The sequence below is a fragment of the Gavia stellata genome, chromosome 11 (genome assembly GCF_030936135.1).
Source record: "Gavia stellata isolate bGavSte3 chromosome 11, bGavSte3.hap2, whole genome shotgun sequence".
Lineage (NCBI taxonomy): Eukaryota > Metazoa > Chordata > Aves > Gaviiformes > Gaviidae > Gavia > Gavia stellata.
The window spans coordinates 11,594,670-11,663,289 of NC_082604.1; the positions used below are offsets into that span (position 1 = coordinate 11,594,670).

At 37.3% G+C, this 68,620-nt stretch overlaps 1 protein-coding gene across 1 annotated transcript; it reads left to right on the plus strand.

Annotated features, from left to right (window-relative positions):
- Positions 1–11,695: 11,695 nt before the first annotated feature.
- On the plus strand, positions 11,696–58,600 carry RHBDD1 (rhomboid domain containing 1). Its single transcript, XM_059822653.1, has 7 exons — positions 11,696–11,721; positions 19,923–20,441; positions 23,744–23,876; positions 33,684–33,772; positions 35,437–35,487; positions 40,247–40,366; positions 56,400–58,600. Exons 2-7 carry the CDS (start codon positions 20,009–20,011, stop codon positions 56,516–56,518), a joined length of 945 nt encoding a protein of 314 aa, XP_059678636.1. The 5' UTR covers positions 11,696–11,721; positions 19,923–20,008; the 3' UTR covers positions 56,519–58,600.
- Positions 58,601–68,620: the final 10,020 nt, after the last annotated feature.

The window sequence follows — 68,620 nt, forward strand, 5'->3', positions numbered from 1 at the left end:
AATTCCTTCCTATAGAATAGTGATTAATAATCTCAGCTTCCGTTGTTCAAAACAGATGTTTCTGGCCACACAATGACAAAGATCAACTTAAATACACGAATAGAGTATAAATAACGTCTTCCTGAGTCTGCAGAACAACCTGAAAAAAGTTAATGGAGAGGTCTGCTTCCCCCTAATCGCCTGAAAGGGTTGTCAAGTCTGGAACTGAAAGATAAGTTAAAATGTTGCCCTCAGTAATTATTTCTACATGGAGAATTTCATCAGAAGCATCCAGCTTTTGTTCTTAACCTATGCCTTTGCTGGGACTACTGTCTCTAAGAATGTTTTCTCTGCAAAGCCAAAGATTTTGCACCAGTACATGAGCAGACGACTTTCATCATAGTAGTGCCGAGCTCTAAGTAATCTTGCAAGAAAAAAAGAAAAACATGTCTGCATATTACTATTCCCAGGTTTAATTTGTATATGCAAAACTAATGATCCAACATGATCTAAATGGGGAGTGCCACTTTCTGTTCATTGAAAATGCAAATAGTTAAGGACCTTGAAAACTAGCGCTTGCAGAGGTCACCTCACTGATCTGTTATCATAGCTTGCATAATTAACTGGATGACACAGCCATTAACTTGGATATGGGTTTATACATGTCAAAGCAGACCAGCTTAATCGAAAGGTGAATTCAATAATGTTACACCGAATTGCAGTCCAAAAAAAGCCTGCAAAAGCCTATGATTAAGGGTCAGCACACCTGGCTTCTGATTTGATGTCAGCTGCTAACCTTTCTTTGCCCTTACCCCCTACAGACTTTCTGACTATTACTAAGGATATTTTACAACGTCATCTTGCTGACTCTCACTGTGCAGTGAGAAATACCATGTAGCTTCACCTTTGCTAAGTTAATTTCAAAACCTCTTCAGTGCACCTGGAAAACGAACATTTTACTTTAATTTCCTAAACCTGCAGTAAATTGTCATCTCACATTGGGAGGACACGAATGGAAATTATAGGAAAGCTTATTTTTCCTTTCGAAATAACCATTCCATCCATTAGCCAGTGTGATCTCTGGAATTTGCATGCTTTTCATAACAGCATTGGTGACAGCAATTTATTCATCCTTAGTGTAGCTGCGTGAAACAAAGAGGAGAAAATTTTGTTTATGCTATATGAGAAATCACTCACACTGCATGGGATTTCCTACTTTACTGACTTCTATTGCTCTTCCGTTTATTCATCTCCCTGTATTTGGCAGGCTGGTGTCCCATTTCCGCTGTTGATAGGCTGAGGCTTGTTTATGCATTCCAAATCTGCCTAAAAATAAGGACAAAGTCTGTTGAGAGGCTGTCTCCTTCTGCATAAAAAAGAACAATCTCTCTCAACTTGGCTTTCCATTTGCATCAGAAAACAAGCTGATCATTAGAAACAGTTCGTAATCTTAAATGGTTCTCTAAGCTCCATACCAACTAATTCTTGTAACAAAACAAAAATGACAATTTACAAAAGTTAAAGGTAGATAATTACACTAGTACACCAAGTTATTATATCATTTCCAAGTATACAAAAGGAAGGAAATTAATGGTTTGTGAACACCCATATGCAATAGCACACTTAGTGAGAATAAACGAACAAGTTTTTCAGCACAATGAGTGCCCCAAGGTACCACAAGGATTTACTTCATAGTAGAAAAAGATACATGGAGAATTTGATACCTAAATATTTTAGGAACACTGATCAGTTAGAAGACACCTTGGAATTGCTTGCAAAATACTCTATTGGGTTTTTTTTTTTTTGAGAATGATGTGCTATAGGCTGATGTACAGGAAAAAAAGAATCACACTATTTCCAATAATATGCTAGCATTCATACATTTTTTTAGCTATTTAGATTTGTAAAAGCCTCAAAAAAGTAGCTATCCAATACTTGATTTATTATATGCATTAAGATACAAAACATAAAAGATATTTTAAATTTTACCAATTATCAGCAATTCCCACTTATTTCACCTTTCCTGCCACATTTAGGGAAAATGGGGCTTAATTATGGAAGCTAGCAGCTGTTGTAGCTCCATAATACATATGAATAATACACCAAAAGACTGTGGGGCCTTTTGGGGTTACTATTTTAATGAAGCAGTATCACAGTTCTAGCTTGTTCCACCATTTCCACTGTATGTACCAGCAGTAAATCTAACTAACTACATGCTGCATCACTGAATAACAGACAGAACCTACTGGGATGTAGCTGAAACCAATGTGAATCTAGAGTTATACCATCCGTAGCAGGGGCTGCAAGTCCTGAGCAGGGACTGGGCTTGTAATCTGCATCATGGCCATTTCAAAGTATCCAGTAAATAAGTATCAAACAAATAATAAACATAAAAATGAAGTTCAGTAACTTAGTTATCAATATGACTAAACACAGCTTTCATAAATAATATCGGGTCTATGCCTGCAAAGCCTGATAGTCACTTTTCTCTTTATTACTCTCAGCCAAAAAACAAACCTTCATTATCCCTTAAAGTCCACCTGGTTCTCAAAATAGGGCTTACAACACCTGTGCTGCCATTCCACAATAGAGCAAATTTAGTCCCACTTCATAGTCATTTCTACTAAATTGTAACTGCCTCCCAGTCTATCTGCCTCTCATTAGCAAAGCCTACCCTGTTAATAAGCAAAAGGACTTTTCATACATGGCAGAGAGAAGGTGAAGACATTTGCTGGATGTCACACTGTCACTGACTCCTATGTCCGTCTCAGTAATGCAAGCCTTCTATAAGCATCAGTAACTGTGTATGCACAAAATACACGTTTTATTTGCTTCCTGTGCAGGCTCTGGTTGGCACATACAACAGTCTCATTCTGTTTGTGTGAAAGTTTCATATTTTTCCCGATTATGAGTCCCCACAGCCCAGATTGATAGTAGACCCAGCTGTCCTTTATAATTACATTTTAATGACTTAGGATGGTTGTTTGCATTTTGGCAACTTGTTTAATAGTGATGACATTTAAATTGTCACAACTAGGCTTCAAAGTTATCAATTTATTAGATGATCAGGAAACTTCACACCTATGGTGGTGCAGTTTTTTGGCTGCAAACTCAGTAATCCGTCAGCACACTGATTTATGTAATGAAGGTTATTTCATAGGGATATGCTTTAGTTAATTCAGCCCTGAAAGGGATTAACTTGTACGAATTAAAAAGGTTCTGTTTACTTATTTATTATTACTTTAGATTGACAGATACTCTAAAAACACACAGATTGTGTTTTGTCTTCTGTTGCTTTCTTCATTTCAGTATATTGACTTTTTTGTGCACACATCCATTTATTCTCTTTCTGCAAATGAACCTGGGATTTGCAGAATCACATATGATTCCTTCAGAGAAACATTTTTCTCTGATACAGCAACAAAAGTACTCAAATACCGCATAGATTATATACTTGGTCGATTTTTTTTTTTGCTAAGTATTGCAGCACCATGCCACCCCACCCCTCACACTGCTGCATGGGAACAGGCATTCAACTTCTTATATAAATGTAGAAGTCATGAATAGCAGAAAAAACAACCCTGATTTCCTGTTCTGAATATCAGGTTCAATCATAATACTGTCACAGCTCCCTCACACGTTCCCTACACACTGCCCGTTTACCCCTCTCCCTCCCTGCTTCCCGTTTCCAACCCAATGGTTTCAAGTCCTTCTAAAGTCTCCTACCCACCTCTGTTTGACCTGCTGTCTGGAAAAGAAACACCACATGGTACAGGCAGGTAAAGCTGTGTGAGCTTACTCACAAATCCAGCACAATGCCCAATGCACAGCCCCCCCAGCCGCCGAAAGGGCACAGCTAAAAATCGATCGGCGCTGGACAGCCCTGTTAGACAACCTTGGTATCTTTTGCCATGTCTCCAGTACGTGAGTTCAGCTCTGCGATTTGCATGCACACCCTTGGCCATTCCCCTCACATGGCACAGAGCGGCTCCCCGCACCAAAAAGACTGACCATAAGTGGCAGCTGCAGGAGGTGGTGGACCCGCACCCGTGAGCAACCCACACTTCTGGCAGATGAGACTGAAACTGGTCAATTGATTCGTAAGTTGCTGGGGGAGGCCGGCATGTTGGTAAATCTGCCACACATTCATTTTTTGAGGAAATCCACTAAAAACATGCTCATATATGTGGTTGGTGATCAATATCAACATGGACACCCAGTCATCACTGAGGATAGCAGCTCTGGCAGGGGCAGGAGGGGGACCAGTGCTCGCTGCCAAGTCCCCGATGTCACAAACGCCACTGCTGAAAGGCACCATGCACACACAAGCTAACATCTTGTGAGCTCCCACCTACCTCAGGGACTTGGCCTAGTATAGGGTCTGCCATATAATCTTCCCTCTGAGAGAAAACTGGCTTTAATACACAAACAGAAGAAAAAAATAATCTAATGAATGTACTTCTCTTTACATTTTTGACTGGCTTTTCTTCCTTATCAGCGCTATTACTTTCAAGCAAGCAATCATTAAATAAACAGATCTCAAAGAAAAGTCATTTCAAGTACAGATTTCTTCCACTAAATTCCCTGGAGTGCCTACTCTGTAGCCCTTGGGCAAAATCCAGCATGAATTTATCTCGAGAATAGGCCAATGCTCATTAATCAAGCGAAGCCCTGGCTGAAATCTTCACAAGCGGCTGCGCAGAACGCTGAGTCACCTTGTTGTAACTGATCTAGGTACTCTGCGACGCCAAAAGCCAAAAAGCTGCCAGAGACCATTATTCTACAGATGGAAAGTCAGTAAGGAGAACAAGGAAAGTAATTAAAAAATATATTTCTCAAGCTCATTGGACATAGATCAAGATTAAAACACAGAATGAATCATTGAAATAAATGTGACAGGTAGCAGAAATATATATTATTCAGCTGCTGAAAGAAAAAGCTGCAAATGGACTCTCACAAGTTTTTAGGAAGGGAGGAAGAGGTCCCCAGGGCAATCCCCATGGGAATTCTTTGACTCTGGGAAGTGGGAGGGTTCATCTCACTAATGGCTGAAAAACTTGCCCTTCTACCTAGAAAGCTGGAAGATCCCCAGAAACCTGAACAAGTCCTAGAAAGTTTACATAAACACCCATGCACATGGCCAAGCGCTATCTTCATGCCCTCATCAGTGCTCATTCCATGCCAATCGCAAGTCCTCTGCCCTGACCTCTGCTTTGTTCCAGAGGTGGCCTTTGAAGTGTGAGACTCCTGCTATGGAGATGGCGTGTGGGACAGGACAGCCCAGGGCTGTAGTACTTGTTCTAGCGGGGAGCTGTACTGCCTCCCCTGAGCACATGTAGAGGATGATGTGAATCTTGCCTGCTCCAGCCCCACCCAGCCCCTGGAGACAGCCCCAATCGGATCCCAAGCCCCTAGCCTTATGATTTTGTTTAAAGGAGAGTAGAAAGCTCTATCAGCTAGAGGACTGACAGGCAACCACCTTCAGCAGAGTGGAAAATAAACTAGAGCTGTAGGATAGCAGCCTGTGGCACAGTGACTGCACTATGGCAGACCATTTCTCAGCCTCAGCTGCATGTCATGAGAGACAGTCACAGAAGTACGACATAGAGGCATCTCCCACTGCTTTCCCAGGTCTGAAGGAGGGCTTCGATCTGTATTTGTTGATGCCACCAACAAAAGGTACTACATCTGTTTACATACTCCTGTCTTTGTCCTAAGGAGACCATTATGGCTACAGCAGCACTGCCACAAAAACAGGGGTGAAGCTTGCTCTTTGAAACCAAGCTAAAGGCTGACGATTATTTCCTGTACATACACAAGAAAAAGCATCATCCCCAGCAGACTCACCAGTTACTTCCCCTGAGCTGTTACATGCAACTTCCAGTATGCTCTTAAGTTAATAAAAAAAATGGCCCTCAATTTTTGCTTAACTTTGAAATCCACTGCTTCTATTTCAGATCTGAATAAAGCCTCGTGCACCTGAAAGCTTACGCACATTTCCCATCTATACTAGCTGATCAAATAGAAAATTCTGATTTGCTAGGTTAGGGTGAAGTTTCTCCTGAGCTGAACCTGAGTAACACCCAGCTACAAAATACAAGCTCCCAGGTTTAGCGATACTCAGTAGTTTTACTTAGTTTGATCATAATTCATAGATTATTTTCTATACTAAAAATGCTTAAATGCTTTATAAAGCCAGTTTGATCTTCATTTAATTTACTTTTCTCCTTTCTAAAGCAGCTTTGTAATTTCTACTGAATGTTTTATAAACAGAACCAATAATGAAGAAAGTTAAAATAATGCTTTGATAGAGCTTACCAATTTTGAATTGCCACTTTCAGATTTACTGCCTTGAATATCATATTTGCCCCTTTCATACTCTGGAATAACCTATGTGAAGGGGTCTCACCTCCAAGGTACCTGAGCAACAGGCAGGGAAGGTCCAGGGGTGGCAGCTGGGTTCAACCGAGAGCCCAGATCACAGGGCAGCCCACAGCGAAGAGGCAAGTCAGAGGAAAGCTGGGAAGTCGGGATCAGATGCAGTGCCATGGTGGCCAGACTGCGCCATCAGCCCGCAGGCCAGGCCCAGCTCAGCAGGGCGCGCAGGCAGGGCAAGGCTGTAGTAGAGCTGGAGACCAACCCTACTACAGCCCCGCTCAGGAAGGGACTATGGGCCTGGGGCTGACCTTAAATGGGGCTCTGGGGCCCCCAGGCAGGGGGTGTGCGTAGGGGGACCCAGGTGAGGCTGGTCAGGGCAATTAAGGCCTATCAGTGCACTCCGGACCATGACAAATGCCTTTGTTAGGCTTAGTTTTGTTATATAAAACTTACCATGTTAAAGACAGCTTTAGAAAATCCATTAAGTTAAAACCAACAAAACCCAAAACCAAATAATCAACTCCTGTTTCAATATTATGAATATTATGACATATTATGCCTCCTCAGTACTTCTGGGATTCAAACTTCCAAGGGACATACACTTTTTTCATTGTACGAAAACAGAAATAAAAAGACTGAATCGTGAAGTAAAATTTTAGGACCAGTCTTTCAGTGGTATCAGCCCCTCTTCCAAATGCTTGCCCCCCTTGTCTCTGCCTCTCAACCTCTCTGCAGGGGACATGAGTCGGGTTGGTGAGCAAATACGCTGTAGTACCAAGGTTAGCAGAAAAAGACAAAACCCCGACTTCTACTCATATATCCATGAGAAAATACAGAGCAAGAAAAGACTTCCAAAAAGTGGCTTGATGTAATTTCTGGAGAAATTCCTTTACTATCTTTGACAAAGTCTTCTTTACAAGGAGTGCCAGATAAAGCCCTCCAGTATTGCCGCTGGATTAGCCCAACTTTGAGAGCTGGGAACCTGGGAGTACTACAAATGGATGTTTCTTCTCCCTGGGGAAGCACATTGCTTCCATTGCCCTGGCATCCTGCAGGCCAATGGAGCACACAAAGATGTCATTAGATTACTGATGCACCCTTGCTATAAAGCAGTTAAAATTTATTAAAAATTTGGATCAACCCCCATGTTTCCATAAAGGAAAACATATGAATGCTTTATAGAAATGGGAAATAATCACAAAATTTTCACTGCTACAGTATTAACAAAAATTCCCTGCCAGCCGCAGAATATACTTTAACGTCATGATTTGTATAAACTGTGAATGATGATATGTAAATTATGTTGCCACTGAAAAAATAACTGTATTCAACAGAATATTTTCTGCCTTTAGTAGTATTATGGTTAACAACTTTCAGACTGTTTTAGTAATGATTATTTAACATTCCTGTGGTCAAGCAAAATGAAGATAAATGTTTGCGTATATGTATTTTAAAATCAATTTTAGATGACAGGAGGTTACTGTCTTGTTATTCCATAACCAATAACTTTTTGCATTACAGTTTGTTTTCACCAGTGATCTCAAATTACATTCTCTTTGATTTTGATCTCTTTTTTAGAAAGCCCTTTAGTTGCATAGAGAGATTGCCTGGTACCATCTTCTCTGCATGTTTCACACATTCATTTCCTTAACATCACCTTTTGGTCTACTCTGTTCTCTTCCGGTCACATATAACGGCTTAGTCTTTTGAGGAGAAAAATGCTTTTGTTTAACTGAAGCCTCTCAACACAATATGGAAGTATCTGGATAAGCAGGAGGTGACTAGATGATCAAAGGCCCCTTTGCCTGTACGCGTTAAGAAACCTTTTTGATGCTAGTCCATTTCTTCCGGCCCATGTTCAGACCAATACACTCTCTTATTTTCCACCAGATGTTTCTTCTATTCCTTCCAGCGGACAACATGAACAGATCAAGAACCTCCAGGATATATTCCTTTTCATCTCTATAAGCTGGAGAGAAAGCATCTACATTTTTCATTTAATTTGTTCATACTGTATTATATAGTGTTGGTGATGACGGCAGCTGAACTGGAGAAAGTACGCCACCAGCTAGGGAAAAGTTAGTACGGGTGGGCTACATAGCGAAGACAAAGTTCAGATCAACGACTCTGAAAGAATAACCCCTTAATTCATACAAAACATTTGTTATCCAATTATATTTCCATATGTATCTCTCAGAAGGGCTTGCCTCCACAGTTTCCAAAGCATTATGTTGTTTTCAGAACCAGAATGGTAGCAGTGGTACAATAGCTGTATATAAATTAATAACATGTTTAAACTGATCCTTTAATCATCTGTATTTTGTTAGTTTTCTGACAGACTCATAATATTCCATGTATCAAATTCTGGGTTACTGCATCTCTCTTCTTCTACTATTTGTAAACACTGTCACGTACTGACAGTCTAGGAAAGTCACAGTTCCTTTAGTATAACTATGCTTTGACATTCTTCTTACATTTGTAGGCTAGTCCTAACTAGTTCCTTCAAGATTAACATAAACAGTGTTTCAAATATGCTGCTATCAGATTCCCAGCATTAATTAAAAAAATATCCTTCAGATATGGATTTAATTTGCATCTATGCATTCCATAGCAGGCTGTTCCTTCCCAATTATTTCATGTTGAAAAGCCTCAGTATAAATCTCAGAAAAATGAGTATTCTGAGACCTGCTCTACTGCTCCTAAAACCTATTTAAACCTTGTGCTATTAAGCAAAGGAAAGATCTCAATGTCACTTTTTCATTATGGATCAACATATGACTAAGCTGGATGTTTACACTGATAATAGCTGTATTATAAATATTTACATGGATTATATAGTTAGCAGTAAGGCGCAAGCAGTGCTAACCGTTATGCGTCACTCCTGTGCTAAGTGTACATGGGTTATGAAAATGATGTTTTTGTTTATTTCTTCCTTGTTTTCTTTCCTAGTATTGAATTCTCATTCTAATCAGGTCAGCCATAACTAGGAAACAGAACATACACTGTTAATAGTCGCTTAAATGGAAAGGGATATTGTCTTACATGAACTCAACTAACCTTCTATGTGCCAGCCCTTCAGCAGAACTGAATTGCTATTCTTACTCAAGAACACCTTTCATGTTGAGGAAAACTGGGTAATCGCACATATGGGACATGTATGAGCAAGGCTAAAGAAATAAATTTTATCAAGTTTTGAATTTTTCCATAAAAAAGTTGTAGTTTGTGAACAGTATTTCTCATTTTACTCAATTTTATTGATAAGAAAAATGAACATTCAGACAAAAAGGTAAAAGGAATCCATGAGGTAAATGGTGGCATGAGATTAAACAAAAAGAGCAACAGGTGGGTTTTTTCCCCTAACCAGCTATTTATGCAAGTATAAAACAATCCAGAAGATCTGGGGGGTTTTAGCAAAATTTGTGTAGAACAAGAAAAAAACAAATTTTAAGAACTTAATGGGTATCAAATCCCACACTTGGGTAAGAAGTACAAGAACAGTGGTTTTTTTTTAAAATGTATCTACATATGTGGCCCATTAATTATAGCATCTGAACACATCTTTCATTTACTTAGCCTCCCATTGTTCCTGTGATTTCGGTTATCCCTGCCATATCAATAAGGGCCTGAAAGGAAGTAATAGTAATAAATGATTGCTCAGGTTGACCCAGGAAGTGAACTAGGAATGAAATCCAGATCTTCTAGGTCCCAGAAGAGAACCATTTGTACACTTGTACAACAGGACTTGTACATCCAGTAATAAGATCTGGACCTGTACTCCGGCAATAAATACTGCATCATTAAGAATTATGGACTGGAATTATGATTGTATGAAAATGGAGTATGCTATTACAGAAAATGGTGCCAATTATAGAAAACCTGGTGTATGTTAGAAAATCTATCAGTCTAGGCATTTGTAACTCCCACATCCTGTGATTTCTATGAGTTATTATGATTAGCATTAATTGAGGTAACAGATCTAAATGTGCCAAAACTAAGGAGCTTAAGATAACGTGTCTAAATGGTGGCACACACTGAATCTGCCCTCCTCTTTTGGCTTTTGTTCATTCTTGGAAGAGAAGACTATGCTGAAGATGCTTGTTTTGGCAAAGTCTGCTCCTTTAACTCGATCTCCACCCTATTTCTAGGAATTCAGCCCCTTTCAGGCTTGCCAGTCTGCTGAGCTGTGTGCTGTTTTTGGAAGGGCAGAATACAATTTTCTTATAAATTCTATGACATACTTGTATGAATTGCCAAAATGTTCTATGAAACCTAAGTGCCACATAAATGATGGCAAAATAGGGCCATTTACATGTAGCTTTGGCAAAGGATTTTGTATGATTCATTTCTAGTCACATATTTGCACCATCAGCTTGTCAACATTTCTGTAATAACCTATTATTTTAGGCATTTATAATTTGCTCAATCTATTCTCTACTGAGTAATAAGAACAAAGCTCCCAGTCTAGATGTCAGTATCAAATTCAGCAAATACTACTTAACATCAGTGACTAGTACTCTACACAAGCGAAACTAATGTGTTCATCTAATTGCCTTTAATGCTGGAAAAAAAATAAAGGCAGTCCAACTATTAAACTTACAGAACTAGTTACTGTTTTGCATGTGCAGTAAGACATTTTCAAAGGGAACCTAATTATGCACTTTAATGGTAAGTAGTACCCGTAACCGACGTTTTCACTGACATTATGAGAATAAACTCAATTCAAAGCCTTCCAAGTGGGAAGTCAGGCACCTTTTATCACCCGGACCATTTCACCAGAACGTCCTCACTGAGGGGTTTTGTTTAGGATCCGGTGTGCTCCTCCCCTGCTCTTAAACACCCCCTTATCTTCGCTGATTGGTATTCGCCTCAACACCCTTCCACTGCCTGCAGTTCGGATAAAGCTAACAGGAGGCATTCGCCCACTCCTCAGCAATTGCCGCAGCTCCTAGGTGGAGCCCTCCTGACCGACGCGAGAGCCAGGGTGGACCATGGCGCTGCACGACGGGTAACGGGCCGTGTGTGTGTGTGTGTGTCTGTCTGTCGGCCGGCCAGCCTGCCACCCCGGGGCCGCGCTACTCCCCAGGCCCCGATACTCCGTCGATTTTAAGGCCCACGCTAGCGCCCCCGCACCACCCTCACCCCGCCGCCGAGGACCCAGCCCGCCGCCTCACACAGCCCACCTTCCCGCCCCCGCCTCCCCGACAGACTGCCCGTGGCGGGCCAGCCGTCCCCCGGCGCATGCGCGGCCCAGGAGAGCGCCGAGGGCGGGTTTGGAAACCGCCTCCCTCGCCGCTGAGTGGCGGCTGCGTCACGCGGTGCAGCGGGAGGGCCGGGGCTGCTGCTGTGGCGCGCGCGTCGGAGAACGTGAGTGCTGGGGAGGGGAGGGGGCGCGCGCTGCGCGCCGCTGCCGGAGAGCTTGGTGCCCTCGCCCGCCGCCGCGCGGGGACGGGGTCAGCCAGCTCCGCGGCGCCCTGCCGCCTCCTCCCGGCGGGCGTGGCCCCCCGCTCCCTTAGCCCGCCCCGGTTGGGCCCGCTGCGGGGCCGGCAGGGCTCGGGCTGGCAGCGGCGGCTGCGGGGCGGTGTGAAGGCCCCGGCGCGCGGCGGCCGCTCCTCCCCGGCGTAGGGCGGGAGTCGGCCGTGAGGCGAGGCGGGCGCGAGGGGCGCAGCCCGGGCTGGGTGTCGTGTCCGGCGAGCCGCCGCCCTCCTGTGCCGGCGGCTGGCCGCTGCACCGCGGCAGAAGCGCTTCAGAGGCGTCTGCGCTGGGGGAGGCTTCCCCTGAAGCCCTTAGCTCTCCGGAGCGGGCTTCTCGTAAGTTGCCCTCCGCCGAGCTTAGCTCGTCGCCCGCCGCTGGAAGCAGTGGCGGAGCGAAGTTTATGGAAATGAAGTGGGTTTCGGAATTCGCAAAAATACCGACTATTTCACACTTCAACCGCTCTTAGAATTCCTCCCTCCCCTCCCGCCGTTTCTTTAGGACTTGGCTCTTGCAAATGCTTTTGAGACGGTAGGAGGAAGCCTGGAAGAGTAGAGAGCGTCCCGTGGAAAGCGGTGGGGATGTGACCGTGCTCGGCTCCCACGGGCCGAACCCCAGAAACGCCTGTCTCATCAGTACACCTCAGCAAACTCATGGGAAATGCAGTGACGCCTTAGTATGCGTTGCATAGTAATTCCATTAATATTTATTTTACTTATTTACTCTGTTGCCCTTTAGCAGTATTTTTTACAGATTATGTAAATAATCAACTGCTAAAATCTGACCAGAACTTATATCCCTTTCTTTCCTTGATAAAATGGTAAAAAAAAAATAATCCCAAAACCAGCAAATAACTTGCACCTGTGTCAAAGGAGAAGCAGTGACAAATGTACCTCAAGTATATTTGGTAAACTTTCATATATTTGTATAAATACCAAGTTTAAGTAATTCAGGTGTTTATAAAATGTATTTAATAATACCTGAGTTGGTTTAATGTCCTGAGATGGCGCAGTGATGTTCTTGGAGCTGTATTTTCTTAATTCAAAGAGTTGTGAGGTCTTGACAAGAGTTAACATAACACTAATACTAGAAAGTGTGTATTTCTGAATTGTTTGTATATTTAACCAGTATTACTTAAAATGGGTTTCATTAGAAAGTAAGCTTCCTGTCCTTCCTGTCTCCTACAAACTGCAGACAAATTTTCCCTCAAAGCAACCCAAACTAAGGAATGCTAAACTTGTAACAGCCCTTGTGCTTCACACTTCTGCAGTGGAGCCAGGGAAGCATTGGTTATTTCATTTTAATTATATTACAAAATTCTTGAAATAAATAAGGGAGGACACTCTTCTGGTACCATTACCCAGTTTTAGGATTGTACGAGTGTAAGTATAGTGATCAAGTAAAAAAAACAAACAAAAACAACACTAAAACCCCTAACCCTAATTAAAGTAGTTAAACATCTGAAGCTACAACTCTTAACTGTGGTCTAATCTGAAGTCCACTGTTGTTCTGATGTATTTTTATTTTTTTAAACTGACATCCTCTCACCTTCACCAGTACAGTGATATAGCTATAAATACTTACGATTATTTTACTTCTCTAACTTGAATTATGTGTAGATGCATCCTAGCATTTTGAGAGGTAGTTATTAATTACCATCTATTATGAGATGCGGAGAGTAAGAATATTTATCAAAGCTTTCTATGTCCCTTTCCTTCCACAAAACTGGGAAGGGGCTGAATATGTCTATTACCTCCCCTCATAATATTTTGATAAAGTAATTCTGACTAACCAACCACAGAGGTTCATCAAGAGCTGATGCTTCAAAGAAAGAAGTTATCTATTGATGTAGTCCTTTTTCTTTCTAGCTAGGTCAAAAATGCTTTATCTGTTTGATTATACGTGGCATATAAATTTAGAGGTAGAGAAAACTATCTCTGTGTTGCTTCTAGGTTTTCTAAGCAAAAAAAGCAGTGGTAACACATTGCTGTTGTGGCTCCTGTATAGATCCTGAACAGATTTTTTTTTTTTTTTTAATGAAGGAAAACTTAGTAATTTCTAAGGAGAGTTGCTAAAATGTAGACTTTTGTAAGTGTAAATTATAAAAATCTGTAAAGGTTCCTGCTTTTTCTGTCTGTTCTACACTAAAATGACTTAGTGATTGGCAATCACAGCAGAATTTCTATTATATAAAACTTACATAGGCAAAACCTGCTCCTTTTGACAGTGTATTTATAATCAGCTTCTTGACTAGAGTAAGCTATAACCATGAAAAGGTTCGTTCTTAGGTTGTTCCATTTCAGGAGCTGATTTATACTGCACTATGAAAAGACTGGTGTGATCTTTGTCTCCAGAAGAGGAAGTAGGGAGTATCACTAGTATATTTGTTACAAGTAAATCTTTTTCACTATAGATGAGGCCTCGGTTTTGAGACACATGAACAAACCACTTCCACAGTGGTTGCCTGCCAAAGGTAATGGAGAAACTGAAAGATCAGGAAGGAGTTAGTTTAGTGGTAGATTAGTCACATAATGAATATATTTTCAATAATTTCCTGGATCACAATGTAAGGAAGTTTTCAGTAATTGTTGTTCTGATTTTTCACAAACTGAAGAGGTTTTGAAGACACTGTTACATCAAATAATGTTTCTCATATTGCTACTACAGGAATTTTTTTTGGCCTTTTTAAACTTCTGCCATTTATTTTTCTTCTTGTAACTTGGGATCACTGGTTTTGTTTAGATTCTGGCTGCTTACATCACTGCTGTATAATGCCCAATGTGTAAATTGCCTGCAATGCTTTGTATCAGCTTAAGGGTCAAGCTGGCATCTGAAATGCATAATGTAATTTCCAGAATAAGTCTTCCAGTCCATGCTTAGTCAACTTTGTGGGTGCTGAGGGATGTTCTGACAGAACAAATGTACAGCTGATTCTAGCTGTACATGGTGGTGGAGTAGCTCCTTAGAACTGAGGGACTGTTTGGACAATCAGACTGACCTCTGCTAGAGTTAAAACTTTCAAGTTTACATGTCCCTGAGAGTGGCCTAAGGAAGCTTGTTGGTTCTATGTGCTGTGTCCTTGCATGACATAAGGAAGTGTTGCTTGCTATGACTTCAGAGTCATTGTAGCCAACTGAGTAATTTGAAGACTTGGAATTAGAAGTGGATGCCATGTAGGAAATGAAGGTGGACAGATAAAATATAGTTATCTTAAGCACATTTTAGAGGTAATGTTAGTAGTCTCAGATGATGACAAAGATTATAACTGGTCTTTACAATGATAAGCCTTAAAGAAAAGTCCAGTGGATGCTTGTTCTGATGTTTAGATTTGTATATTGATTCTAATTAAATATATGATAAATATATAAAGTAAACTGATTTCTCTTTTGTGAATGAAAACACAAGTCCAAAATTGGCAGGGCTTCCAGTGATATTGCAAGTTAATAATTGTAATGAAACAGTTTGAATAACTCTATTTTAATTGAAGGATGGACAGGTTGCAGCCTTTAAGTATTTTTCTTTTTAGACTAAATAGCAGTAGTCAAACTAATGAGGCAATTAAAAGCCTAAATGCTTCGTGTCTCAGATGTTCATATTTAAGATGTGAGGCAGAGTATGAGATTTGACCTATCCCTTCTGTTCTTTCCTCTGAAAGCTGTCTTGTTTATTTTGGGATAAGGTGTCCAAAAGTAGTATTGGCATGTGTTGTTTAACATGTATACGTTTTATTGTGAATAGTAATTGTCACACCCTTCAGAACACAATTTTTAGTTTTAAGTTGAAGTTATTAGTTAAAAGCTTATTTTCATTTTAGTAGTACTTAAGAGGATTAAAGAACTATAAAACATTTTCAGTTTTCATACTGAAGCAGACATAAGAGGCAGAGGAACTTCCTTATTCTCACAGAAAACTTTTAAGAACATTTAAAATGTGGTATATAAAAAAAAAAAACCACAACTTTGTGACATGGCCTTTTATGCAGTCATTTTATGTTGCTACTTAACTTTGCATTGTTTCCTTTCAGCAAGGTAGTTACTGACTTAAATAATTTTAAAACATTTGTATTACACATGTGACTTCTCATACCAAATTCTGAAATGTTGTGTGTCTTCAGTTTAAAGTTCAGTATTCCTTTGTGACTGAAAGCACGTTATGCCCTTTAAAGGCACATTTGATTAATCCAGAAGTCATTCTTTATAAAGTAATTACTGTTATAATTATGTCAGAACCTTGTCTTTTATTATGAACTATGTAATTGGCTGTACGTTTCAAAGCTTATTGTAACTGACAGCTTGTAGTTGACCTCCTTGCATGCATATTAGATATAAACAGGTTGATTCATTACATTTCAAATTTTTGAGGTTTTTTCTTGCATTGTTGGTTTTTTTTCCGTTATGCCTTCCACACCCCCCTGGCCACAGTTTGAGGGCAATAGTAAAAGGGTTTACAGTTTGCTTGTGCTTCCTTTATAGGACTCTTCTTTTGCCTTAAAAACACTGTTTCTGTTTCAGTCTTTACTTGGATAAGTACCCTGAGGTGGGCCTCTTGAGGCTTCTCTGTAGTGTGAAATGGTTTATGCTCAGGATCTGATATTCACCCTTTACATGTTTCAGGTGTTTTCTACATTGATCTAGGTCTGATCTGGACACGTGTGCTGAATGCCCAATTTTTTTCTGGAGTGCATTGGGTTCTTTCCTGGAACACATCTCCTGGTTTAGTTTCATGTGAAAAGAGACTAGTTCATGCACACTCGGGCCACTCCACGATGTGAACTACAGTGAAGTCAGTGGGGGCAATGGAGAAATTCACTTCAAAATCATACCACTGAACTGAAAGAGTAACCCTGGGATTTTTTTCTGTTAGTAGAGAGTTATGCAATGCTAAGGTAGCTCCATTACAAATCATTTTTGCAAAGCAACGAGAAGAACAAAGTAGTTCTAGTGAGAACGTTGGTGACAGATCTTAAGATCGGCATGTGCCATGGAGATAATGGCAAAATCTGTAGATCACAGCTCCATTCACCCTTGGTGGGAATGAGATGTTATACATCTCCATCTATTCATAAAAATCTAGGCTTACATCACAGTGTGATATTCTTTTTTTAAGAAGGGCAGTGGGCTGGATTTTGCTTCACATAAACATAAATTAAAATTTCAGGGTAGTTCTGTCCATTTTGGGGGGAACAAGGGTACACGAAGATTGTTTTCCTCTAACTTCAAATTACAGCTATAGCAAAAGACAGTATAACATTTCATTTTAACTGGTATTTACTAAAATATTTATTACATGATTTTTCAGTAATATGAAATCATAATATTTTATGGTTGCCAAGTGAGCAAAGGGGGTTGTCACAGTAAAAATAAAAGTTTAAATGCTTTGCACTTGGTTAGTACAAAACAAACAAACAAATTCCAAGAATGTTTAGTTCAGACATTTATCTTGAGTAGGTGACAAAAATGCAGACACGTGGCAGCCTAGATGCAAGACAAATGTCCATTTCAAGTCTGTTCTGGAAATTTGTACATTTTGAAGTGGGTGGCATGTTTTCAAAAAAGAAGGAGGAATAAGTGCTTCATTGTTTCAAGCCTCATTAGACTTTTAATAAACAGAGTAGAGGCTGAGGAAGAATGTTCGAACAGTTGCAAGCCCTATATATTTTAAGTGAGTTGCATTCCAGAAGACTCTCAAATAGCTACTGTTTTCTTTCTTATATCTTTTTTTCTTTATAATCAAACACATAATGTGTCTTGGCTGACATTTTTGATTGCTCCCAGTAACGCGAATGATGTATAATACAAAGTAGTACTGTAATCATGGTGTAAACAATTCCTAGTCATGTTATGTGACTATTGTATAGATATGTGCTGTATGAGGGTTTCTTTTCCTAGGTGCATGTATGTTAAAAGTATTTAAATTGGTGATTAAAGTGTATCAAGGGTGGGGGGAACAACTTTAAAAAGTAAGACTGTAGTATTTGGCAATTTGAAAAATGTGGTATGGCAAGATTTTGGGGTTTCCACATAACTTGGGTTTAAATGATGTTGACTTTTAAATTCTAACAGTTTTTATGTCAACTGTTTTGTGGTGGGAAAAAATTTAGCTGTGTCAGTGGTATGAGAAAAGTCAGAGGTTTGGGCAGATGCATGTAAGAACACTTTGGGTGTGTTGGTATACCTGGTATCAGAGCATGTAGTGTGGAAAAAGAGAATGACATTGATTGAACTTTTGATTATCTAAGTCCTTTTTTTTTTTTGTAACATTGACAATAAAAAGTCAAAGGCTGACAATGTTAATTATCATCTGCAACAATCAATTTACACTTTAAGAGGTCTTAGCTCATTTGAACTTTGTAGGGACTACAGCTGTGGTCTCTGTAGTTAAATTGTGAGGAAACTGTTTTTTAAAGGCACCAGTGTAGTTAGAGTTATATGTTCAAGTGGCCCGGTATAAAGCATGTTTCTGCTGTTTCCACTCTGGTTTGGGCAAGACTTAAGTGTTATATAGCATCTCTGAGATTAGACTATGGGGAAAAAAATGCAGTGTGACCTGATAAAATTATTAATGATACTCTGAATACGTAAAGAAAAATGTTTAGTAAAGTGTTTGCAGGCATACCAATGGTCTGTAGAAATATGCAATTTAGTAAATCCTAATATAATGTGGAATGTTAAACTTTGCATCTTGAGCTGTTGTTCTTTTCTCCTTATAAAGGTGTCATTTTCTTCTACTGTCCTCCAGAAGAATTAGATTGTTGCTTGTTTACCTAGTAAAAATGTTTACAGAGGAAGCATTTGATGTGATGAATTGGAAAGGAATTTAAACTAAATAAAAAGTTAGTATATTAGCAACTTATTCTATTTTATAAGATAATGGAAAAGGAGGTGAATGGGGTGTTGAGATGAGAATTTTTTATATATCTAGGTATTTTAGGAAGTTTCATTTGAAACCTGATGGGAAAGTTTTGAAGAGTAGGTGTGTATTGCTGGCTCTGCATAGTTGATACTTACGTGTGAAACAATGTATTGCGTATCTTCAATAGTTCAGCAAAGAACGGGCATCCTAAAGGTGGAGAAGAGTGGCCATGCTATTGTTGTGCCACCTTGGAGAATTTTGAGAACTAAAAATAGTAGTGGCCAAGGTGAGTTAGCCCTCAGAAGCTACTTGAAATTTAGTGTCTCTTCCTGTCTTCTGCAGGTGGTTCCTCTTGGTAGAAGCTCCATGTCACCTTTGTGCTGTATTCTCCAATGCAGCTTCCTCCCTCCTCTCTTTATAGGCTTGCACATGTTAGCTCAATGCCTTTTTTCAGTTTCTGTTATAGTAACCCTATTTCTAGCTAGATCTAGAACGTCTATAGCCCTTTTTAATCCTCCATTTTTTTATGGCATAACTAGGGCAGAGATTACTGTTTTGCTATAACTATCTGGAAATTTTATGTGCTGTTCTTGCATATGCTTTCCTCCTCCATTTTTTTTTTTTCTCCATCGCATGCTTTTAAACTAAAATATGAATTCTAGTCACTAGGAAAGCAGTAACAATTTTCAAAGCTTACGTTTAGGAGTACTTAGCTGTGTCTCTGTTACTTTTTGAAATTGTAACTTTTAATTTTCATTCTTAGCTTGTATTGAATATTTGTAAAAGTTGGAAAAATGGTCATGAAAAATAATTATGTATGTAGCAAAGATGGGAAGCCTGAAAACCGAGACTCTAGAGGAGAATTTTTACCTGTGTTCCTTCTTAATAATAATAATAATAATCTTAATAATTCTGAGTGAATCAGGATATTAATGAGAACATGTCTAGAACACCCAATTAATGTTATAGATGAAGCCTGTCCAGGGACACAAAAGAGAGGTTGCAGACTCCTTTTTTTTCTCACAATGCTTGTCTGGATTACCTGTATGAATCCCTTTTATTTGTGTCTTATACCAGTTTAAAAATTGTGATTTCCTCCCCCTTGAATTTTTATTCTGATTTTAAAAAAGAGGTCTCAGCTGATTATCTTGAAGAATTTGCTGTGTTAAAAAAAAAAAAAGCAGTGATGAGCTTGAAAACACTCATGTATGTGTATAATAATGCAGTTCTCTTCTTTCTTTCAGAATTTCCAAAACTTTTGTGGTTTTGAATTCAAACGAAAGACTAGAAATTGGAATAATCTTCACATTTCTTTGAATAAGAAGTAATAATGCAACGAAGACAGGGAAGAGTCAATGCCGGACTGCTTTTGCTGCTTTATCAGATTTCTCAAGTTGGACTCCAGAACATTCCTTCTGTTACCCTTGGGGTACTTGCACTGAATATTTTTCTCTTTCTGAATCCTGTGAGGCCACTGCATGAAGTGTGTATCAGTGTAAATGAAGGCTTCTACAAAAAGAACTGGCAGCGTTTACTGCTTTCTCCTGTCCACCATGCAGATGACTGGCATTTATATTATAACATGATTTCCATGCTTTGGAAGGGCATAATGCTGGAAAAAAAGCTTAAGAGCATATGGTTTGCATATGTAATTGCAGTATTTTCAGTGCTCATTGGAGTTGTTTATATGGTGCTGGAATTCATGCTTGTGAAAATTCTGGATGATCCTTCATATGAAATGAATTGTGCTGTAGGTTTTTCAGGTAAGGCACATAGTTAGTCCAATTTACATATGTAAAATTAGTATTTATAGGTACTACATAACAATGTTTTTTAATGCAGAAAATGGATAGGTGTATATCCATATGCATGTTTGTGGTTGTTATGTCAGTCAAGTCATCTTGTTTTTTAATTTAAAGCATGTACTTTGGGTACATGCTGTACTCATGCTGTCACTGGGACCTTGCATTGGAAGGCAAGCCCCCCTTTTCAACATTTGAGAAAGGTGCTTCAACACCTTTGAGGGTTCCATGTGGCAATTGAATTGGTACTAGCGGGAACATCCCGGTAGTTGCTCATTTGGAGCTTCAGATATACTCTGGTCACCCACCATTTGGTAACAAGACATGCCCAGTTCTAATATTGGCCTTCATGGTGGCTGTAGGGGCTCTGAGTGCAACCTCTTCCCCAGAGGGGTTTGGCTGCCTGTGCTCAAGGACAGCTCTGATGTGGAGCAGCTGTGACCCACCTCAGACTAGTGGGAAAAGAGGTGTGTGAGATGGCTGAGAGAAGCCTCACTGGGAGCTTTTTCCCCCATTGCTCAGCAGCTGCTTTTAAGCTCAAGCCCTCTGTGTTGTCCCTGTCTGAGCTACATTGCATCTGTGCCTGGCCGTGTGCTTCTCTGACCTTGGCCCTGACTTCACATCCTGACTTTCTTTGGCCCTGCTCTGTCAGGAGGATGTGCCTGGTGATCTGGGCTCCTGGCCAACCCCACTTACCGTCACCAGCCTGCCCTTCACACTTTGCTTAAGGACTGTGGGATTGGGCCCCTACTGGGGAGGTTCCCTTTGGATACCCTTGCTTTGCAGAGCATCTCGCTCTTGCTGCTCCCTAACAGTGACTGCAGAACCCTACTGAATATTTATTATTAGTGGTAAAATGACTGAAATATGTGCACTGAGTCCAGTCTCAGCTGGACTTTATAAGGTTAACTTTTTTAAGGTACTCCAGCTATTGCTGGGTGATTCGTGGGGGAAATGTGCTCTGTAATATTATTCTCTGTGAACAACTGAGAGGTGCTGCCACCAAGCTTCTTTTTGAACCTCTTTTCTTGTATCATCCTAGACTGTAGGATGAGAAGTTGAGACCTAGAAGTTGTGAAGAAGTATCTCTTTTGGGTGTTCACTTACATAATGCACCAACTATGTGAGGTTTTTCGTATGTGTTCCTATCAGTCCATACCTTAAAACAGCTTTGTATCAACCCAGTTCTTACTAGGAATGATAAGAGTGACTATTTCAAGAATTTATGATGAAACTTCTTTATACTACATAACCGGGAATATAATACTACCGTATAGTTGGGCAGTGTTGAGATTTCACTGTAAGGTTTTTTCACCAGATTAGACTCCAGCTTCTCACTTAGCCAGATAGCAACTTACATGTCCTTTTCCTTGAATGAACAAAAGGGAAGCTAAATTTAGTGATATAATTATCCAGGTGATGCAGCTTTATGGCTTCCCATGCTTTATGGCAAAAGAGACCAAGTTACTGAACGGCAATGGTGCTGGCAGGCCAGGTAAGCATTGGTGATGGGCCAGATGGGGTCCCCATTTCATTCCGTACAAGAGACTCATGTCAGTCATACCGCAATATTGGCTGGAGTATGTATTTTGGATTTTTTTAGTGAACTGAAAGGAGAGTGGGACTAAGCCTCTAATCTACTAAGCCATTTATGCAGAGGACAAAAAGTCAAGCTTTTTGTCAATTTAGGGATTACCTAATTGGATTTTAATTTACATGTTCTGCAAGATAGATGGTTCAGATCTAGCTTTAAGTATTGCAACCTGTTCTGATGTGACTTACCTTCTGCAGCATCTTTTGAGTATTCCAATCTTGGAAATGTGGGACTGCAGCCGATGTGCACATGCATTTGACCATTATTTGGGCAGCAAATTAAAGTAGGTCTGACAGAGTTAGTATCCGTAGTTGATCTTTCTAAACCTTCAGCACTCGCAACATGACCTTCCGCATAGGTAGTTTCTTTTCAGCTGGGGCAAGTGGCATGGATATGGAACAGCTGTTGAAGAAAATATTCATATTTTCCTGATAACTATTTTTTTAAGAGCCAATCTGTATGCGTATTTATGACCCATTCACTTTACCAGGTTTTAAGAGTTTTAGGATGCCTGGATTTTTTTCATTATTTTGTTTTAAATGGATGAAACAGTCCTGCCTCTTGTCTCCCTGGATGGAACCTGACAGTACACCAGGTCAGGCAGTTCCAATGGACACTTAAACCTTAAAAAAATAAAAAAAAGAACGGAAGCTGTACAGACAGGGTTGTGGTGATCCAAGCATGGATTGAATGGAGATGACTCCTAAACTATGCTCCTGCTATCGAATATTTCTCTCTTTTAGTAAATTTATAGTTTCTGAACAAGTCCAGTTTTATCAGAAGCAAATGGCATGGGCATGTGTGTATGTGCATACACACATTCCTGTTTATATTTGATCCTAGAATAACAATATTAACAACACTGGATAGATTAAGGAATTTTGCTCTCTCTTCTTTCCTATGGTGTTAGAAGGGGAGGGAAACCTTTTTCATGTTTTTATTTAGTATATCTGTATTGGTGTTCAACTGTGCTATCTTTTCCATGTCAAATTTTTTACTTGTCGATTTTTCAAATAACTGTGTGAGCTTTCTCTTGAGAGGAACTTTTTCAAAAACATTTTGACAGTTCCAGTAAATTATGTGAATTCATTCTGTCACATCGGCTATTGCTTGCATGATAAAACAGTTGCAGTCAATTAGAAATGAATGATTATTTACTGTAATTAAAGGTGATTTATCTACTTTTTTTTTCAGAAACAAGTGATTCTGGAGTATATGTAAGATGATTTTTCCATTAATTCAGAATTTGAGCCTACTATTGAGCTTCACATGCATCTATTTGTCTTGTTTTCAGTAATGGCTTTTCTCAACTCATGGAACATTATTTTGAGTTCAATAATTTCGTCAATTATTTCAACTAGAACTCACACTTTAAAATTGTGTTTGTATTGTTTTGAATACCTGAGTAGCTATGGTGAGTAGGCATATTAAAAAGCAACTTAGAATTGGCTGTTATACAAATATGTAATTTTTTATCCTTTTGTTTTTTGAGTCACTGAAAAGTATCACTGAAAAAACAGCTTGGAACTGTTGTTCTGGCATGCAACAGTATGCTTTGTGGTGCTGTGAAACTGCATGGTACTTCAATTTCAGTAGTTAAGTTATTTGTATTTCGTTATTATTTGGGTAGAAGTACTTCTCTCTTTATGTGATTTCTTCCTGTTTGCAGGAGTCTTGTTTGCATTGAAAGTTCTTAACAACCATTACAACCCAGGAAGAGTCAGCAGTGTCCTTGGATTGCAGATATCCAGTAAATATGCTTGTTGGGTGGAGCTGGTGGCTATTCATTTAATCTCCCCAGGGTAAGTGCATTTAATATTTTGAAGTTAGGAGAAGAGATTTGGGCTATCTGAAGTAGTTCGAAATGTATTATGAAGTACGTGTAGTGTTAGCTGGTATCCAAATGGAGTGTTGGAGCTACAAGTAAGTGTTGAGGCTACACTCTGCTTTTTTCCTTAACACCCTGGATTTTGACCACATTTCAAAATAAAAACCTGAAATACTGTGCCCAGAAGGTATTACTAAGTATTTGAGGGAAGATGACAAAAGTTGCACAAGGAAAAGGGATGTGTGTTTTCAGCAAAGTAACCAAACTAATAGACTGTAGTGCCGAGGGCTTCATTAGAAAAACGGCATTCTACTGTTTGCTTCCTATTTCTGTCGTAGTCCCTTCTGTCCATTTGTTGTAGTCACTTCTCTAATTTATGATAAAGCTATCATCCAGTATTCTGTAAATTTTATGCAGTTTTACTGTCCTGCAGTCTTGCTGATTGCCTCCCTCGATTTTCCTGTGTGCTCAGTTCTGCCAGCACAGTTTATCTGCCCCTACCTCTGTGAGAATAGTGCCTTTCTCTTCTTTGGCGGTTGATTTCTGGAGTTCTAGTTGCAAATCAGTAATTTTCTTGTATAATATATTATAACTGTCAGTCATATTGGAGAATGTGTGTGAAGTACAGACACCAAACTTACAAACTACCAAATCACAGTTTATATAAAATTTCAGAAAGATTTTTTTAAAAAAAGAGGGGAGCAATACTGACATACTCCTCATCAGATACTATGGTATAGCAGATAGAACATTGTTGTGGTTTAGTCCCAGCCGGCAACTAAGCACCACACGGCTGCTCACTCACCCCCCCCCAGATGGGATGGGGGAGAGAATCAGAAGAGTAAAAGTGAGAAAACTCATGAGTTGAGATAAAGACAGTTTAATAAGTAAAGCAAAAGCTGCGCAGGCAAGCGAAGCAAACCACGGAATTCATTCACTACTTGCCGTGGGCAGGCAGGTGTTCAGCCGTCTTCAGGAAAGCAGGGCTCTATCACGTGTAACAGTTACTTGGGAAGACAAACGCCATCACTCCGAATGTCCCGCCCTTCCTTCTTCTTCCCCCAGCTTTATGTGCTGAGCATGGCGTCATATGGTATGGAATATCCCTTTGGTCAGTTGGGGTCAGCTGTCCCGGCTGTGTCCCCTCCCAGCTTCTTGTGCACCCCCAGCCTATAGCTGGTGGGGCGGTTTGAGAAGCAGAAAAGGCCTTGACCCTGTGTAAGCACTGCTCAGCAGTAACTAAAACATCCGTGCTTTATCAACACTGTTTCCAGCACAAATCCAAAACACAGCCCCATACTAGCTACTATGAAGAAAATTAACTCTACCCCAGCCAAAACCAACATTTCTCAGACCAGAATGACAATTCAAATATTACTTATTTTAAACACTGATTTCATTGCCTTAGGATTTACTGACTGATTGACTGCAGAAAGGACTCCTAGGTTAAAAGACAAAGAACTGCAGAGTACTCCGTCCCAAATGCAATTTTAAGTGTGAGCTTAAATGCAAGTGAGAGGTCACTTGCATGGCATTACTGCAGGTATATACCCAAAGTTTTCAGTGCATTAAAAACATTCTTCTAAAAATATAAACTGTCATGTTAGCTGAATACAGTTTTTATTTAGTGATATGTTTAATATTACTTTATTATTAAAAAATAATAAAAGAACATTTATGTCTGAAGTAAAACCATGAGCATATCATACTGTATCTGGTAGAGGAAAAACATGAGTTTAGTGTTTGGGTGCTGGGTTTTTTTACTTGCTTTACTGTAGAAATGTGTTTGGGCTAGAAAGTATATAGAAGGTCCAGAGATAACATCAAAAAACGTTTTCATAATTTTATGGAAGCTTAGATTGCTGCCTGGTCTGAAGAACCTCTACATTGTTACAGGCAATCCTGATAGGACAATTTCACAGCACTTAAATGATAATGGTGGCCATAGAAAACAAGTAGTAATCTCCAGAAATTCATGTCCCAGAACACAACATGCTTAATTAGTAACTGCCAACTGCCTTGAAATGAACCATAACAATTGTAGCTCTCAGCCCATTGCTCTTAGATGCTCAGCTGCATGCTCAGGGCATGTTGTAATATTTGAAGTGTCTGATTAAATGGTGTCCCTTTGTAGATCAAGTTGCATAATTTAGTTTTGAATAGATAAGAGGTTAGTAATTGGGGCAGCATTCTGTCCAGTTAGAAAGACATGCAATAAATTTGGGCCTGCCTTAGTGGAATATTTTCAGGATCATATGAGAATCCGTAACCAATGAAGGATTCAAAAGTAATATTGAGGCTATCGAAAACTTTAATTTGTGTTTAGGGTTTTAGTGGCATTTTTAAATTATTTTCTTTCCCATTAATGTTTTTGTTATGGGGAAATTTTAAAACACATGTAATATCCTTCTAATCTTCACCTTCTGTAAAGTAAGGATATTGAGATGCAGGCTTTTTATAGCAATCCTTGGGATTATTTCTCTGATGGAAGAACAGGCATGTGAAAAATTATTTTATGTTTAATCTCTGTGCCTCTTCCAGAATTGGGCATGTGATATCTGAAGTAATCTATCCCTTTTACATGGAGGTGCTTTACCTATACTCGCTCTTAAAGGAAAATCTTATCTTTCAGGTTGTTTCTGAACTAACTCAAATATTTATAGAAGACACTTTAGGGTTGGAAGCTTGAACATGACAGTTTATTTCAAACTTCTTTTTCAGAATTATAAGAGTAACAAAGGATGCAAATAACGGGAGAGTGGAAAGCTAGGAATGGGGAAGAGTAGAGGATGTTAATTTTTCAGTGTTCAGAAATGTTGAGGTTTGATATCGTGGCTGTCCAGAATTGCTCTTCTTGCAGTTTGCCAGAAATAGTGAGACTTGCTATTCTGGAGTTTAGAGAATCTCAAAGATGCCTAACATTTCTGAAGCTCGCTGCATCTCTGAAAACTGACTTAGGCATTTCTCTGGGCCTCCTTTTGACCTGTGTTTTGGTAGGTTTTATAGTTACTGACTTTAAGGTGTCTGATAAAGTTTTCCAGATCTGTGGATGATACAGTCCATAAAGCGTAAAATTCTTCTTACTTGAGTATTTTCTATTTTCTAAATTAGTTCTAAGTTTGTTTCTAGGTTTCTCTTCGTAACTTTTTCAAAATAAACTGTTTGATAAGTGTTAACCTGAGCCAGTTCTGTTAACTTTTTTTTGGCAACTTAAGGTGCTTATTAGAGTTTGTCATCTTAAAAAGAAACAACTTTGCAAACTGAGAACTATCCCACGCAAAAACAAGAGCACAGCAATGGATCTACATTTGGCAATAGAGATGCAGATCATTGTCATAAGCATTCATAGCTGACAATTGAAAATGTTACACAGTTGTAATGTATAATGAATCAACAATGAAAATTAGTTGTTGCTTCATTTCACCTGGGTTCGAGGGTCCAAGGGAAATCAAAATCTCAAAGCAGATCACAGTCAAAAATGGTAACCATAATAGGAATATTGAGGTTTTTAATAAAAACAAAACCAAACCAAAAAACAACCCCACAAAAATTGATTTATATATTTGAAAATATAAGAACATCTGTTGACAAATCTGGTTTTAAATTTTGATTATTTTGCTTTGTACCCTTCTCAGTCTCAACCTTGTTACAACGTCTGGTGTGAATACAAATATTTTGCATAGTTCTAATAAGTTTAACCTCGTAAGATCTTATGTATCTATTTTCCTATTTCATCTGCTTTCTTGATTTCTCACTTGTTTAATGCTTAGGGATATCACTGAGTCATCACTGGTTATCAGTCAGACTTATTGTTGAACTTTTTATTATACTGCTCATTGATGAGAACTGTCCCTCAGGAACAAAATGACTAAGAAAAACCAACGAATCAAAAAAACCCTGGGTTTGACAGGAACAGCATTACGTGATGAGAACCATTTTATAGCCTTTTATTCTTTTGTCAAACTTAGCTTTTACTTTTCTATGCCTTTTTTCCAACATGGTGCAAAATTACTAACAAGTTTCCCATTTCTGTTTAAAGAAGCAATGGTATTTTCATCTATAGAGCTGTGTAAAACAAGTTGACTTTTACTTATGCAGTCATTTACTTTGGTTTAATTTGCATTCAGGTAGGTTGTTTAGCACTGGTAAATTGACTACATGGCCTACTTTCTAAGCAAGATTAAATTTTGTAGCAAAGTGTATAAATTGTCACGTGCAGGTGACTCTACTTGTGTTAATTTTGAAATAAACTATGTATAAATACATGGATCTGATTCCCATGGTCTCAAATAATTCATTCTTTTTCAAAAGTAAAGTTGGTCTAGATTCTTCTAGTACATCACTTTGATATTATTCCTTTGTTTGCTTGTTCAGTGAATGTATGCTTCCTAGCCTTGGAGTAGGAGATGCATGGGAATAAGATCTTTTGCAAAAGACCTCAGCAATGGCTTAAGCTGAAGACATACTTTTTGTTGCTAAATAAGTGGCTTTGTCCTGTGGTAGAATTGCATGCGTAAATAATAATGCCTGCCAGACTTCGGGGTTTACTGTTTGGAAGAAGTTACGGAAGTTAAGTGATAGGTGCAGACTTTCTTGCTCTTGTTTTCATTTCTTGAGTCAGGTGACTGACACCACAGAATTGAAACCATTCAGGATAAATTCACCAGCAGTGTTGAGGAATTGATCTGAATTCATTGTAAGGATACTGGAACAACATTAATGTAAAAATTAATACTGACAGGCTTGTAAACATTGGGTCAGAATCTCTCATACATGAAAAGCAAATGTAGTCCAAATGGTTTTCCCTCTAGTGATACCAATTTTCATGGAAATTACACAGCCAAATGAAAAAGTATAATTAATTCTGTTTAGAAGATTTTTCTGAAGTAATGTGTGCATCAGCTTGATGGCAGATGTCTTCAGGAAACAGTATTTAGACATTCTGCATAATTATCATTAGTATGAAGTCAATGGTTGGGATAAATAATATCTCTGGGTATAGCTACATTTTCAAACAAAAAAAAAAAAATTAATTTCTTTGTACCAGGGAGAACATTAGTTAATATTGATAAAGCTCATTGACGTTTAGAGAAGAAAACATGCAATTTAAAAAGTCAAGAACCCGGTTTTTATTCCTGTTCAAAGTTCAGCTTATATTATAGAAACGGAAATTTGTACTATGAAAAAAATAATTATCTATCAATTTTTCCTTATTAGCAGCAGGAAAAAAGGCAGTAGTTTATCATGTTGCAATCAGGAGAATGTCTCTTCGTTAGTCTAACTGAAAAATAACAGTCAATTTTTACCTAGTAAAATATACATTCCAATCAAGACATTGCTATTCTTATGAATTGTGTAAAAAGCCTATTTTGGAATCGGTTGATAATGGAAGTTGCTTTATTGCTGATAATAGAGTTTTTAATTATATCCAGGATTATTTACTGGATATAAAAAGCAGAAAATAGGAGTAAACTCAATTTTCTGGATTAGACAAGGAAGAAGAGTGGAATTTATAATACAAGTAAAAGGAGCCATGGAAATACATGTTCGGACAAGACTTCTTCACACAACTTGTTTTGTGCTTTTTGTAAACTGTTCATTAATTTCTTTTCCACCAAAATCCATGGCATTTAGTTCTAAATTTTGCATATAATCCTGCCTTGTGAAAACAGTTGCAGTTTTGCCAGTAGCTTTAATGTCTGCAGATAAAACTCAGGCAGCCTTATAGGCAAGAAAGCCATTATGCAAATTTTTAAAAAAGGCAATCTACTGAAAATTAAAATTCACTGTAAAATGTAGTAAAATGTCAGGAAGATTGACATTGAAGTATTGTTGGGGATTAATGGTTCAAATAAATTTAAGTTCATTGGAAATAGGAGTATCCACTTTGGACTAAAGCATGTGGATAGAAGAACATTAATTGCATGTATAAAACAGTTATTTTATGCATTTTACTTAAATTTAATATTTCCAGTCTTTTTTCATAAAATACGGAAGATTATAGGGGTTCTGAATGAATCTGATCTTAGAACAAATGCTCTGCGTGGTAACTTCAGAAGGGCAAACATGTATATGTTTATATACAAATTGTGTATATATATTTATACTTCTGAATATTTAGTCTAATGAACTTTTAAAGATCATCACTATAATAAACTCTGATTGCTTTTTGCAGGATCTTAGTAGCCTGCTCATTTTCTCTTGCGAAGAGGAGGCAAACATGGGAGAGAATGGGGCCCTGAACCCAGGAGGATCTGGGAGGCGTTAGACCCCTCAGTTTCTTCAGGCAGTCTGTTCTATTACTTAAATGTTTTTAAATCTCTCACTGTTACTTAATGGCCATTACTCCTTATCCTATGGACAGAGACTGTGGAGAGTGTATTCATTCCTATTTGTGATAATCTTTTCCATATTTTAAGATTATTGTATCTGTGAGAGAATTCTTCAATAGACTTAAGTGGTTGTGATCCATGCAGTCTTTTCTCAGAAGTTGTTTTGTGGGCTCTCTGGGTTTTTTTGTTGCTCTTCTTTTTGTGCAGTATGCAAAAAGTAGGCTCAGTTCTCCAGCTGAGACCTACCACTGCTAAGCAGAGTGGAAGGCTACTTCATTTTTACTTCCTGATAGTGCTCCTGTTTACATATTTCCAGTAAAATACTTGTCTTTTCTATAGTGATGTGACATGTTGATCTGTGCTTTATTGTATAATTCACTGCATGCCCCAGATTCTGTCCTGAAGCTCTCATACTAGCCAGTCACTTCTAGCTTGTTTGTATAGTTGATGATTTCTGTGGTATGTTCAGAACTCCATATTTGTCTTTATTGAATTGCACCCTAATTTTTTTTCCAAACCACTATGTCATTTTGTCAAGGTTGCTTTAAATTGTAATGCCATCTCTAGTGACCCTTACAGCTTCTCTTAGCTTGTTATTTTAAAACAGTATTTGGAATAGACTCTTGCAGAAATCCACTTGATTCATATCCTAAGTTTGATATTGTATCACTGATAAGCATTAAGTCAGGCTTACCAATCACTTTGGGATCTGCTTAGTGTAGTTTTAGAGTTTAAGGTTTTTAAGCCTTCTTTATGACAAATGCTGTGAGACAGTGCTGCATTCTTGCAGCATGTGTGACATCTGCTAATTCTCCCTTTCCATGATTCTTGTTGCTCTGTCAAAGGAGGAATTTTTGTTGATTTGACATGATTTGTTCTTGACAAATGTGTTTTCTGTTTCTAGTGTTCTTACCTTGGTTGACAAATTATGTGGTTTAGTAATTGTTGAACAAATAGTTTGATCTGGGAACAGAAGATAGTGATTAGTCTGTAGTCCTCTGACTAGAGTCCTCCTCCTTCTCTATTTCTCTGGTTTTGGGGTTTTTTTTTTTCCCTTTTCCCTGCTTAAGAATGGGTGTAGAAATACCCTTACAGACCTCTGGAACCTTACCCATCCTCAAAACAGCTAGGAAAAGACACAAGTTAGCTACTTCAGAATTTTGCTGCATAGTTTTATTTTTTCATTTGTTTTGACAATGTTAAAAGCTTTTAATAAAACTGCTTTTTTTAAAATTGCATATTATCTGTATGTTTTAGTTGTTACATTTGGAAAATACCTATAAAGATGTTTTCCATACTATAAATGATACCAAGCATTAGCCAAAAAGGTATTAAGTTATCATTTTAAGTAAATTACAATATAACACATTCTAAAATGAAGTGGTGTTTGCTTAACTTGGCTGTAACATTAAGGATTTTGTTAACGTAAAGGAAGCTGTCTTTTTGTACTCTATAGAATTGCTTTTCCTTAGTGATTACAAGTAGCAAGGAGCTACTGTTGATCACACTCAAATTAATTTTATGACAGCATGTGGTGAAAATCCTATGTGATTTATCAAATGTACTAATTTTCTGCATGTCAGTGATAGTATGTATGTGTGACAGTGTATCTGATATTATTTTTCATTTAGAAAACTCTGTTTAAACATTTTCATTATAAGTTTCTACTCCTTGAATATAATTTATAGTTAAACAGTCCATAGTGTTTAGGCATCTAATACACAAACCTGTTCAATAGACATGAAGTGGAAATTATCTCCCTTTAAAAAGTGGAAGGCTTTTGATTATTCATACTGCGTAAATATACGGTTTCACTGTATTGCAAGCAAAGACCTTGATTTTGGGTTTTGTGGAACGGTGTTGTGCTCGGATAAATCAAGATGACCATAAAATTTGTTTAAAACTCTGCCAGGAATATAGGTGAATCACTCTTATGTTGGTAATTTTTAGAGTAAGTCATTTTGAAGTATTTAATATTTTCTGTGTACAGACATTTTTCAAGTCAGGCAAGTATTTTTCACAAATTTGGAAAATCTGCTCCAGAAAAATCTGTTGGGAAAATTGGTTCCTTATAGTTCCTTATATATATAAGGATATATATATATATAGTTCCTTATAGTTCCTTATATATATCTACTACCTCTTCCCTATAAATTTTCACATCAGCATTTGTGTGTTACTCTTTTAAAAAAAAAAAAAAAAAAAAGTTGCTTGTGACTTATGGGAGAGAACTGCAGCTCTACATAGCAGAATACAAGGTTGTGGTTAAGTAGGTGGTAAAAGAGTGAATTTAGATTTGATCTTTATCTCCCTCTAGTGACACATGCATTTTCTTGTGTACTTCTACCAGTGATGCCTGGAAGTTGTATTGTCATGAGTGCATATGCTATCATCTGTGTAACTCTTTCATTTCTGACCACAATGTGAAAAATGTAATGTTTAAATTTATTTTTATGTTAAACAGAGGTTTCATTTCTGCTTTATAAAGGCAAAAAAGCTGATATTACTTGAATCTTTGGACAACCAGTATAAATCCAGTGGACTGAGTTATTTATAATTGCATATACTAGGAAATCTTAATGTCTCTAACTTCATAGTAGAGGTGAAGAATTTACAAACAATGTTTAAACCTGGTTAAAATAAACAGATTTTACTCTTAATGTTTAAACCTGATTGAACACAAGAGTTTAACTCTTAATTTGAATGCTAAAAATTGGTTTATGAATTTACAGTACCCCCTAGTCATGGCAATACTTGGAGCAAATCTCCTTATTTACTGTAAACATATGCTTCCACATTGATGATTTACCAAAAGACTCTTGAGCCTTTTCATTCTATATGCAAATGGGCAATGATTCTTTTTACAGAAATTGTTGGTATGTACAGAAAAGAATTTGGATGTCAGCATTTCACTCATTGTTCTTTTAATTTTGAAGGCGCTGTGTTATAAAGATTGCAACAGATCTGCATTCATACTTATCTCAGACTAATTGTAGGATTGTGTTGATAGTGCAGTAGAAAGTACTGTATTTATGCTTTCACTTGAAACTGTAAATGGTTTTGGTAGAACCTACCTAGACATTTCAGTGTAATTCTGTGGATTTACTTTTTTATAGATTAAAACTAGTTTCCTACCTCAGTAAGTCTTTACTTTAAGTGCTTTTAGGAAATCAGTCCTTTAAACAAGCAATTAAAATGATCTCTCCAATTAGTTTCCAGCTTCTTCAGTATATTTATTAGATGCTTTCTGTAACTGTCCATACCTACCAATTTTAGGGTAGTTATGAAGAAAGAAAACTTGGCACTATGTCCTTGGAGGCAAGTTATTTCTCTATGCTTGGTCTCACTCAGGGACTTCCTCTGTTACGACAAAATCTGCACTCCCCCTTCTGGATCCCTACAAAAAAGTCTTCCTTTCCATCACTCACAAGATTTTCCTTCTTTTGTAGGACTTCTTTTGCTGGGCATCTGGCAGGGATTCTTGTTGGACTGATGTACACTATGGGCCCTCTGAAAAAGATCATGAAAACCTGTGCAGGTATATAATTCTGCTCAATTTGTAAAATCTGCATAAGAGACACTTTTATTTTTGAAATTCAGTGAGTCTTGCGTATAGAAATTAACACCATACCAGCAAGTTTTTAGGCAATTAAAGATACGCTGGTTATTAAAGTGAGTATAGAAGAAAAAAATCAACTTTTTTTTCTTAAATATGGATGATAAGAACCAGTAAATGTGTCTTTCAGATATTTTTACTTAGAGGAATAACTTTTACTCTTCTCTTTAAATGTTTATTTAGAGTAAAATGTTTCACACAAGATGTCAGTGAAAATGTCACTTTAAATCAAGTGTGGTGAAACCATAAAAATATGCCAGAACACAGTAAGTTTCTGTGTTGATTTCTACTACTTGTGCCCATTCTAGTGAAGTTCCTGCAGTTTGAAAAAGGTTGTGGGATGCTTGAGAAACTGTTACTGGAATTCTCAAGCTTTCCACAATGTAATACTACAGCTTTTCATATTGTAGCAATACTTATTTTTAAAAAAGATGGTATCTTTAGACATGTTTAGTCTAACAATTGTTTTAAATACAGCCCTGCAAACTTTGATATGAACACTCCAATAAATTTCAGTGTTTCAGTTGGAAGTCTAAGCCCTGTCACAGCGGCTGTGCTGGGGTTGGTTGTCAGAATATTTGTTTTTTGTGTTTGAGTACTTAATATGTTGAGTACTATATTCATGACTGTGCCATCAAGTTGACCATGGATATGATGTTTGTATAGTGGGGAATTATTTGTTCAGATGTGTATGCTTTTCACAGGAGGTTTTGTCGTAGTTTGGTGATACAGTTTGTAAGTCATATCTGTTTAGCAGTTTTAAGTGGAAAAAGAGACTGAAGCATCAGATTTCCTACCCCACTGGATTGAACAGACATAGTGTCATGTTAGTTAAATGTTAAGATTGCGTGTTTGTGGCATGGGAGGGCTATCTGATGACTATTAGGACAGTCAAGCATCACATCACGCTGCCTAGGGAGGTTCTGCAGTCTCCATCCTTGGATGTTTTCAAGACTTGACAAGTTAAAGCCTTGACTGAGTAACGTGGCCTGATCTCATAGCTAACCCTGCTCTGAGTGGGAATTGGGCTAGGACATTCTGAGGTCCCTTCCACACTGAATTATTCCAGGATTCTGTGATAGAACCCATGTTACTGTTAGTGAAACATGCTGTGAACATCCCGCTGCTGTGAAGGTTGCTATGTGACTAAGACCTGGAGGAAGGAGTGTTCCAGTACATGTCATCTTTTTCTCATATGTAGCACAGCAGAAACAGTGCAGTGTTACTCCAGTCCTGAGTTTCCTGTGCTTTAACCCATTTTTACCAATGTACAATCTCAGTGCAGAAATTATTCATTAAATGTTCTGGAGAACATTTGTTAGGTTGGTTTGAATTTTTCTAGTCTACATGGGTATGTTGCTTAAACACTGCACACTACTATAAAATCTAGAACAACATACAAGCTTACCAATACTATATTCTCTCACTGATGCCAAAAAAATACACAGATACCCATTGTTTCATATTTGTATCTTAGGAAACAGACTCTGAAAGAAAGAGTACTTTCAAATTTGATTTTGTATTTTATAAAGAAAGACAATGTGATTATTTTATTCTCATAGTACATGTATTATTCTTCTATTTAGGTGGCGTTTCTTCATTCACTGACCCTGCTAGGCCAAGGGACTACTATTCAGGTAAGTACTCTCACCCACTTACCTAAAAACTTATTCCAGCTTTAAAAATAGGGACATCATTTTTACTAATGATAGAAAACCAATAGAGGAGCTAGTTAAAAGGAAACATATATAATATACAAAATATTCTGCACATAAGTATATACTTGCGAAGCTTATTACTTCTCTGGCCGTGTCTCACCTTCCCTTTTTAGGGAACTATGTGGATGTATTTTGTACAAGAGGCTTTAAACCTGAAATTAAGGTCATGACTTCATAAAATGCTACCTGGGGGAAATACTGTCCCTTTTGCAGAAGGTGCAGCAGAGGGGAAATTGCGTCTACTGAAAGCAGCCCTTTGAACCTTGGTAAATCCGCCCAGATCTGGCGAATTTCTGTTCCATTCTAAGATGTTTTTTTCCCCCCTCTGACAAGGAACTTCTTCCTTTGAATGCTTTTTGTAAATCAAGTAATTTACATGCAAAAAGCCCACTCCTCACCAGAATAGATTGAGGCTATCTTCACAGTATATGGTTGGATAGTTGGAATACTGGCAAACTTTGAATGTAGCACGTTTGGTTCACTTCTCATGCAGAATATGGAGTCACTATATGCGGAGGCCTTGTCTGGGAGGGACAGAAGAGGAGCCAGCTGTGAGAAGCGCTATGTGTTGGAACAAAGCTAAGGGATGTATAGCCTAGTGTATCTTATCTCCTGCAGTGATTTATACTCTTTCCTAGGCATCTGCTGTAAGAACAGAATAAATATATAGTGATAACTCCCTCAAATATCTGCCAGTGTACAGTGGTTTCTGGCTTAAAGATGTTCTCAGCAGAAAGTTTTGTGGGGGAATTTTGGCTTTAATAGCCTGTGATGGATTCTTCTTCCATGAATTTGTCAAAAGCTCTTTGAATTGGCATGAACTCTTTTAACACCTACAACATAACAGAAGAAGAATTTCACAGAAGAATAATTTCACAGTTTACTTCCTGGTGTAGAATCTGTCATTTTTGTTTGGTTTTAACCTGCTAGCTGCTAATTTCATTTGATGCACATTAATCCTTCTCTGGGAAGAGAAACCAAACCTTCATTCTTTATGTACTTTCGTCATATTCTTTGTTTTTATAGATTTCAGTCTTACACTCACCATAGTCATCTTTTCTGTCTGGCTGAAAAGTTGTAGTCTATGTGGTTGCTTATATGAAAACTATTTTATGTGTTTCATCATTCTTACTGTTTTCTGATGTTTAGTCATGCATGGTTTTTTATTTTTTATAGTCTTTTTATAAGTGAGATGTGCTTACTTTGAGCCTCAGTGAGCCAAGGTTAGTGCTACTTTTATTCTCCATGATGGATTTTGTCTTCCATGATCTACCTCCAATTTTATTATTACGTTAAATAATTCCCACAAGTGAACTTACAGGCCCTTGAATATTTTTGAAGCATTTGTTTTCTAATTGCTAACCAAAAGGTTTTAACCTACCTACCTTACCAACAGCAACAAGGATTGTTGTAACTTAAAAGTATATTTACCCAGGATTTCCATTATTCCAGTTCTCGAGTCAAACAACACTTGGATCTAAAAGCCAGTAAAAAAACAAAACAAAATTAATGTTGTGAAATGAAACAAGATGTGAACATAGACTACGTAGTGAGCAAGAGCTACCTGTTTCCATGACAGGCAGTCTCAGCCCAGTTAAAGATGTTCACCTAGCTACAGGTGCTGTTCAGTCCACCAGGGCCCAGGTGTGCTGCTTGCATTGCTCTGTATCCCACGTTCATAGAGACTAAATCTTCCTTCAGGATTCCAGTATAGCAGGGTGAGTGGAAACTCTAAAGATTTGTATCAGAAAAGGTCCTTGAACGGCTAATGAATAGAAGAGTTTGTACTGGACATTTAAACTCCATAATCTATTGCAGCCACTGTACAGACACCTGCTGCTTGGCACTTGGGTGGGTGTAAAAGACCACCCTTGTGGAATAGGAGCAGATTCTGAATAGCCCTTTTTCTTTCCCAGCTCTCCCTAAGCAGGGAAAAGGAAGAGATTTCATGTAATGTATCTAGCGTTATGGGGGACTACATAGCACCTGAGGAAAAAAAAAACAATGTAGTATGCTGACAAGAAGGAGGTCTGGGTTTTTTCCATGTCTTGGGCAGTGCCCAAAGTAGCCATGCTGTTGCTTTAAGTTTTTGTGGACAAAATGGAGATGAAGGAGAGGGTTAACCTGAATTATCCTGTCTTCCAAGCTTGGCTTTAGATATAACTACATATTTTCATTTGTACTAAATTAATTTCTCTAAAATGACTTACAACTGCAATTTAAACAGTATGTATATTATGTTCATTCCCTGTGTATATACTTTGTAATAGTCTTCCATCCTATTTGCAGAAGTCTTTATGGAAGATTTAACCTTTTGCTTGGTATATGATATATGTAATAGCTTTGGCCATCTGTGAATTAAGGAAACTCTTTCTAGTGTCACAGGCTAATGATGCATATACAGTACATCCTTACCTTGATTAATTTTTAATTTTCTGGTATTGCTGATTTATTGCTATGTGTCTTTAAATATTCATTCAAATAGAAAAATAGATTAAGTTATTATCAGAACAGATTTTATGAAACAGTACAAGAAAACAGCTTTAGAACAAAAAAATTTTATTCTAAGTGAAATTTTAACACATTCAGTATTTAATAACTGAATTAGGTTTTTTCTAAATGCAGTTCATGAATAAAGCATTAGGACATTTATTTTGATTAATAGGAATACCTTGAACATGTCGTTGTTACTGAACTTTTTCTTGTAAAATTAAAGATTACGGCTTTCTGAGCACTTACAACTTGATGACAGTGTAAAACATGAAACATGCAAAAATTTACACTAATAGAACAAGCTTAAAATATTACATCCTTTTTCTTTCATCAGATAACTTCATGCATTTAGTACCAGAATTTTTGTAGTCTTCATGCATGCAGTTTTGAAGCCCCCAGAAAATAAATCTATAGCTGAGAAAATGTTCATTCAGATTAACATAATGCAGAGGAGAATGAGGGGAATACGTGATGACTGCATCCAAAGTGTGTGTGTGTATATATATATAACAACTAAATGGTATCCTGCAGTCAGTTTTATTTTTCTGCAGAATTATGTCTCTTAAATGTAGCCAGTATGACTTAAAGGCTTTTAAAGTTTGTTAAAAATATGACTGTAATTCATACAGATTAAAAAAATAAAGAATCTTTTCTAACCAGAGGAGTTGCCGATCATTTGAGAAATGGCAGAATTTCAAGTTACTGGAGGGTAATACAAAGTGTTCACTGCAGATGTATGAAAATTCTCCCAATGTCACTTGTATGTTCCAAAAAGGAAAAATTTGCAAATGGAAAGAATTACATTTTTTCATATATAAGATATATGTAGGTATATTTGCATCATAACACAGAGGATTATATATACTCCTGTATAGAACAGTGTACAGTCACTCTTGTCAATTTTTTCGTGCATTTCCTGTATAACTTTAAGATAGGGTATTGCTATTTTTTATGCTTGGGAATTTTTCTTTAATAATTTTTGAAAAGAAATTATTCATATGTCCTCACTTCGTAGTCTGTGCTTGTTACTCATCACAAACTCCCTAAGAAGGTTACACATGGAGTCTGTATAATTAGTGAGATAACACAAGACTATCAGTGATGCTAATAATCTGAAGATAAAGGGAAATGGCATGCTGTATTTGTTTGATACAAAAATATTTCCAATTACTTCATTTTGAAAAACTTGTGTACATTTTCTGTCACTTGGAAGGAACTGGGTACGTTTCTGTACTTTGGTTCTTCAAAATGCCCTGTCCAGCTGTCTGGAAGAGAAGTTAAAATATCACCCAAAGCTTTGTTTTTTGAAGATGCAAAAATGGAATAGAAAAATGTGACTTTTCTCCTTAGTTTTTCTCAGTTTAGATTTTCTGTGCTCAGGCAAGATCAGATTGTGTTAAAAAGAAGAGAGTGTCGCTCAATTCTCTAGCCAAGTAATTTTTTTTCTTTTAAATCCCATGTGTTTGGGTGGATGATGGTTTGTTTGTGCGTGCTTGGTTTTGACAAACTTTGCAAATGGTCAGAAGTTCTTGGTTGTCAGTACTGCAGGCAACATACAGTGATTGTGACATTAGATGAGATCTATGGTGTGGTGTTTTTTTCCCAGGGCAGATGTAGCTGTGCAATAGCACAATATTAGCTGTATATATTACTGCAAAAATTTGTAGGAATCTTTTCCCGTGTGTTTTCTAGGTCCAAACATTACTTGAATTTATGATGACATTGGCATGTATTGTTTATGGATACTGGGGGAAAGGAGAGGCAGGTGGGAAAAAGCCTGAAACCTAACCTGTTTTGTTGCTGTTCTAGTGACATTAATAAGGTGCCCAAGTATTGACAATTATATGTTAAAAGGAGCTGATGAAAAGTGTCTTTCAACTTCTGTGTGAAACTTCTTAATAATGGCAATTCTATGACACTTATTTACAAGAATTACAAAAACCCGAGATGTTTGAGCCATCTTTTTTCTGTTGTTTTTCTCTCTCCTGTTACCGTAGTCTGGCTTTGTAAATTAGAAATTGATTCATGGCATATAATGTATAAGTAATTGAATCCTAATAAGTTTTTTTCTTTCCCAAATTAAAATAATTTGTGGAAGAAAGATAGCATAAAGATAGTATCTGATTTCACACTCTCCTACTGAGTAGCAGCAGTTTATTTTCTTTATTTTGTATTCGTTTTACAGAGTATTATGGCTATCCCGGTTATCAATACAGAACGCCAAGGAGCTATTATGATTATACAGGTGGGCTTACTGAAGAAGAACAGCTTGAAAGGGCAGTGCTAAACAGTCTTAATGAAAGAGGTAGGAATTTTATTGCATTTTATATTTTAAGTTGTGATTCATACTGAGAAGGAAGTGAAGTAAAAAAAGTTGTATTGCTCATTATTTATTTTCAGTATTTTGGACATATCTTCGGAAACAGATGAAAGTTTCCTGGTAGAATTTTCAGAGAATGCAGTGTGAGGATGTGGTATCATTCTCTTAGTGTAACTGCATTTATTCATAATTGCTTACTGTTTGATTACCTTTCTACTACTATAGTAAAAGCTTTTGTAACAAAAACCCCTTAAGTAAACTGAGTTGCCGTGACAAAAAAAAATCTTAAATACTCTAGGAAGTATTATGAAGTGGTATAATAGAAGAATTGATGTTGCCAATATTTAAACTTTCTCTGTGTGTATATTTTTGCTATTTATACAAAATTAATTAACGAGCAATGGACTGATTTCTCACTCTTAACACTGTCCTTTTCTACCTTAAAGGAAGCTTATATTCTAGCTAGCTGAAAGACCTAAAAAAAAAGTAGATAGAAATGTTTAGAAATAAAAATGGTGTTTGTTTTTAACTGAAATTTACTTGTTAAATTGGTATAAAATACATTAATTAGGTTATATTTTATCTTTTTATAATGCTAGTGAAATCAAGAGGGCCAGAATAATTTGTAGAAACTATTTTTCAGCTTCTGAAAACTTTAAGACTTGAGGGATAATCTGTTTAATAGGACTGACAGCACAGTATTAGAGCATCATGTGTAAAATTTACATCATACAGTTATGCAGATTTTTTTATATTGAAGTGATAAAATAAAGGGCAGACATGAACATAGTATATGTTGTCTCTTATTGAGAGAGTTTTTCATATCAAACATTGCCTCCTCTTTAAACTGTTGCATGTCAATATGGATTCTTTTGGGAATTCAGCCAAAGGCTTTAGGTGCTCCTTAACTTAAGAAATTGGAAAGATTTCTTTTAAATTTGGTGAAGCTGTAACATTTAAACTTAAGAAAAACATTAACCTGACTGAATAGCTTATCAATCTCACTTTTTCTTTTTCATAATCTTGGTATTTTATCTTCCTGGGTGCAAGGAAGCATTCATCAGGAAAAAAGATGCAGAAGCCTCTACTTGTAACTGCAACCCTTAAGATACGAAGCACCATTCATAAAACTCCACTCAGAAAATTAATTTACACCACTGTGTTATGGCTGTCAGAGAAATACCAGGGAAAATATGAACATGAATATCTTGACAAATCATCACTTTTGCTTTCACACCTTCTGTGATCCTATTTTTTATTACATGTCATATTATCTGGAAGATGGTTTTAAAAAGGCAGCAGATGAGGCAAGGTTGTGATAGGAAAAGGCTTTTCCAGTTTGAAATATTCATTAACATACTTGTTAAAGTAAATACAGCTTTTCGCTTTATTAAGTTTGCATCTATTGTGAGAGTCACCTGGGAGGCAGAAGTGCAGACTTTTAGGGAATTTAGGATAAGTGATTTCTTTTTTTCATAGTTATCTTTGTCTTTATGTTCACCTTTGTTCTTTAAGCGTCATTCTGTCTAACTGTCCCTCAACATTGTGAAGCCAGAAACTTTAAAAAACAAACAAACAAAAAACCCCAAAATATTTTCTACAGCAAGATTATTACTGTAATATTTTTGTTCTGGAAATGATTGCAACCTGAGCAGTCCCATTTCAATCAAACTGTACTGAAAACCTTAGAAGATAGTGAGAATCTTAGCTTTCAAATAAATCAATAGAATAGCATTTAGTCCATCTGGTTTGTCAGCAGAAGACAGTAAATTAGTTACTGTTCATGCTGTCTTACGAATTTTAAAAAATTAAGTCATATCAATATGTTGTCCTATGTAAGTACTAGGTTTTGGGAAGGAATGGGTCTAAAATGAGCTTTATTGTAAGGGATACTTTTGATTTTTCTGTCTTTTCTATATGACATTTTACATAATTTTTAACACTGAGTTTGAGAAAGAAATTCTTCAAAGCTTTTAATGTTAAGTGTTTTGACATGTTATCTGTAAGAATGAGCTGTGTTTGGTTTTTTGAAACTATCAAGGAAACAGAAAACTAATAACAATTATGATAACATAAATAACTAGATAGTATACACTTTAAAAGCTTTCATGTATCAGCGTGGAACACCTGCAGCTTTTCATTTGTAGCCTTAAATAATTTACATCACTATAGGTAAGTATTTTTTGTCTGCTTGTTTTTGGACAAAGATAAGTTCTTCAACTATAAAAGGGAATATTTTCTTATTTGGAGAATGCCCTTTAAAAAAATGAGATAGATGCTATTAAAATTCTCTTAAGTATATCTCACTGGTAGATAACTGTGGCATACTGAGTCACATTCTTAACTTCAATTTGAGACAGCAGCACTTCTTAAGACTATGATAGTGTCTGCTTTCAGTGCTAGTTATGGTTTTTAAGCCTCACAAATAAGTGAAGCAGGAAAATGTATCACTGTATATTGTTTCGAATATAGTTTGGTGTGATCGAATATATATGTGTGTGTGTATATATGTATGGTTTTTCCAGTGGTTTTACAGGACTGCTTTAAGTTTGCACCCCTTTCTCATACCTGCTGGAGCACTTCAGTTTGGAAAAGCAAGACTTTAGCACTGAACTCTTAAAATATTTCCTTAAACAAGCCGCTTAAAGGTTAAGCTGGCCTATAGGCAGATGCCTTATTTCACAAAGAAAATAATATAGAGCATGTAATTGATCATACCTGGTTTTGTGACACAAAGGATGAGATGGAATTTACTGTGCTAACAAGCAATTAGGATATTCTTCCCTCTCAGTTTGAAAAATAATTAGCTTGAACGAGCACTGTCCTTTGAATGGGATACGTTTTTTTTCCCTGAAGCATGGCATTCACAGTTGCTTGCAATTACATGGATGATAAAACAGGTACTTAACATGACTAAAACTTACATAAAATAATTTGAAATAGATAGCTAAATGGATGTAAAAACAGGTAGCACAATAAAAATTTAGGGGTCTCTTTCCTTATTAATCTTTTTTTTTTTCCCCAACTATGACAATTAAACCATCACAGTTGCTCTGGACAAAAAAGTATTGCAGTAATTTCTGTTGTTTCCCGCCCCCACACACACCTTAGTTGGACAAATGCATTTATTAGTGGGTTTAGAACACAAAATGTACCATTATGGATTTGGAATGTTGATCCATTCTTATAAATTACTGTGTTAGTATCCTACTAAGCTATTAAAAGAATCAGTGGCATAGTACAGAATTTCCTGGTATCAGTTGTCCACAACTGAAAACTAATTTGTATTAAGACAGGCACTGAATCTAAACTCAGTAGTTGCTCTTCTATAATCCCATACGTGGGTTATCTAAACCCACCATGAAGGTACTGCAATTCTGCTTATTTCACATTCAGGTACTCCTGAACTGCCATTCTGTTTTTATGCTATATCCTGAAAATTTCTTAAATAATAATTAGTATCTAATGCAACAAAAGAAATTGCTTAGCTTGTTTATGGGACTTACGTAGGCATCAGTTTTAAGGCTATCAAACTGTCAGAATTATTTAGGTCCATTTACCAAAAGGAATTGTTATTTATATTCTTTCCATTTCCAGTTTTAGATATGATGTTGTCTCAAACAAGAATTGGTTTAAACAGCATGAATTTTTTTTTAATTAAGTTGTTGGGTTTCTTAATTTTTATTCTTACTCTCATAATTCTATATTGATTACAAATTGCTATAATTCTTCCTTTTAGTTAAGTCGGGAAAATAATTTTGGATTTACAAAATCATAGCCTTTGATATTTAAACTATATGGTTTTACTATGAAGTTAATATATATAGCTGCCATTTTTGTTTAATATTAGCATTAGCAGCTGTCCTTAATGTAACCCCAGTATACCATATCTCTTATCTACTGTTTACTTGCTATTCTGCTCAGAAGAAATATCTTGATTAGTGTGGGATGTGGATTTGCATTTTTGTTGTGGTGGGTGTTGGGATTTTTTGAGTTGAACTTCTAAGTGTCTGCCTTTCAATCTCAATAATGTTAAGAATTCCTTGCAAGCTCGTGTCTCTGCACATAGGAATTTTCCTCTTTTTCTTAAGACTAAGTTCTTTAAATGTGTAGGTGATAGTCTTTATAGTTTGTGATTAAAGAGAAATACCTGTAAGTATACATATATAGATACTACTTTTATATTTTATAGTGAAACTGTCTATATATGTCTATAGTACACTGAGAATAGTTTAGAATATAATTTCAGATTCAGTTTGACACCCTAATACATCATGCCTTTCAAGGCTATTTTTGGTCTGTGTTTTGTCCTGGTATTGTTTGTGTCTCTCTAATTGCCCTGGATTATGGCACTGTGCTGAGATTACTATATTCAGTATTTAACATTCTGGAAGTGATGGCTCTCTTCTGCACTGTGGAATTTTTTCATTCTGTCCATCAAATGCTTGGTACTATATTGGGTATTATTGGAAACACTGCCTGAAGGGTTAACTTCCTTTTGCTCTTTAGGCAGTAAGTTGACAGTGACATAGTTCTTAAGTTTTGATTATTGTTAAAAAAGGTTTTGAGATAAGAATTTCAATAATGATTAATTTTGTTTGCATTGAAAAGTATATAGTACTGACACAAGTATTCAGATTTTCATGCTAAAATGTATACAGAATGCTGATTATTTTTTTCTGTGACTTCCTAAATATGCAAACATCTTTGAAGGTACTGCCAATGCATCTTTCTTCTGGATGGTTTACTTCTTGCAAAAGTTTCAACTGCCAAAGAAAATTAAAATGGGAAGAAAACACTTTAATAAAGAAATAGTTAAATCTTTGTAGCTAGAGATGTTTTTCTTACATTCACGCTACATCTGTTATAAAAGCATGGTTTGCATATGGAGGGTAGAGGCTGTTCTTGGTGTTCTGATCCAAGACTGACTGATACAAATGGGAGTCTTTTCGTTGACTTCAGTGGTCTCAGTTTCCGCTCCCCCCCCCAGTAACTTGAACTTTTTCTTTAACAAACAAATGTTGTACCTTTCACAGTGGGTTTGGCAGGGTCACCTTGCTAGAGAACAAGCAGTTCAGCTTAGCAGCTGTGGGCATAGTTAGAAGAAGCTGTGTGTGGGCTACATAGAAGCACTTTCTTCCACTTCGGAGAATGTGGTAGTTGCTGTTGAGTGGCTCCAGTCTGTATTGGTGTCTCCATCCATTCATCTGGGTTTCTTAGTCTTGGCACTGGGAAATGGATATTGTTCAGAGTTTCTTTGTTGTTGTGTAACTTTGTTAAGGAAGCAGAAATGCAGTAAAGGAAAAACAAAGTGTATTTTTTCTAAATGTGATTTTATATATACACTAAGATTCTCATGAATGTTAACAAACTTAGTCTGGGGATGCTTTTAGTGGTAAACTAAGGTCAGTGAATATTCCTCATCTTGGATTTACCCATTATTCACTATTTTAACTCTTGTTGTTTTATCATTGGATTAATCCCAATTAATTATTAAACTCAAATTCCAACTGTGTTCTGGTTTGCTTCTCTTCTAAACTTTCTGTTTTCTCTCTGGAGTCTCTAGCTTGCATTTAAAAATGGATCTGTAGTTATTTTGAGCATTACATAGATTCCCTGCTGCTGTCAGTCTTCAGCAGCAGGCTTTAGGATTATGCTCAAAAGGAATATATGGGACAATTTTGTCTTTGCACAGTCATACTAGATTGAATATGAATCTTGTAGACATAATATGAGCAAGCTCAGCTTGCCCTGATAGCTGGTTGGACATGAGCCAGCTCTGATCAGAAAGTCTTAGTTTCATTAGCTCAAGAAGTTTTGCTAATGCAGTTAGTTACATTTAGCAAGCTTAAGTATGGACAGATGTGATCTTTTCTACAAAGGATTCATCAGACATCATAGCCTCAGTTGGGTATTTCAGATATGGTTCACAGTTAGAGTGTTGCAAGGTGGTAGTGAATGTCTGCGCTTGTTAAATCTTTCAGTGACTTGGCAGAGGATATGTAGTACCATTTATATCCTGTAGTACATGAAAAGGTGTGGCTAGCACCTAGGTTTGATGAACATGACATAATTTAAATGTAGCTTTGAGTGTGGTTTTTTCAAAGAGGGAAAAATGATGATTCAGATCAGCATAACTTGGTACTTTTTGTCTTTATTCAAGTAATTACGTAGCTTAAACATTCATTTAGTCAGTTTTTTAAACACATTGCTATGACGATACTATAAAGGATGAATAATGCACTTATTTAGTACTTTTTAAATCAACTTCATGAGAAGTAAAGTTTGAATGAAAATTAGAATTTAGTTGAAAAAATAAATATCCAGTTAGATTTCTGGATACCTGTAACAACAGTTTTAAATGGAAAAACAAAACCCATTTGCCTTATTAAATAAAGGAATTACTGTTTGTAATTAAATAATTTGCCAAAATTACTTCTGATCCTGATGGTGTTCAGGATTTTGGAGCTACTAAGACTCATTAGGTAGCACTTCTTACTTTTTCAGTGATTTGAAGATGAGTATAAAGATTTCCTTCTCAATTTCCACTTTATTTCTTTAGATGAATAACCTAATAACTGAATAAACTGAAATGTAAGATCTGTTACATAGCATGAGCTCAACAGGAAATTTTGGTGTGTTAAAGCAGAAGCTGTTGTCAGAGTCTGACCTTAGGATCTGAGCAAGTGGTCTCCATAGCTCTCTGGCTTACCTATGGCAGTAAGCACATATTGCTCAATTCTTGTTATTTTAGTTCAAGGGTTTTTTAGTAGATGATAAATACAGATCTTAACTAGTATTAATAATTTCAAATAGGCTCTTTAAAGAGGAAAGTATATTTAAGTTCTGTGTTTAAAAATTGTCATTTCTTAATGGCCCTTCTAAAACGAAACCTCAAGGAAATAAAACCAAGCTAGTTGTCTTGAGAAATTTGATCAAGAAAAAACAAGGGCAATAGTCAAAGAAAAATACAAATTAATACATAACTTTGAAAGAGGAGGAGGGGTTGCAGTGGAAAATTGGCATAACTTCACAATGTAGTAAACACTTCAGAGGGATAAAAATTGGCAGGAAATGGACTTGTACAAATTTAATGTCCTTGTTCATAATAAGGTCTGTTTATTTTGTTGGGATGATGACCAGAGTACCATGCCATCTCAGGTATGGGCATGGTACTCTGGGCAGAATGGTACTCATGGTACTCTATGGCAGAGTGGGCGAGGTCTTACAAAGAGATCTGCATAGACTAGAAAGCTGGGGAATCACCAACCATATGAAATTTAACAAGAGCAAGTGCACCTGGGTTTGGGTAATCCTGGTTGTACGTACAAATTGGGAGATGAGAGGCTGGAGAGGAGCCCTGCGGAAAGACATCTGGGGATTTGGGTTAATGGCAAGTTGAATATGAGTCAATAGTGTGCCCTGGTAGCCAAAAGGGTCAACCATGTCCTGGGGTGCATCAGGCACAGCACAGCCAGCTGGTCCAGGGAGGCGATTGTCCCACTCTATACCGCACTGGTGCTGCGCCACCTCGAGTACTGTGTGCAGTTTTGGGTGCCTCAATATAAGAAGGACATCAGACTATTAAGAGTGTGTCCAGAGGAGGGCAACCAAGATGGTGGAAGGCCTTGAGGGCAAGAATTAAGAGGAGCAGCTGAGGTCACTTGGTTTGTTCGGCTTGGAGAAGAGAGAACTGAGGGTCAGTCTACATCCTTCTCAAGGGAGGCAGCGGAGTGGGAGGTGCTGATCTCCTCTCTCTAGTGACCAGAGATAGGACATGAGGAAATGGAATGAAGCTGCATTAGGGGAAGTTCAGATTGAACATTAGGAAAAGGTTCTTCCCCGAGAGGGTGGTTGGTCACTGGAATAGGCTCCCCAGAGAAGTGGTCAGGGCACCAAGACTGTCAAGAGTTCAAGGGGCGACTGGACAATGCTCTTAGTCATATGGTTTAGTACATTAAAAGTAGTTGCAAAGAGGAAGGGAATGTAAATTGATTACAATTTATAAAACAAGAAATAAAGGTGTTACTTCATCAGTAGAAATTTCGGTTAGATGTTAATAATGCTAAGTAATGGAATAAATTGGCAAAGATTTTTGTGGAACCTTCATCCTGCAAGGGTTTTAAGGTTAAACAGAGGTTTCTCATGAATGTGACAAAGGTAACTGGCTGTGTCATAGGGCATGAAGATGGACTAGATAATCATTTGAGGTTCTCTGTAGCTCTGGTTTCTATGGCTCTAGCAATAAATTATCCTTCATTTTACAATCAAATCACTTTAAACTACAAATTGTATATAGATTTTGCTAAAGAACTCGAAAGATCTGACAACTTGGAAAAGAATTTTTAAAGGGTTTAATGACCATTGAAGAATAATACCAAGGATATCTTCCTAACAGCTAACTGCATTAAGCTGCAGAACAACCTCTGATGGAATGAGGAAGATACTAGCTGAATTATTTAAAACCAGTTTAGTTGAACTAGTTCTTAAAACCAGTTTAGTCAAGCTATAAAAAGAGGGATAGGGGGTGGGTTTCAGAAAAAAAGAGTAAGTCTCTGAATGTGACTCTGTTATCATTATGCTCATTTTTTTACTGAGTCATCATACGCATTAGCAATATCAAACAGGGGACTTTTTATTAAAGTGTTTAATGTTAATCAATGAAATGTAAGTATTCTTCTTTTAACTATTGAGCAGGGGAGCTTTGTGTTTGGATTTTTTTCTGGTCTTGTTTTTAGGATCCAGAAAGGACCAGAACTTCCCTGTGAGCTTTACAATTCAGAAGCATTGAACCAAGTATTGTAACATCACCCAAAAACATTTACCAAGAATAGGCATATTTTACACTGGTAAGGACATGACTTGTGAGTAACGTCATAATTGTAAGCAACTGTGTAGGGGTGATGAAATTTTATTTGCGTTTATTCCATCTTTTTTCCAGGAGAAACTTTCAGCCTTTTCAGTTCTATTTTGTGTAACTCCTTATCCTGTTCAGTTTGTCTTAGATCTCATTTTCAGTGCGTTACTAAGAATCATTTGGAGGATGGAATTGCAAAATATGTCTGAACGCTAGTGAATACTCACTAACAAACCAATGAAGGGAAGCAACTAACAAACCAATGAAGGGAAGCAACTGCGTAGAAAAGATTATTGAATAACATGAGGTCTGCAATTCTGTTTTTTTCAGTTAAGGATGTACTGCAGATGCTTGAAATAGATGGACATAAATTAAAGAAGTAAGGAAAAGGATACCTTGCTATTTGCAGCTGAACAAAAGACTTGTACTAGATTATGAGAAATATACAGCCTACCTGAAATTCTTCTTGTAACTTAAGTTATTCTTAGCTTTCTTCTTACTACTCTGAAGAGGACTGTCTGCTTTAGCCTAAAGATAGGTTAAGTAGCATGTCTGTATAGGTCAAGGGTTTTTTGAGTTGGTTTAGCAAATCCTTTTCAATACTTGGGAACGAAAGATACATTTGATTTTAAGTATCAACCATTTTATGTTTAATAATGAATTTACCCTTGTTTAGGAGAAGTAACATCTGGATAATTATTAGATGGTTGGAAAATGCAGTTAGATTATTTTATGTCATCTCTCCTGTAGTATTTTCAGTATCCAGCTAAATGGTAGCAGGAGGTAGCTATAAAACTAACCCCCTTAATTCTTTTCTGAAGGGCATCAAGTCCATCAGCAGTCTATTTCCTCTTACTTCTGCATTCTGGTGTTGATTATTTGTTGCAAATGCATGATCTGAGTGTGCAGTAAGCTTTTGGTTTATGCTGAGGCAGTGACTGATGTTATCTATTCTAAAAATGTTACCAATGTGCTTTTAACAACTTTTGTTACTTTAACAAGAGTTTGTTATTTTAGTGATACGGATACAGGAAAGACGAGACTTTGAGACACGATTAAAATAAATTTAAAAATACTTAGGTATGAAGGGATTAAGATACCCACATTACGGTTTAGCCATCTCTTCTAACCAAAACAAATTATCAGACCTTTTAGAGGGAATGGTTTTGTGTGTTTCTCAATTTCTATCATCTCTTCTTTTAAAAACAAGAGAGAGAGAGACTCTGTGTTCAAGATTGATCTTGCTTGCTCTTCTAACAATCCAGTTGTATCTGGATTCATTGTATACTGCTTTCCTTCTAACTTCATTAGCCACAACTAATATCCAGCTAATTTGATTTTTCATTTGTCAGCCATTCCAAAGCACAGCACAGAAATAGTAGTTAGACTTCCGTTTCTCATTTTCACCAGTTTGTTATATTCAAGTCTGTAGATGAGGAGTGTTGGCACCAACACCAGGAAAAATAGTTTGCTTCATAGCATGACAAAATTCTTTCATGCATTGACGGAAACTTAAAGGGCAGTGTTAGAAACAATAGCGTAGGCTATTAAATGTGGTCTGCTTAGAGCTGAGTAGGAAAAATTTTCACAGTGGTAAGAGCTAGAAGATGAATCTGTCAGACTGTATAGCATGTCTGCATTTTGCAGAGGGAAGGAGATGAGAGAATAAAAGCAGATTTGCCGTTTTATAGGTTTTTTCAATTGTAGTTCCTGTCTGGATTCTAGTGCAACATAAAACAGTGAAAAGGCTGCTGTGAGTGTTTTGTTTGCCTCAACTCATTCTGGAAGCCTCCTAGTCCTTCTAAAGTATGAGAGGAGGAAAAATGATTTTGCATATGCACTGGCTTTCCTTGGGATTCTCTGTACAACTCAAAAAATCAGAAGGTAGTTGGTTAAGCTAACCTTAAGACTTGACTACTAATTGGCTGGAAGATAAGGAAGAGCTATAGCAACACTGGGCATTTAACTCCAGCTTCTCCCTGCCTTCCAGTTTACTTCCAATTCCATACGCATCAAAAATATCTGGTTGATTATGCATGAAAATTACATGTTTGAATGTTTATGAACTGAAAGAACTCCATTTTCTTACATAGAACACTTTAAACATTGGTATTTTGTATTAAAAAGCAAGGTAAGTCAGGTGTATACCACAGATATGGCAATGTAGTACATTGTATGTAATCTGTAGCATTCCCAAGAGCAGTTTGTGAACTTAATTATAGCCTGGCATTATAACATAGTTAGCAGTTCTATGCTATTTATGAAAGAAATACTTTATATGAAACTGGTATAAATGAAAGCCAAGCAAGCAGTCTAAGTTGTTAAGACATTTGATCAAATATTTTCAAACCACTATTGCTTAGTAGTATCAATAAATAAACTATAAATCTTTCACACCTATTTTAACAATCTTTATCTGTTTCTTGAAGGATGTCATTCTGGGACCCCAAGAGCACATCAACAGCACTTCTCTTGAGGAGGTCTGTACTGGAGGGTTCCATATGTGGTCATCTTCCCATATATTTTTTTCGTATTTCCGTTCACTTCAGGAGGAGAAAAGAAACCTCCTTTTTGGGAGCCACAGGAAGGTTACCTAAGGGTAGAGAGACAGATGCTCTATACTGTCTGTATTTCCTAGAGGAAAGGTTTGGAGGGGCTGAACAAGCATCCTAGCTTTGGTGACTGCATAAGCTATCTTTAGACTCGAAACAGTTCTTAGAAAAAGGATTGGAAGAGCTTGCCAGATCTGTGAGCTCTTAGCCAATGAATACAGCATTTCCCTTACTCCTTTGACAGTGACATAGGTACAGATGCTGGCAATCTGTTCTGTAATCAAATGACACGATAATACAGAAGATGCAGTGAAGCAATTAAGCTGTATAAAATGGTGATGTCTACATGAAATGATCCTAACAGTCCTGCATTTGTGAGGACCTAAGCTAACAGTCTTTGAGCAATTTGTTGGCTGCAGAAAATATTGTTTCATGAAAAAGAAGAGGAAATCCCACAATGAGTTTGCTACGAACTATGACATAACACCTGAACCTTGGCTCTGCTAAGTGTAGTTTTGCACACCTTTCAAAGGCTGTGTAAATCAAAGCCAGGATTATCTTTGTGTATGCTTGGACATTATTACATCTGAGGCAACTGTTAAGGGCTCTCCTCTTGGCACAGACCAGGCTTTTCATCCAGATCAGGGCTCTCTACATTTTGGTTAGCTGTATGCTCCTCACTGTGTTGAAAAGAGATTATCGCTTGTCTGTGATTATCTTCTACAACAAAGCTTCTACAGAAGTATGAGGTTTTTTTGAAATGAGAAGTGTTTGTTCTTTGTATGGGTATGTAAGTGTTTGTATGTTCTGTTTTTTTTGTATGGGTACCACATTTGCTAGTGCCAGGGCAGATTGAGATACTGAAAATTGTAAGCTCTTCAACTGAAATATTCTAGATTCACATTAACACAACTAAAGATAGCATGAAAAAAAATATAGACATGCTCCTTTGTAATACCATTGCTACGTACTTGCTACACTCACCTTCTTTTATGTAGCAGCATCAGTATTTATCAAGGACCTAACTGCATATTTCTACCAGTCAGACTTTCGCAGTTTGGTAGCTTGATAAATTCTTCCTGAAGCTTACAGAAACTCTCTTGCACATCCTATTATCTAACCTAAAACTAAGGCAATTACTTTAGAGACAAGGAAAAATCAAGTGAGTGTGTTTGATGTAACACTTCTGTGGCTTGTACTACAAGCAGAACTAAAACCCCATGTGGAGATTTTGTCTGTTTGACTCACCCTGTAAAGGTGACCGCTTGATTTTTCTTCCTTATGCCACACTTCATGCAGAGGACCAAAAAAATGCACGCTTCATACACATTCTACAGGTATTATTGTTACATTGACAGGATGGCACATTTCAAATTGTCCTTACATCTGATCTTGATGATTAGAGGGCAGTGTATAGGTGAAGACTAAATGGATGCCTCATTTGCATTGCCAGCTGGCTGCATAAGCTTTGCTTTGCTGTCAAACATGGCTTGCTGTGCCACAGCCAGATCAATCTCTGGTGTTTCTGTGAAATCTGTATGCTGCTTTGTGGAGTGGTCTGCTTGTGTTTGCAGTGAGTTTGGCTGGAGGTTCACGCCATCTTTAGAAGAGCAGTTCTGAATTACCTGTTAGACTGATGTGACAGTGTTGTATTGCAGATGCATAAAATGAGAAAAACACTAGACAAATTTTACTTGAAAACAAGATAAGCAAAATTTAGAGGATTCTTGTATAGAAAACAGTTGTGTTAGCTGTTCAGCTTCAGGGTTAAGATGTTGGTTATGCAGTTGGTCTTGTCAGGATGGACATTCTGCTGCAAAGCACTGTCCACAATAGCAAGTTAAGTTCTGAGTTTAGGACTGGTTTAGTAAAGAAAAAAGTACACATGTATTCCAGTGGCTTTCACTTTGCTTTCCTTTTGATGGAACCTGATGTGACAGAGAAGCTGGTAGGTGCTGGCAAATAATCCCTGGGTTTCAAACCAGCCAGACAATAAACAACTCTATAATATTCAGTGCAGCAGCTTCTCTAGAGCCCATCTGTTTCAAAATAACCCTAATTCTGCTTACAAGGTGGAATGCTTTCTTGGCTGGAGTTTGTCCTGGTTTCCGTGGCTCCGGTGCCATCTGCTGGGTGAAGGAGCGATGTCCCCGCGCCCCACAGGAGCACCGACCCAGCACCTGCCGCCTCCCCGCTGAAATGCAGTGCAAGGGTCTAAGATCTTGTTATTTAATCCACTTCATGCTTGCACGGTTGAAAGTGTGAATTTAATATTGCAAGCTAATACATGCCTTCTCTCCTTTTGTTTCGTTTCTTGAAGGAGGAGAGAAATGGTGGCCCAGTTGCAGCTGTCATCTTCAGCATCCTCTATTAAAAACTATGGATCTGCATGGGTTATAAGCTGTATTGTTTGACTATTAAACTGCTCCTCAAGCATCTCTCTTGCTTAAAGAAATTGAGCATGTAATACTCTTTAGCTTCTTTGCTTTTCACTACAAGATGATTAGATCTTTCAAAATTATGCTTCAAATGTGGAACTCTGGAAAAGATAAGGCTTGAGCCCCAGATATTACATACCATTAAAAAAACCTAAGAATCACAGTGATTTTTCTCATAAATTTTCTTGCCATGACAACATAAACATCGTTGAGAATGTTACTATGAATTAGGTGGTGTTTAACAATTTACTTACTCATAGATGATGAACATGATAAATGCACATATATTCATTTGTATTCCAGTACGTGTCTACAATTCATAAATGTTGACTTTAAAAGATTTATTGAGCTTTCTCAGGCCTTTTAACTCTTCTGTCTAGACATATTTCTGCACTATTATGAAAGGATCTGATGTCTGCTGACCACCTTGCTTTATGCCTTCTGACTTGAAGCTATTAGTCTTTTTAATTTCTAAATGAATGTTCATTGGGTTACGAAATATATTGAGCCAGTGTTTTTTCTCGGCTTGTGGTCAATAGGACACAGTAAAAAACTATGTGTTTTTTCTTTTCAAACAAACCTTCTTGTATAAGAAATAGAGGCAAAATAAATATTGTAAATGAATATTCAATTCAGCTTAATTTTTTTGTTAATGAAAACCATTCTGCCCATGCTGCAGATTATATTAACTGATTTTTTTTAGACAAGGAAATTGCTTTTGGATTTTAAAAAAACATAAAAATGAGAAGCATTGCAGTTAATGTTACCTGTGCCAGGATCTATGACTTCCAATACATGTAAGCTTTCTATAATATTTTGAACAATATTTGTCAAATAATGATGTAGCATTTTCAGAGGCAGAGTAACAGCTTAAATATTTTTCAAATTTGTCTCTAGCAAGTTGAGACACAGGGACAAGCTGAAGATAAAATACTGAAATATATATTAAATTCCTTTCCTGTATGTTAATATGAATTTGAAAAATTCTTCTAACCATGCATCTCATTTCATAAACATTTGTGTTAATATTGCTGCCTATCAGAGTTTAAGCAGCTATAGTTATCTCTGGAGCCATTTTCCCAAGAGTTTGACTTCTTGCCAAACACAAAAGGAAAATTATGAATGTGTTCTGATGTTTTCACAAATTCGTATGTTTATCAGTACAAACTGAAATGTTTTTGTAATTGGATTGGAAACTAACAGCCTCTTCATAAGCTGGACTTCCTACCTTCATTTCATGTACACAGGCCTTATGGGTTTGCTACAAACAATTTCAGATACAAGATACAGCTGTATTTTAAATTCATCTTGAAAATGAACATAATAGTACAACACTTACTTTTGGTTTTCCATATTCACTTTTGCTAATTTAAATGGGATCCTGAGGTGAAAGTTGAAAAAATACTGAATGTAACAGAGGCTGTTGTGTTATCTTTAAAGCTAATTTGCTTTTCCTTAACACTGTACCCATGCTCAGAAGGCAGCCTCTCATTTTTGTTTACCAGAGCCTTTCAGCTGAGATGGTGCGTTACCACAACCTTTAAATCGTTTCTCTGCTCGGTGACTTAATGTGAATTCTGAAGAGCTGCTGGAATAGCCTGTTCTTGTCTTCTTTTGGGGTGCCAGGGCAGAGAACCTTCGGTCTTGGTGTGCTATTTCTGCTCGGATTAATTTGTATACAGTTCTCTCTAGAGGAGCTGCCATGTGTAGTTTATTTCTGAAATTGCTTGTTGCCAACTAAGGATGGGAGTTGCATGTGCATCTGGTATGGGTCAGCACATGTTGGACTGCAATACTAAAAGCAAAAACAAAAGCTTATTTTGCCAGAAGTAACTATTGAGGACGTTTAAATAGTTTAACAATCTGGAGTTTACTGTATAAACTAGGGATCTTGAAAAATGTGAACTCCCAGGTTAATACTCGTTAGGTGTTTGGGTGTTCTTTTGGTTGTAGTTTGTTGGTTTGGTTTTTTTGTTTGGTGTGGGTTTTTTTTTTATTTCAGTGTCTTTAAGAGTAATTGCTGGAAGTTGTGATTGCCCTGAAACTATTGGAATTGGAAGCATTCAACTCCCTGTTCCCTTTGTGTTGTGATGCTTTGGATTACAGGATATATGTGCATTTTTCTCATATTACAGACCAAAATAACAGTTGGTTTTCATTGTGTCTTGCAGATTTTGGTGGAGCAACATATAATAATGAGCGGCGACCCTATGGTTTTTGGTTTCTACCTGAGCAGCATTCAGAAGAGGAGATGAGAAGGCAAAGGCTTCGTAGGTTTGAGAGACAATGAAGTTGGCAGGTGTTGATGTAAATTGTAAAGCACTATTCAGAGTTACCAAAATATTTGCAGATTTATTTGTAATATGCAGATTTGTTTGTAGTAATTTTCCAATTTTTTTACTACTAGTTGTAAAACTGCAGAGGATTTTGTGAGTTCGGGCTCAAAATGGGAACTTGCATAAAAAGTGTGAGATAGGAATCAAAATATGATCTTTGGCAGTCTCAGTCTTAATGCACCTTAAATATGGAAGAAGACTGATGGTTTTACCAAACTGTCTTTTTTTCTTAAGTTCTTTTGTGTAGCTTCAAGAATTGCTTGGCTTTTTGACTGCTGGTATTCTCAGACAACAGGTTTTCATCATCCATCACAGATGAAAAAAAATTACATTTTTATACAATTGTGTAAAACTGTGCAATTTTTCCTTACAAACATCTCTCTGTTTATCTATGATGACTGACTGTTTTGGGGATTGGCGTGTGAAATGTCACTTGAAAAGATTGCTTTGATGACAACCGCTAGATCATATGAGTCTAAGCTTAAACTTTTCAGCAGTTTTGCAAACTGTGAGAAGTAGTTGCAGCTATCGTTGCCCTAAGGAGCTATTTAACACAACCTTTAGTGTTGAATTCTTCCTTAAAACATGCCATTTTATCTAGAGCTTGTATGTCAGAAAAATGAGTTGTAACTACTTACTATTTCCTAAAGCCTTTCTTAATATTTATGTTTTAAATAAAATGCTTCCTTTTATAGTTGAAATAATTTTTTAGAAGTTTTATGGAAAGGGAGGTGGATATGCCATATGAAGAACATATTTATTACTTACACTTTTTCAAAGCATCTATTTTCCTTTTTAAGAAGGCTTGGAAATTGTGTCATGTATGTGCTGTTCATGCAGCTTAGAAATTCTACTACTTGTCTGTGTGTATCTCACTTGACGTCCAGTAGCAGCAGTAAAAGTTTGCAGACTTTTGAAGATCTTGCCTAACTGTAGGCTACCTTGAATTCTTCATTTTCTAGAAGGAATCTCTCTACTCAACTCTAGAGTGGTTGACAGGAGACCAGACAGCTCAGTTACCACTTTGGACAGACCCTCCACTCGCTGCTTGTCACACAGTGGCTGTCCTGCTTGTGGCACATCTGCTTATTCCATACTGTTAGCTAATGAACCTGAAGGTTTTTTTCCTAATATCACTCAGAAATTACTCCTTGCCCAGGCTTTTTTTCCTCATAATAGCAGAAACTTTTCTGAAATTGGGGACACTCCTGTGTAAGTATTTTCAGTCCTGAAGAGGTGTGATTGCACAAGAATAATTTGATTATTGGTCTTTGGCACGGGACTGTTGGAATCTCTTCAGCACTAATTTAGTAGAGCATCAGGATGAGCAATTTAGTGGTTTATTTTCATATACATGTAATCACCAATCTGTGCTTTATGAAGTCTACTTCTTTATGGGGTTATAGTTTGAATGTAAAAACATAGTGCTCTATGAAACTGAAACCAACTTTTTTTGCTATCCTCTTTATTTAAAGAGTACACCTTCTGACTGTAACTAAGCTTTTCTTTGCTGAAAAATGCACAGGCAGTTCTTTCTCTCCTATGCCATTCTCACTTTCACCATCCTTCTTATACCTATTGTTGATTTTTCTGCCAAGAAGCAGCAGAATATTGTTACACCAGATAACGTGGCTCAAGGTTCTGAGAGCCAAAAGACACGACTACAGTGTGAATTTGGAGATACTCATTCAGGCAGTGTAAGAACACTGTTAATATTATGCAAAGTATTTTCTGGCAGATTCTAAGATACTTAGCACATAAGGAATGATAATTTTTGTTGTGTTCTTGGTCTTTGTTGTTTTTCTGTATTTGCAGTAGCCATAGAATAAAATAGCAGATACTCTTAGCTAACTCTTCTATGCTCACTAAAAATATGTATCAAAAAAACTGCATACAGTTTGCATATTTTTCTCAGTGTGTAATAATTATATGTAAATGAGGAGGAAGTAGCATTGGTTCCTCAGACTAATCTTTTAATGCTCTGGTCAAAAGTTTCAGTGTAACTTACTGTGTCTGTTAAGCTCTGTTATTTTAATTATTTAAAACCCCTGGATTAACCACTAGTCAGTTAAAAAAGTAAAATCAAAAACATGATTACAGTTCTAAAAGCACTTGTTTTGTAAAGTGAGGTTAGACATATTTGCCATTAAATATTCACTAAAATTGTCAGTACTAATAATTGTTCAGCTGTTTTGACTTTTTTGTATAGAAAATTGAAATAAATTTTTTTTACATTTAATACTGTCTTTTTTCATTATAGTAATTAATAAAGTGTACATTTTAAATTACAGAGCTGCCACCATATTGTTAGAAATGAAGACTTGTGATATTGAGAGAGAAGATTGATTATGTTGGGACTAATTTTGTTTCTTTTTTTAATTTAGTGGAAGTTTTGGGTTTGGATTATTGGAAAGTTCCGGTACTTAAAGTATTTTGGGAAGTTTAACATCATGATTCCTTAGTAGGATTTTTACCATGAAAAAAAACCAAACCCTCAGTTTAGGTTTCAGAGCACTGATGATGGTACATGTAAGTTGCAGATGAATTCCTAACATATGCTCTGTTGCAGTTTATCTCTTCAGGGACAAAAATTAAGGGCAATCCATGTAGGTGAGTATTCCACATTGTGTATTTTCTGACACTGTTTAGTGCCTGTCTAACCCTACCTAAAGTAAGGATTCTTTAAGAAAAAGCAGTTTCATATAAAATATTTAGCATCTGAAGTTTGATTCCTTTGTTGCAGGAGCTGTGGTTTCTTGTGAATTTTTCATACTTCCTCTAAACTCTGTGATCAGGTACCATGTAAGAAATTCCACCCCCTAATTAATCCTAATCAGCAGACTTGTTAACAGGCACATTCTTGAAATTTAACAGTTGAATGACCTAGCATATTACTGCTAATAAATAGAGGTTTCTCACAGTCCAGAATGAAGAAGTGGTGAAAGAACAGTGTGTTTAACTTTTAAAACTCTTTTCCCTCTTCTGTCTTGTCTTTAAGCACAGACAAATTATAGATTCTTGTGTACATATGCCTTTTTCCTTCTCCTAAGGGGGGGGGGGGGGAGGGAAAGCCCTTTTAAAATACTGAGAAAACTGTATTCATATGTGTTCCACACCACAGCAGGACAGCTTGTGCTAGGTGAGTGTAGGTGGAAATAGTGTTCTCAATACAGGCTGTAATGGAGATCAAAATCTGTCCTGCCCCCCTTAAATTGACATCTTGGTGCTAGGGGAAGTGTTTCAGGGGAAAGCATGTCGATTCTGCTGTACCAGCCTCCTCTCAGAGGAGTCGTTCTGCCTGAAGCTTTGTTTTCCATGGCTACCTTTCAAAGAAGGTTTGCTTGCTTGTTTGGTGAAAATCAAAACTGGAATTTTCATGGTCCAGTTTTTAAAAAAGTTTGACTAATGCTGCCTTGTTTATTTTCACATATACCGTAAGAATCACTCTAAGAACTTCACTGGTATAAAGGGTGTAGTAGAAGACGGCGAAGGGACTGGCCACTGTAGAAGAGTTTTGCCTGTGGGTTTTTGGTTTGGTTTTATTTGAAAGTGAAAGGGAGAATTGAACTTTCTATCATTAGATATAATTTGTTCATACCACATATATGCAGATAAGGAAAAAAGAACCTAAAGATTGGTTCATTAAATCAGTGAGAGAGAGATATATAGATAGATAGATAAAAAATTCATTCGGTTAGATAGATAGAGATATATATATATAGAGAGAGAGAGAGATAAAAAAGTCCATGGAATGATGATGTGTCTGGGGAGAGAAGGAAATTCTTTATTAAAACAGACCTTGCTAGGAGACTATTTTGATTGAGCTGATGAAAGTCCCAGTTTTGATAGCTCTTATGCTAAAAAAAGGAGAAAAGAGGAAAGAGAGCATACCTGATAGAGGTAAAGTCTTGGTATCAACAGTCTTTATGGCAGATGTCTTTAAGGAGCTTAAATTGCAGATGATAGAGCAAAGCAGCTGTGAGCATTGTTAGTCCAAGGTAGTTACCCTGACCAGCTGAAGGCACAATGACTTGCCTTTTCTCCTTTGTAATAATTACATGATTGGAAATGCCTGCCAGACAAATGTAACTTTCTTTTGTTATCCATTGCTCTCTTTAATTATGATACCCATATATACTAAGGGTATATACTGTTAAATATAAGAATAAAGAACTGTTGAACCTTTAAACCTCCTGCTTGTATCAAGAGCGTGGAACTTAATAGGTGTTCAATGTCTGAAGACTACACAGCAAATCTGAGTGACACTTGAATGAACAGCTTGAAAACCACTTTAGGAACAGCTGCCTTTTTTGTTGTGATGTGATGGGAATGGGTGTTGCAGTTCATTTTCACTTATGATTTGTAACAATTTTTGTTTAGCACTGAATGACTAAGTGTGACTCATGCGTCAACAAAACAGCTGGCTAACAGATACTCGTGTTTATGGGCTGTGGCTTCTTGAGGGAGTGTGCAGACACGAACGTCAGAATCATTTTATGGTTTTACTATAAACTACTAATTGTTTCCTATGTATAAAAAAAATATATTGGTGATTTCTTGTTTGTTACCAGATTTTGGAGGGCAAGGAAATACTAACAATTCTCAGCTTTCAGCTGTAGAACTGTTTCTAAAAGAATATCATGCTTTCTAAAGGGTCTAACTCTTGTAATAAATACTGATATCCATTTACTCTTTCAGGAGCTGTGAAAATTTGAGAAAGACAGTTTGCCATACAAATTTAATATGATTTGGGTATTTTTGTTTATATGACATGCTCAGAATGGTAAAGCAATTGGGTTAGTAAAAGAGAAGATTGAGTACACATATGATAGCAGTCTTCTGCTGCATGGGAACAGTGGTAAGTTCACCTCTTTTGTCCATTGACAAGAAGAAATTGGCCTAATTTGCAGCAAAATAAATGTAAGCAAAGGATTTCTAAACATGTAAGTAGTGAACTTTTCTTACAGGCTACGGATATTCTGGAATGTCCTTCTTTAGTGTTCTTGGAGCAGGTTAAACATATCTCTAAAGGGCTGTTGAGCAGGTTGAACAGTAAATGTTCTTGCCTTAGTGGAGAATGCTGGATTAGGTTAGGTCCTTCATCAAATTGTTCCTTGCAGGGATCATTTAAGAGCTATCGGTGGGTGGGCCACTTCTGCAAATCCATGTTTTCCTTACCCATGTAATAAGTTAAGGAACGACTCCTAAATCTGTACAGCATTGAGTATGGAATGACCTGTTTGCTGACTTTTTAAAATTATATTTTAAACATATAAGTATATATGTACACAGTTCTGCATCTGAGAAGGCTATTGTGTATTCTTTTGCCCAATTAACGGCTGGATCATGTGTTTCTTAACGTTATGGCTGACTTTAGATCTTTAATAATGTAACTCAACTGGTTTTGGTAAGATTTTTCACTGACATTAGTACAAAATGTAATTCGGCAACTTCTGATAAAAGCTTTAAAATACCTGGTGTGCAAGCATCAAACCTCCTGTGTTCATTTTGTCCACCTTTTTAAAAAAAATAGAGCTTAAGTCAAAGTGGCCTTGATTCTGGAAAGCTTTGCTGTTCAGACAGCACTTAAGTATATGCTTATGTAAACACATACATTTTCCTGTACAGGGGGCCAGGGATATTACGGCTAAGTGTATATTGCAGTGTGTCTGTGGGAGGAATCCAGATAATTGTTTTGCCCATGTTTAGAGCTGAGGCTTCTGATTGTATTAAAAATACATTATTCATTCCTTTTTCACTGCTACGTTTATCTACAGACCTGAAATCCAGAAATGAGCAGTTAGCTTATAAAAATGTATTTTTGAATTGGATTATGTAAGTGAAATGAGTAGGACAGAGGGTAAATGATCAGGGATGCATTTAATTTGGAAGGCACTGGATTGGTAAAACACTTCTTTAGGCAGGGTGCTTAAATTCTCAGTTTCTGCCCATCATCATCAGGAAGCATACATTATATATGCAGATACACAACCTATCAATGTATGACCAAAAGTTGTATAACACTGGTACCATTTATTGCATGTATTTCACTTTTTACATGCATCTTAAATGATTAAGCACAATAAAATGAAAATATTTTGAAATCCTGAATTGCTTTAGCGTTTTTAAAATACAGTGTGCAAAATCTAACAAACTACAGTTGCAGCTGCCTCATAGTAGCCATTTCGAATACAGATTTCTTCAATTCCCATCAGAATTAATTGTTTTCTGCCTCTGAGAAAGTTTAATCTCCACTCTAATGAAAACATCTCTGTCTTTGTCATGCTAAATTGTGTAAGAAGGAGCATCTGTCTGGAATAGGAGTGGTATTTGTAATCAATGCATGGAAGACTATAAAGTCTGAAAAAGACCTTGCTTTTCTGTGTACTGAAACTTTGTTTTACCCAGCCAAACGTGATGTTGGTTTGGGGTTTGAGTAGTGTTTCATTCAAAATCTTTCTGTAAACCACTCGGGGATAACACACAGTAGTTGTTCATTAGTGTGGTACCTTACTACATATGTTTGTTTAGAAATTGGTTAGAATTTTGTCTCAGTGTTTTGCATTTCTGTTCTACTGAATCTGTGGAAAACATTAAAATATGTAGAGTTTCAAACACCATGAAGCTCAAGCCTGTTGTCTTTTGAGAAGCAGTCAAGCATTGTGTGGTCAAGCACAAGGTGAGATTTGCTATGAAGTGGTGTTAGATGCTGAAGGCTGTCTACATTCTATTGAGGAACTGCGTTTGTTTAATATGTTCATTCTAGAATGATAAATGTGGAGTTGTTTCTTTACACTTATAAAATATCACCTCTAATTGAACTTCCAGAACCTTCTGGAACATCTGGATGAAATGACTAGAAAAGGGGAAAGCTGTTACATATGAATATGGAGCAGTATCTGTTTGAATGTTGATGGTGATTTTTCTCCCACCTGGCCAGTTTTCCAGCTGGTTAAGGTGGGCAGAATTTCAATGGCTGTTTTTGCTGTTTGTTTGGTTTAAAATGCTGATTTCTGAAATAGGATCCAGTCATGAAATAGATTCCCATTTTGATGAAGCAATTGCTTCACTTGCTGGAAAGTTTTCACCAGAGTTGTCAGAAATTTTTTATCATTTCAGAGTGAAAGCAGATCAGATCTGACCTTGCCTGGCCGCTGCTCTTCACAGCTGGCTTGGAGCAATCCTTTTTCTTGCAAACAACTGTTTCCCATTATAAATCTTCTCCGTGGTCTTGAATGTTTGTTTTTTTTCTTGCCCAGACAGTTCTAATACATCTAAAGCATTAGAACAGAAGTCCTCATATTTGCAGCCTTTTTCTGATTATGACATAATTGAATTCAATTAAGCTATTTAAGGATTGTTTATAAGACCTGACAAGGCCAGGCTTCAGTCTGGGATGTCAGTGTAAAGTGACGTTATTCACAGTGGTCCATGTGGAACAATGGAAAGTTCATTCCCCAGATAGATATGGTTTATTTCCTGATTTTAGATTATGGTAATACTTAAAGAATTGATGAGGGTTGATGTTGTGGTCTTGCAGTCTTCCATACTGTGCTAGAGAGCTTGCAGAGTCATTGTCGACTGGCAATCTTCAGCTGCGTACCGGGAGCAGAAGGCATGATGCGGATCAAATTTAGTTTTTCCTCAAAAGTATGCTTTAAAACTTTAGGGGGATCTTTTTCAAACAAGTAAACAACTACTTGGGTTGATGGATAAAAGTTTTGTTTAATTTGCCTTAAACACAGGCAAAAAATACATGGATTATAAGAGTTCCATGTTTAGACTGTTTTGATACTTTTTTTTTGTTGGTTTCTCTGGTGCTTATGAACTAGCCAAAGTAAGAAAGAGTTGTTTGGTTAAGAGTTTACCCTGGAAGAATTCCTGGAACAGTTTTGCTTAAACTTCTTGTGCATAATAATGTGATTCTGGGAATGAGTCTTTAAGCAGTTTTCTGATCTGAGAAATCAAAGGATAGGAGGAGGTGGAGGTGCTCCATGGCAGAATAGGCACACCCCTGAAGGGACTGGAATCCTTGGAGGACCCCTTCAAAAGGACTGCAGGTACTCCTTCAAAAGGACTGCAGCCCATGGAGGACCAATGTCAGAGCACAGGAAAAGAGCAGGAAGGAAGGTGCAGCATAGAGAAACCGGGCTGTACCTGGAACCCCCCTGCCCAAGAAGCTTTGCACCACATCTTGCCTCACTGAAGGGACTGAGTGTGACCTGCAGTAATAACAAGGGGGTGGAGAGGAGTCTGGAGTGAAGTTGAGCCTGGGAAGGTGGGAGGAAAGGTGTTTTAAGGTTTGTCAACTTGTTTCCCAAAACCTGAATCAGTAATTAAATATTTATGCTAATAGGTAATTAATTAAATTCCCGGAGTTGAGTCTTTTTAGCAAACAACAGTACTTGGTAAGTGATTTCCCTGTCTGTATTTCAACCCATGAGTTTTCTTGCTCTTTTTCCTCCTGTTTTCTCTCCTGTCCTGCTTGGGGTGGGAGAAGCAGCTGGGTTGGTGCTCGGCTGCCAGCCAGGGCCAAGTCACAGGAGTTCAACAGCTCCCAGGCACGTGATGTTGCTGGTGTGACGGTACATGACAAGCAGGGGACTTGGAGCAGCAGGTCTGGCCATGGCAGGTGCACTTCTTTTGTAGGAAGTCACAAGTCTGCTCGCAGGCCCCAGCTAAATGCCTTCTCTGCTTGGAGTTTAAGCATCTTTTCTGTTATCTCATTCTGATACCTGTTTTTAGCATGTGAATTGGGGACTTCAGAAATTCTACTTTGACACAAAGGAATTTAAAGTACACTTTAAAAATAACCATTTTTACAATACAGCGCCATTGTGATAAAATGAGTGATACTAATTTTCAGTTTTGCTTTAGTCTCTCCCTTTTGACATGCTCTGTGTACATCAAAAGATGAAATTCAGTTCAAAAGACACTTTGAATAGTAGGCCTGTGCATATCTCCTTGTCGTAGGAAAAACAGCAAATGAAGCAAAAATGGCCACATTCCTTAACAGCTCAGGCTATGCAGTATTTTTCTTCCAGTAGTTATAGTCCAGAAATCCTGATGCAGAGAGATGTGAAGGAGAGAGAAGAATCTGACAACTGCCCTGAGGATTTGCCGTTTAGAGCCAGACATCTTCCCTGCTTCCTAGCCATACAGCTGCTGTGGTTTGCAAGTCTCCTCATTGTAAACCACAGGTTCCGAATTTAATTCCAGGGCAGTTCACCCCAAATGGCTGTAATGCCAATGACCTCCGAGTGTAGCCAGCATAATTCTCTGTGTTGCTATTAATATCCTGCCTGCTGTTTAGGATAAAATTCACTTTTTTACTAGGCCTACACAAGATCCAAAGCTCTTGAATGCAATAGTAAGGGTAATTTGGACTATAAGGACTAGCACAAAGCCATTGCCTTGAGAAGTAGTTTTACTTATGAACAGTTTCAGCTATTCCTTTTCACGCATAACTTCATAATTGGGTCCCCTATGAATAATTTAACAATTATTTTTTCTGCTTATAGTCACTGGACAAATGATTGCAGAATTAAAACATATGCTTTGGTCTGTCTTATTTGCTTTGTAATAAGCAATTTATCTGCAATTTCATTTTGAATTAGTGCAGTATTTCTGACAAATGCCTTACGGAGTCAGCTAAGCATGAAACAGGATTTTACACACCTATTAAATATTCAACCTATCAGTGGTAGCTTAAAAATACATCTCCTATATAATATGTTCTTATAGAACATAGTAAAATGTAACTTGCACAGGTGCAAAAACTCCGCATCAAAACATGACTGGTTTACATGACGTTTTTTAAATCAAACAAAAGAGCAAGATGGTAAAATGCCATGAAATGGCTTATTTAGATTAGCGGTTTGTCTTTTTGTTGGTTCTCTCAGATGTTTTTTAAGATTTTTCTGTGTACTTGTTCAAGTTAGGTGAGCACAGATCCAGCTACAAAATCCCATTTGATTCCATCTTACTTGTCTTGAACTTGTTGCCTTATGACAAAGCTTGCAATAACATAGTGTCTAAGGTTTTCTTTATTGTTTACCTAAGTGCAGTTAGTACCAAAAGCCCCACTGTAAATATTTCCAGCAAAGCGACTGCCCTTCTCCAGAGAGTTTCTAACCTGAAAAGAGGCTGCAAATGAGTAACGGAGGAGCTGGTGAGTACTGTCAGGAAAAGCTCATAAATGAAACCTTAATCTGGAATGACCTAAATCCATTGAGGAAATGGGGACATCACCTAAGGATGTCTGCTCCTCTGAATGTAAGCTGAAGCTACTAGCCCATTGTGGTTTTAGCTGTGGCCTTTTTGGAAATACAGTTTGCATGCTTTAAAGAGTAGGTGACCAAGGCACAGTGCTCCTCTCTACATGCTGCTTTGTTCTTGCAGGAATAAGCTCCAAAGCTACTGAGCACCTTGGAGAGTCATGACATTGGTTTTTGCTTCAAACTGGAAAGTCAGTCTCACCTGCATGTGGGATGCTGTCTGAAGCAGGAGGGGATTAAATTCTTGCATACAGTTCAATGGTAGGGATTAGTCCCTCCTCAAACGACTGTGGCATGCCAGATCTGAAGCATGCAGCTGGGGTGGCTGAAGAGGGAACTGAGAGGTGTGCCCTGTCCCAGTGGGCCGCCAGGACCAAAAGGGAAATGTTTCCAGAGGCAGGTGGGGACTGGGATGTGCCCCAACAGGGCTCTTGGCCCTTTCTGAGGTGAAAGAGCAGGGGAGTTAGTTGACCATCATGTAAGCACAGTAGATCTGAGAGGTTTGGCTGGTTTTCTTAGGAGGAAGTTGCATGGTCTGATGTATGTACACTTGAACGGACTTACCCTCTGACTATTCTATTTTCCTCTAGCTGAGGCTGGAATGTCTGTCTTCCCTGCTCTTTGAGTTTGTGTATCCAACTTTTAAACTGACTGATCAGCTTGTTGTACTCGTGATGGCTTCAGAGGGAGTTTTCTTTGAATTAGGACTCTTGGATGTGGATCTCAGTTTCCTTGAAAATTCTTTTGCTGGGGGCACCTCTCTCTTAGTGAACACAAATTGAAATGAAAAGTGTTGGAAAAAACATTTTATTCCATTCTAGCAAAACGTAGCTTATTTAAGTGGTGAAAGGAGCATTTGTGGCCCTTCTGCACATGATGAATTCTCCATTTGCAATCTGTGTTTTCAGTAGTTTCACCATGATTCAAATATGCATTTAATAGTTCTGGTTTTATAGCTGAATGAAGGAGGTATAAATGTGTTTTAACTTTTTCAAAAGGTGATTAATGCTTTCGCTTATAAACATTTTTAACAATCAATGCTTTAAAAAATAAAAAGCATCTCTAGAGCTGCAATTCCATAAGATCTTAAAAGTGATGGTTCTTTTTTTGTGTATTTACAAAAAAAGCAAAAAATGAACAAAATTTTTAGCTTCAAGTTTAGACAATTGTCCTAATACTTCTTATATTTGTCACTCAGATAAGTTCACCCATTCTATCACCATGCTACTATTTCTTTTCAAGTAATATTAGAAACTACTTTGTTTCTTCAGCTGCTTGGATTGGAGCTTAATAACTTAACTGCTCTTAGAAATTAATTGCAAATAAATATAGCTTTTTCAGGATTCGTTATCTCAGCTGATTTTATTTTCTTACATAATCTGCTGTTAAGTGGATTTGCAACTTTTTGTTGCTTATGAAAGCCCAGTTAACAGTTCTTTCGCAGTTTGGTTCAGTACTGCAATAGTAAAAGACTTTGATCTTCATTTGTTTTTATTATGAGGGGTTTTAACAGTTACATTTTCCCCTTCCTTCAGAAACAGCATGTGCCAGTTTCTTTAGCTTGGGAAATTCAGCTATAGGGCTTTAAGACATTTGTATGTTTGCACATCTGTATAGGGATAAATATTTATAATATGCCATATAAATGCACATACTCTTCCTGTTGTAAATGCCATTTCTAACACGAAATCCGTTGTCTTGCACAACAGGTATGGTTTCGTTGGTATTCCCAGCTTGATTCAATCCTCCAAGCTCACCTTGTTACCTGTATATTATGGC

What these genes read in the sequence shown, in the direction of transcription:
- RHBDD1 (XM_059822653.1), top strand. Translation starts at nt 20,009, where the DNA reads ATGCAACGAAGACAGGGAAGAGTCAATGCCGGACTGCTTTTGCTGCTT. An exon ending in ATTCATTTAATCTCCCCAGG is followed by an intron (nt 23,877 to 33,683) that starts GTAAGTGCATTT and finishes CTTCTTTTGTAG; the next exon opens with GACTTCTTTTGCTGGGCATC. An exon ending in GATCATGAAAACCTGTGCAG is followed by an intron (nt 33,773 to 35,436) that starts GTATATAATTCT and finishes TCTTCTATTTAG; the next exon opens with GTGGCGTTTCTTCATTCACT.